Source organism: Ylistrum balloti, unplaced genomic scaffold, assembly GCF_031769215.1.
Source record: "Ylistrum balloti isolate Yb309-2 unplaced genomic scaffold, AGI_CSIRO_Ybal_v1 Utg370554, whole genome shotgun sequence".
Classification (NCBI taxonomy): domain Eukaryota; kingdom Metazoa; phylum Mollusca; class Bivalvia; order Pectinida; family Pectinidae; genus Ylistrum; species Ylistrum balloti.
In genome coordinates, this window is record NW_026782349.1 from 421,612 (window position 1) to 472,173 (window position 50,562).

General features: G+C 34.7%; 2 protein-coding genes across 2 annotated transcripts; one reads left to right on the top strand and one right to left on the bottom strand.

The window, feature by feature from the left end:
• Positions 1-10,786: 10,786 nt before the first annotated feature.
• LOC132556221 (LRP2-binding protein-like) lies at positions 10,787-16,869 on the bottom strand. The gene is made up of 8 exons (XM_060220614.1): positions 16,798-16,869; positions 16,063-16,305; positions 15,397-15,510; positions 15,079-15,224; positions 14,085-14,242; positions 13,365-13,536; positions 12,130-12,295; positions 10,787-11,920 (listed from the first exon to the last, which is right to left on the bottom strand). Exons 2-8 carry the CDS (start codon positions 16,276-16,278, stop codon positions 11,855-11,857), a joined length of 1,038 nt encoding a protein of 345 aa, XP_060076597.1. The 5' UTR covers positions 16,279-16,305; positions 16,798-16,869; the 3' UTR covers positions 10,787-11,854.
• A 2,532-nt stretch (positions 16,870-19,401) lies between these two features.
• Positions 19,402-45,462, top strand: LOC132556175 (armadillo-like helical domain-containing protein 3). The gene is made up of 25 exons (XM_060220565.1): positions 19,402-19,541; positions 19,850-19,906; positions 20,338-20,403; positions 20,591-20,671; positions 21,385-21,492; positions 21,809-21,901; positions 23,313-23,474; positions 23,743-23,799; positions 24,239-24,282; positions 24,472-24,532; positions 25,735-25,781; positions 30,723-30,798; positions 31,028-31,103; positions 31,319-31,420; positions 32,600-32,658; positions 34,530-34,595; positions 35,181-35,250; positions 36,143-36,203; positions 36,482-36,570; positions 38,532-38,617; positions 39,143-39,269; positions 41,500-41,578; positions 42,174-42,252; positions 42,355-42,471; positions 42,777-45,462. The coding sequence occupies exons 1-25, from the start codon at positions 19,422-19,424 to the stop codon at positions 42,873-42,875; spliced, it is 2,082 nt and encodes a 693-aa protein (XP_060076548.1). The 5' UTR covers positions 19,402-19,421; the 3' UTR covers positions 42,876-45,462.
• Positions 45,463-50,562: the final 5,100 nt, after the last annotated feature.

Below are 50,562 nucleotides of genomic sequence, written 5' to 3' on the forward strand. Positions count from 1 at the left end.
CCATGACATTAATTGGAAATATAAAGGAGAATAAGATTAAGTGTTTTAAAAGGGTTTATTGCAGTAAACCTCAAGTATTGCTATGTTCTCAAAAATTAAAACCAAATAATTGACAGGAAAAAAATACAACTGTATATGCAGAATACCATCAACCAGAATATCTCAATCCTTGTGTTGTGCTTTGTCCGTTGGCAATCAATGTTCAAATTGGAGATCATGGGAAACGTGTGAAATATCGTAATTTAAATAAACAGGACCATATATCCTTTACCACACCGCTCGTTGAACTGACATTAATGCAACATGTCAACAAAATCGTAATACAGACTCGATAAAACAAAGGTCAAATAAAAAAAATAAGCCCCTGGGGAATCATTCCAGTCGTATCTACAGGGTAAGCGTTTTCTTCTTCATTGATAAGAACATTTGTGTAAATCTAGTCCATTAAATTAAGTAATGTGACGTTCTCAAATAAGAAGTGAGTTAACAACAAACCGGATACATCTAACTTCCTCGATATTTCCCAGTGATGTCGTGATGGCAACATTTAAACTTTACATAGACTCATCAATCTACGCGAGGCTCTTTTATTTTGTCAGCTCTCAACATATATCACAGAAATTTTGATATTTTGAACAAGTTATAGAATATTGCCTTTAATTAAAACATGGTCAACTTGCCAAGCCACCTATAAAAGGTTATGGGTGATGGTGAAGTTTAGAAATTCTTATATAAACGAGGAAGGTTTGTATGTTTAAGTGATAATCAGAAAGATTGTAATATCGGAGTATGATTAGATAGTGTTCTAACCTTGGATAAGATAGATGGTGGTATGGCTTTACTGGTTATCAGCTTTATTTGTTGTTATTTTGTAAGCAGGAACATACGCGAGTACAGACAATGACCATGTTACCAGACGTATTTTCTGCTGACATTGTTCTCTCCGTGCATATCGTTAAACGTGGTCTTTATATCAATAAGTACAGACTTGTGTTTGGAATTCATTCTAGACTTTGAGCTGGTAATTATTTGTAAATTATGAACCCATTCTGAAAACGAATCCAATAAATCATATTCCTGTTTCATCCACTCGCAGGCATAGCCTTCAAATGAGCCCATAAATATTTAAAATTCAGATAAATGTAGGAGTCAGTCGATATTATTTCCTTTTCACGAGATTTTCTGTTGGTGTTTGGCTTAGATCGCCAGTATTGACTTGTTCAACTCGACAATGGTAATGAGGGAAATATAACAGGAAAATACTGAGTAAGGGTGCCCGATTTACGGTCGTGTATATCTACCAACCCAAAGACATTGCTGGTCAGGTTGTCAATGCTTATCATAAACAACTCTGTGCACTTCTTCAAAATCATCTGATCAATGGCCCAAATGCTGGGGTGTACATTATGACAATATTGAAGACGGCTTTAAGATCAGATTTAAAAAAAATGACAGCTTAAACTCTAAATTTGCATCTTATATGTGATAACTTGACCATTGTCCAAAAACATTTCCTGCATAAAAAGGGGGATGGGGGTTGAGGTTTGGGAGTTTCGGGGTTGCTTATTAATGATGAAACATCTACTATACACTACCCAATTTTCCCACAACACAGACAAAGCATACTTCATTTTTACTATTGTTGAAATTTATGATGCCAGTTAATAATAATGACACGGACCTGCCACATTCATGTTGGATTCCACAACTCCACAAGAATCAATATAAACAATATTTTATAACTAGCTTGTCCAGTTGTTCTACTAAAGTTTTCTCAAAGATTCCTACTACAATTTCTTAGTACTGTCAAATCAAGGCCAGCCTTTTGTTTTACTGCTTACTCGAGAAGGGGAATTAATGGTATGACGATTAAAGAAACCCCAATGAGTTTTCACCAAACTTAAACATTCTCTCCGAAAAAAATCTACTTTTAGAATATTTTATTTTTCCACTTAGCACAATTCCATGTCCGTGATGAGTTTGGTGGTCAGATTTTACTACAGGCTATTAGCATACCTACAACAGGGCGCCTAATCTGGCCGACTTGTATCGAAGGCCTTATCGAATCAGGTCACCGTGACATTGCCACGTCCTTTAATCTTACTTTTAGATATAATGATAGTGTCTTGTCTCTAAATATCAAGAAATTTATAGACATATATACCACACAAGAATTGGAAATCAAGGACACGACACACTTTTATACCAGCCGCTCTTTATCGTCAATTTGTTGATAAAGTCCATCACATACCCATCAGTTTGAAATCAAAGACACGACAGAGTACAGCAACCGCTTATCTCGATGTTTTCACTACAAAAAGAAAAACAACAACAACAAGGACAGCTTTCCACCAAACTGAATTATAATCGTTATGAAGTCGGTTCCTCCGTTAATTTTCCGTTTCAGTATTCAGCGGATTGTTCTTAATATCACGATTTCCGTACAATTTGTCGACAGCAGATAAAGTCACAACACACGGTTTTGAAAGATACAAGTTGACGGAAAGTTTTACAATCGACATAATGATTTCGTTTGGAAATATAAGTGTATCTTATTTTATTGTGCGATAAGAAGTTGGACGTGTTTGATGCTCATTTGCATACATGTACTTGGTGATTCCCTTGTTGTTTACCGTTTCTGATTTGGGAGCGTGGTGTTACTTAGATTGACCACGATGAAGCATAAGACGCCTGTTGTCTCGGAGATCCTGCTTTTATATGTACTTTTAGGGATGTACGTGTAAATATTTTAATCTCATTTCATGGCTTTGAGCTTGCACTAAACCTCTGTGGACACGGTATTCCCTTGTTGTTTTAACCCTGGTTCAGTAATGCTAAGTCTTAGTTGTAGTGGAACTCTTCTGTATCTATCTGAACAGATATGCCTCTTTCCGTATAAAACATCCGCTCTCATTGTATTTCTTTCTTAAACACATTAATGATGGAGCAAATATCAGTTCCGAATTCACAAGAAAAATGGTGAATTTCAATATTCTTAAGTGGAGTTAAAGATTAGGACCAGTAATACATAAAGCAGAACATATTAGAGGAATCCGGTGTAGTTTGAGATTTCTGTAAGAATCACAGAGGTAGTATACGAGAAACCCATTTGTCATCAACGAAGTGTTCATATAACGTATGGGAGGTGCTAGAAGAAAAATGATATTTTGTTCGCCACTGATGAACAGTACGTGCATATGTGCACATTATTCGTTCTGTAGGTTATTCTTGTGTGTCCTCACATCAGAATCCATTTATCATTTGTTTCCGGATACAACAGCTTGATACAGAAGGGTAATTTGTTTAAGTTGTTATACCAAGGTAGATATTTTAAGACTGTTGTACGTTAAGGTGGGGCTGTGGGAGGTACCTATAAATGATCACTGAGACACTACAACGTATATAAGCCAATATTAATGAGCGTCACCACTTTGTAGCTCTGTTATTGATGACGCTCCACACTTAGGTCAAGACACTAATAATAAATTTGTTTTGTCTCTCGCCTAATATAGTAGGATAGTTTCTGCGTTATATACACCTACAAGAATAAAGGAAAAAAAAGTAAAAGCGATCTTTTACGGAATGGAATGACAAAAAAATCACCTATATAGTGTCCGCAATTCCAAAATATTTGACATAAATACGTAGCAATGGAATGGAAGTTTTTATAACACAATCAGTAGAAGGGCTGAGTGTTTCGATGACTACACGGTCACCTTCATCAGACAAATGCCCAGTGTTAAGCGTACCAGCTGTTAGAGCGTAGCCGACTTGAGTACACCACACTGTTACCATCTTGTGTACTTTTTAATGTTCCCGGATCGAAAGATCGGGGATATATTGGTTTTGTGCTGTGTGTTTGTCTGTCTGTCAACTTTAACCTTGCCCATAACTGTTGTACCGTAAGAGGCAGGACTTCCATGTCGTGACAAGACCTTTCCCGTTGTCCCAAAAATTTAACCATGTGACCTTGATCGCTATCTACATTGAAAAAATGAACATTGGCCATATCTATTGTTCTTGTGACAAGGCCTTTCTGGTAGCACCAATTTTTTTGACCATGTGACCTTAATCGTGACTTTTGGCCTACAATTTAAAGTAAAAAAGATAACTATCACAATGAAAACATTAGTGTTCCTCAAAGTGTGTATGAAGTTAGCACTTGCCTTACAGTCTTAATGTTCCACTTTAGAACTTTGTCGCGACCGGGTGCATGGAGTTCCATAAGCGCATCTTGTTCTATAATCTGTTTACCATCTCGTCACACTATTTTCGACCTTGGTGTACAAAGGATTATAGAAGAGCCGAAGGAGTTGGTTGATTCCTCACCATCCCGGACACTACATACGTCATTGTTGTAAGACCTTGTATTCTATTGACATTACCAACATGAAGAAAATGTTTCGAAACATCTAGTAACAAAAAGTAAAAAAAAAAAAAAAAAGGAAAAAAATCACACCGCACAAGGAACCTTATTGTACATGTATGTGAGGTTATCATTGCAGCCATCAAACTTTCCTGTAGCAACCTGTATCTTTAGTGTAACATTTTCAGTTAACTGTCGACGTCTGTCAGGAAAACTGCCATAACCGGAACAAGTTCTATAATGTTCAATCAATTGTAACTGTTAAGACCGTAGTATAGGGCAGCAGGAATGTTACTATCAAGACAGGAAAAGTCCACAGTATGGAAATTAAGATAAAAACTGTCCCTGTTGGTTATCTGGTACTTGAAAGTGTAAGCTGCTAGTAATCGCACGGCAATACTCTGTCGGAATATATTGCCACTAAACACATGCTCATTTGGTTAAGGTCATTTATCGGATAAAGGTTTCTCTACACCAGCAGTCTATGTCACGTGTATTTGAATACTATAACTCCGAGTCTTTTGGTGCTATTTTACATTATATTTTAAACTTCACTTCAACAGTCTGTATGCAAAATATAATTTCTCCCGGCGAAATTGTTCGTAAGAAATTTTGAAGGTTTTATAAACTTGAACACGTTTGTTGGCATCATTCCTAGTATGGTACATGCTAAGTGACATCATTTTAGACCAAGGATAACAATAACTTCAGATATATGACGATGATTTAAAGATTTCGGCAGTTTTGCCTAAAGACACTGGATTAATAAAGATGACTAAGGTACGTCTTGTCAAGCTAAATCACAATTCCAAACCTTGGTTTTCTTTATATATATATATATTTTTTTATTCATTTATTTATTTTTTTATTTTTTGTTAAGACAGTTGTGAACTCTTCGACCATAACTTTTCTCTAGCAAACTATACATACTGTCAAGTACTGCGGTTCTGGGTTGAATGTGTCAGGTGGGCGAAAAACACTTGACAGACATACATAGATCATACATTTACGTACAAATGTACTTATTCTTGTGAACCTGATACAGACATAAATTTGTATAATAGGACAGTGGCCTCCGTCAAACAGTGACTACAAGCTTTAACAGGGATGATCAAAGTTCACGTCAATATGCATAGAATTGTATGTCAGATTTAATATGGTATTGAAAATATCGTTAGACTTACAGAATAACAAACAACAGATCTCATGGCGTTAGCTGAGAAAATAAGTGATAGCCCAATATCAATATTCCGTGTAAAGGTCATTGTGACAGGCCATTTTGGTCTGATTAATGCTTATCAGCACTTAATATTATATGCCAACAAAACGCCGCACTGTCTGGTGTCAGTTGGTACATTACACCATAGATTTCGTGAATGAAGCACCACTATTACAATGTAGTGTGACAGTCCAAGGAGCGCAATTTCTTAATCAACATCAAACTAATTTAGGATTTCAATTAACTAGAAGCCTGCTCTTGGCTCCTGTTCATTAACAGCAGTTCCTTTACTTAGCAGTGCATTAATTAATGATTAATACCGATAATCTTTACAATCACAGTGCTACACTATAAAGTAACGAGTCTAACATACATACGTGTGTAATAGGAGTCTTACATAATGTACACTGTATTGGATACAGCTCTTTATAAACACTGAAGAGGGTGTCATTTAACAGAATATTAATACCTTCTAAAACTTGTATAACAGACCAGGTGATGTCCATATTTACCACCAACTGTAACTAAATCCAGTGTCACTGTCATATATAGAGTACAGCTTTTCTTTTTTATGAACTAGTCATTTGTACAAATTCTTTGGATGTAAAAACTGTGATATTGTTTGAAACAGGCAAGTTCTCACGTTGTGCCTCAGTGGCCTTACAGCAAACAGTGGAAGGGGAGATAATTCTCGTATGTGACAATAATCTCTTATTGGAGATATTAACATTTTACTACAAACAATTGTAAATTTACTTTGAATTCCTAATGATAGGAGAAGAACACCATACCACGCCACTCCACAGTAATTACAGACAACACAGAATCCTACATCATGAGGTCCTAAAATGTCTGATGGCCCTTAACTTATCCATTGGGTCAGGTAAATAAAAAATGAAATCAAAATTGGAAAAAAAAAAAAAACACGCAACAACATAAAAAAGTAGCTGATACAATTTATTTATACTGTAAATCATCAAAACAAAAATTTAACAATCAAAACTTTTTCAATGTTATCTGAAGAGTGAGGCAAGTACAGAAGACATTCAGAAATTGCTTGCATGATGATGCACTCTTTTATCACAGAGATCAGCGATTTCACCGAAATATCTATAGCCGTCTGAACAGGATGATGTTTAAAACATGCTGACTGGATTGATGAGCATCTGAATATTTCTTCTTACCAGTCACAAAGATCATTGTAACATACTTAACATAAATTTAACCCTAAACAAAACAAGACAAATATTGGTAAATTAATGCTTATATTCTTTACATAACTTTTCCTTTGGTTGTACAGAAACATTTGGCATTTCTTATACATTTATTGAAGTATTGATTTAAAAGTTTCAACATTCTTCTATGTTCAAGTCACTATTGTCAAAACATTTGAAAAAGACATCAAAATTTCACCAAACAATGCCGTTAAAACAACACCAGTTAAACTACTCAGGTAAAATAATTTGCCCTATACTATGCTAGCAAAATTTTTATTGAACCATAGGAAATGGATCTATCTTTATGTACATTCTGACTGTTTCATAAATGTTGTATCATTGTCATCTTGGCATATTTCAATTTAACCTTGGCTGACATTAATTCAACCTGACTTCAACCTTTAAGTCTAACCTTGTCTGACATTAATTCATACCGACTTCAACATTTCAATCTAACCTTGTCCGACATTAATTCAAACTGACTTCAACCTTTCAGTCTAACCTCCGACATCAACATTTCAGTCTAACCTCCGACATCAACATTTCAGTCTAACTTCCCACATCAACATTTCAGTCTAACTTCCAACAAATCAATGATTGGAATCACACATCTATCAAACAAAACAACACTCAATAAAACCTGTATCAGTCACTGGAAAAGTAACGGGTCGCAGAGACACAAGTCCAAGTCACACAGGATCGATGTTGTAAACCTTCAAACAGGCTACTTGATGGGGGTGGCATGGATTAGGAAAGTCTCTTTACTTAATGCTAATCCTAGACAACAATGATACTTATTCTAGATGTGTGCTGTTATGAGGATGGTCATTATACAGAGGTCTTATAACACAGTGTTGATTTTCCCATGTGTACTAGCAATCCAATTAAAATTGGATCCCTCATTTCACTTGTTGTGAGGTACGTAGTAAAATGTACCTTGTGAAATGAGCGATATGATTTTAATTTGTTTGGTGTAAAATGATGAGATAATGATGCTAGCATCATATACAAATTCTAAATCAGACAGGACTATGTAAAACTAGATCTAATTATGTACAGATAATGCACTTAACTTCAATTGCACACAGAAATATAAACAACTGCTTAATCACTAATCATTATTGGTACATCTAATGTATTACAAATATCAGAACATCAAAAGTGAAGTCTTTATAATACTCACTAGATCTTTATACTCTCAGATCTTTTTATCAGTGTTAATATGTTTCAATAACACATACAATGCTTTAGAAGCCTAAAAAATATATCATCATTTCAAAGTGATACCAGGTTCTATATAGCTATTTAAATTAAGACCATAAAATTGATTTCTATAGTAATAGCTATGTTTTCAATACTAAATTTACATACGTTGAATGCATATCCAAGAGTATCACAGATATATGGCTACAAAACAGCATATGTCTCAGCTACAAGTAGCTGTTTAGAACTGGCCTGAACCTGGAAAGTCTGAGACATATTCATATTGAGACAAACATGTACATGAATAACAGATCAAACCTGAAAAAACACTAACATAGTCTGCCAATGTACTTATAAATATATATTGCATATACATGTACTCTAAAGCTTATAATCAGGTTGTTATTTCAAAGTTTAAAATATCACAGGTAATCACATTATGCTACTGTGCACTCTTATTATACTAAATTATATGTGGGTAAGCATGCATTTCCCAATTCTACATTCCTAATCACCATTTTATGTGTGGCAGTGCTACATACATACATCTAACAATAAATACATGATTCCTTCTTTCTTGTTTTAAATCAGAACTTAGGTGGTTAAATTTCTTGATATGATATTTATTTCCATCGTACCAAGATGAACTGTCTGGTGACCAATCTCCTATACCAGTATATACCTAGTACATATACCCACTGACAAAAGATATAGGATAGGTTCTCTGTATGTTTATTTACTGGAATAGCTCCCCGAATAAAGTTACCAAGTTTGGTCATGTGCAAAGAATTGGTGAAACGCATATCAACATGGCACCAATATATTGTGTTAACATGTATGTATAGATATCTCTGTGTTCTAGAATGTATCCATAGATATCTATATGTAACCTAGAATGTATCTATACTCCTATGAACACCATCCAGATTAACACTGAAATAATGGGAGCTCATGAGGTGAAATATAAATACTGTGTGATGTTCGTTTTCAATATATATATTATTTTTTTGATTATAACAACCATTGTCAAAAACTAAACAGTAAAAATGAAAAAAACAGACAACTGCTGTATCCTATGTAATGGCAGACAACTGCTGTATCCTATGTAAGGACAGACAACAGCTGTATCCTACGTTAAGGCAGACAACTGCTTCAACCAAAGGAAGAGCAGACAACAGTAACATCTAATGGAAGGGCAGACAACTGCTTCACACACCCGAAAAGCAGGTAACAGCAACATCCAATGGAAGGACAGAGAACTTCATACAACATAAGAACATCCAATGTAAGGGCAGATAACTGCTGCTCCAAACCAAAGAGCAGACAACTGCTGCACCCAACCAAAGCGCAGACAAAGGGCAGACAACTGTTGCATCCAATGAAAGGGGAACTGTAATGTCTAAATATCAGAGAATACTTTGAAAGCAAAAGCTGCCAATATGTAATGTATTTTCTGATTGAAAGCACTTCTTTGCTGGGATTTTTCATAATTCACACCATATAAAGAAAGTTTACAGAAATGTTGAAAAGGATACAACTTCTTGGAAGTATATTTATATATATAACTGAATTTCTAAGTCAAGACCTAAATGGAAAGACAAAACACTTCCACTGGAATTTGCATTTAAAGACCATTTCAACTGTTTCCGGTAAAATTCACATAATGCAAAGCTTAAATCCTCCAGATTATAATAAACGGAATAAAACAATATCAATTTTTCATTGTTTGCTTTGTCAGTTAGTTAGGAAAAGTTACATTATGCACACAACACACAACTAAAATAGAACAGTAAAATAGGTAATCCAAATGTTCTCAGTATTAACAGGTTTTAATGAAGAACTGTACACACAATGGTGATGACATTTCAGCCCCAGGGCAATGAAACTGACTAGTATATATTTGTCTATCACAGGCCTAGCTTTAGAATTATTACCTGATACAGCCATTCAATGAACCTATCAGGTATATAACGATGGAAGAAATCTGCATTACCTTTACAGGAATAAAAAATAAATTAATAAATGATATGTAATGCAAAATATATGTACAATGTAGTTGCTTTATACATTTTTCAGTCCTTACTAATGCTAGTGTTGTTAACTGCTGCATAAAATTATCAAAATTAAAGATTTACAAAAACATGGCATGGAACAAACATTTATTTTACAGTACAATGCTGTCTTCAAATAAATCATTAGTGATAAAAACCCTCCAATAAAAAAATCATTATATCCAAAAAAACTGCAAAGTGTAAAGAGCAACTGTTTAAAAACAAACATTTTCATGTGAGGTGTTTAAAGAAACATTAAATATTGTCAACATTTGCCAAAGCGAGCTGAAGTACGGTTGTTTGAAGGAAGCCTAGATAGAAGTAATAACACTGATTCCGAATCCAGTCCTAATCAGGACCAACACCATGCTAGTCTATTTTTTGTAACAGAGTTATCTGCTCTTGTGAGCAGATATATATTGTTTTGTCATTAGTTTTAGTCATAGTCAGAAAATTATTTCTCAAGATGTTACTCTCTCAAACAAATGATGTACTTATCAATACCTGCTCATAAAAGCAAATAAGTCTGCACAGAATGGAATACACAAAATCTCCTACCATAGCTACAGCTATAAAAAAACCATAGGAAATACTGAACATTAAGCAAATGCATATATTCCAGTATGAACATTGAGGCAGCTAGAATTGTATAAAAAATAAATATAAAACAGATACACTCTTAATCAAATATCACAGATATTAATTAATCAACGATTATCTAACTGTTCTCTGGAATTAAATTTTTCCTGCATAAGGATCTGCAGCTAATATTTCTGTACATCAATTTCTATTGTTCACAAAAACAGATCATTTGATCATTTCACATTTTAAAATTTGAAATACTTATTTCTCTACCATTTTTGCCTATTTGCATTGGCTAAATTTTTTATTGTTAATTAAATTAGATACTTTCTTCATCGACTGACTGAAAAATTGCAAAAATGATACAAGTTTTTCCTGTTATAAATCAAATTTGTTCACCAGGTCCCAATCTCTCATGAATAAAAAGTACAGAAATAAAAACATGCTTTTTGAATCACAGAAGTGCTCATATAACAATTGACAAAGTGGTTGTTTGACAACAAATGGGCATATATTTGACATCAGAATTTATTTTTAGGCAAACATGATATCAAATGAATATAAACACAAGTGAGAGATTAGGTTTAACTTCATTTATCTTTGTCCCAGTAATATGTACACAAATTACCAGCCTGAGTTACCTGGACAATTTTTCAATCTTTTCTTAAGAAAAGAAAAGAATATCCACCAAAGAAATAATGATGGTCTGTCTTTCATGACATCAGCTGTTCAGAAGCCATTAAACTTTAAAGTGACATGCTACCTCACTACATATGCACCTCTATAACAAAAGAGTTACGACTTAAAGAAACAAATTTCTGTTCATCTTTTGATTAATTTTTAATCTGAATTGCTTCACTGACACATTGAAACATGATTTTACGTAGAAGTGTATGTGTTTGTAAGAGGTACATCAATGATTTGTGCATGAATATATGTAAGGTGGCACATCACTTTATGGCTTTCAACATTACTGGAAAATGCATCAAGCCTTTTTCTTACTAACCTTTGTAACTGATTAATATCATGTATACATAACAGACAAATACTTCTGTAAACTGTCAATTTGTTGAATCTTTCCTGTTGCAGACATCACCAAGCTTTGTCCTCATGTTATGCTGCTAGTAACAGAAAGGTTAAATTCTTTGGTATGCTAGACAGTCCAACACGATTGGAATCTTTCAAGTGTTTGTATCAAATCTATTTGAATGCTGACCTATATAACACCATGTTGAGTGATATTCTGTAGTTGTGCACAAACATCTGGGTCAAACTGGTATGACTGAAATTCAGAAATCACAAATAAATGGTTTTATTTCCAATAGTAAACATTCAATAACAGAGCAGTTATAAATATTTTTTTGTGTGATGTTTATAAATTTAAGCATTTTTAAAGTTTCTAGTTCTTCAAACAAAATAAAAGATCTTTTTTCTGGACTACAGATTTGTGTGTTATTTAGTCAAATAGGCTGTTTGTGGGGTCTATTTTACCTTAGAATAGTACATCTTGGCCTCATCTTTATCTTTCTTTACACCGTGACCCTCCTCCAGACAGCGAGCATAATAGAAACAGCCAGTACTAATGCCCTTCCTTATGTAGCTAGGTAAACAGTCCGTTTCCTTGGCTATCTGGTCAATATTCGAAAACTGGGACACTCTGGAAAAATATCAAATGTAATAAATGATATTATAATAAGCCAATTGTAATTATGTAATGAATACAAGCATTTCCTTCATACCTGTGATTAAGAGTTAGTCAAAGTTTGACGGTGACCACATAGAGGTGTAGGGTAGCTCACTCCTCTATCAGGGTGACAAGTAAACATCTGATAATCAGATAATAGGATATTTTACCATCCACAATAAATCTGGACCAGAAAATGGAAGAATGTGAAAATTACACAAATACAATAAAAAGAAAAATTTTAATATTTAATGATTGTGGAAGTGACGGTGATATGAAAACCTACCATCCCCTGATTCTACTATCACACATACTTATCATCCGATACATAATAATCTATCTAGTAAATTATTCAGTCTTGATCACCTGTATATAAACACAATGTCTTACCTGACTGTACCACCTGTATATAAACACATGGTCTTACCTGACTGTACCACCTGTATATAAACACATGGTCTTACCTGACTGTACCACCTGTATATAAACACATGGTCTTACCTGACTGTACCACCTGTATATAAACACATGGTCTTACCTGACTGTACCACCTGTATATAAACACATGGTCTTACCTGACTGTACCACCTGTATATAAAGACATCCACCACATGGTCTTACCTGACTGTACCACCTGTATATAAACACATGGTCTTACCTGACTGTACCACCTGTACATATAAACACATGGTCTTACCTGACTGTACCACCTGTATATAAACACATGGTCTTACCTGACTGTACCACCTGTATATAAACACATGGTCTTACCTGACAGCATGGTCAGAGGCCTTGGTGTATAGTTTGTCTATAATACTGTACCACCTGTATATAAACACATGGTCTTACCTGACAGCATGGTCAGAGGCCTTGGTGTATAGTTTGTCTATAATACTGTACCACCTGTATATAAAAAAATTGTCTTACCTGACAGCATGGTCAGAGGCCTTGGTGTATAGTTTGTCTATAATACTGTACCATTTGTATATAAACACAATGTCTTATCTGACTGTACCACCTGTATATAAACACATTGTCTCACCTAGCAGCAAGGTCAGAGGCCTTGGTGTATAGTTTCCTTCTGTAATACTGGGCCACCAGGTTACCCATGGCGTATACATTGCCTCGCTCTGCAGCCTCCTTCAGGCACACATTGGCTGCATCTGGGTCAGGCTTTACCCCTATACCATGCTCATACATGATCCCAAGGGCTCCTGTTGGTATGAAATAAAACAAAAAGAATCAAATCTTCTGTCTTCTATAGATCAAGAACCTTACCAAGATTTTCCACAAACTGGTAACTCAACCACAAAATAAAGGTAAGATATGTCAATTAATTGAATTTCCATAAAAAGTAACAATGACCTCAACATAGGAAACACAAACTTATCCAGGATGTTCCACACTTGATCATTGTGTCTATTTTAAATTAAGTCCCTACAGAAATAAAGTATCTATAATGACAACACACTGATTTGAGATGGGAAAAGATAAAACATGAGAAACATATATATATTTATAACCTCTCAATAAAATTCTGAGGTCACAAAAAACAAATAGCATTTGAAACCCATATTAATTCATGCATGATTCTGATATCCCAATAAAACACTGCATTTTATGATACTTTATTCAAATTTGTAAATTTCACTGAAAAGTATAAAGACTTAAAAGATTAAATCAATGAATGCCTCATTATTCTACTCTATCATTTGTACTTACAATGTTACAGTAGAATGGTCCTACAAGAACACAGAATTACCTTGTGATTCTAAGTTTCCATTTCCACATGCCTCGGAATGCCAAAAGAAAGCTTTATTGAAGTCTTTTGTATCTTCCCGAGAATAAAACATGCCGAGAGCAGACTGAGCCTTAACACTTCCACTGGGGTTTCCATCATCTGCTGCTAACAACCAGTATCTTCAAAATAAAGAAATAAACAAATGAATGAACAGTTATTAATGTTGGCAAAACCACATGCAGGCTCTAGCCTTGTCTTGTCAAATGATAATTATACAATGGATGTATAGGCAGATAAAGATAGCAACAATAAAAGTTATCATCAAAGTATTTCCTATGGACACATACCAGAATGAAATATTTAGACAATGAGCAAAAAGGTAATAGATAAATGTTTTTTGTTTCCTGGGGTTTATCATACCTTCAACAGCCAGGGTAATTTTAGGAGGGAGTTAGTTTCTAATAGCTAGCAAACAGGGTAAAACACCTTGCCCAATCAGATGTAATGAAGAGCAAATGTGACAACGAAAGAAATTCAGCAAATTACAGTGTTCCATTTCCACACTGCCACATCAAGGTGACTTCTTAACCAAAATATGAAGTTCTAGTGATAAGTAATGTAGGAGATACAGCCCATATAAGCTTTAATGTAGGTCAAAGGTCAAGATGAAACAAATTGGTATGACAATAAGCAAAGTCAAAATAAGCTATTACAACAACATGCAGTGTGACAGTTTAAGTTGTGGGACTAATATTTTGTTGTTGTCCCAGTATTGGCTAGACAACAAGGATTGAATTCCATGCAAAGTCACCTTCAGCAGGAGAGCATGACTATATATCTGAGATTTAATTTACTGTGAAAGCATTTGCTGGGTATCAGATGCTATCTCTGGTGATCACAAATAAATACAAATTATGTCTGCTTATGCAGATGCAACAATGAATGTAATATAAAGTAGTAACAGACAGTTGTATTCGTTAAAAGCAGCAGATATAACAACTGTGACATCTGATACCTTTCTGCCTGTTGATCAGACTGGCGCTTGACACCATATCCCTGGAAGTAGGCCCTGCCAATATTAAACTGAGCTGCTCTCACAAGATGCTTGGCATGTCTGGCTTTTGAAGATTCAATTTTCTGAAGGTATTCTATAGCTAACTCCTGCACACAAACAAAAAAGATGACAAATTTGTAGCTCAAAAAAGCAATTGATAATTTTATCAGTGTTAATAAATCTTAAATGTATTTGTTGAACAAAGTTTATTGATTATAGCGATTAAAGAAAATATCAGAGGAAGCAGTAACCACTCTAATTAAAACCAAGAAAACTAACCGTATTAGCATCTCCTCCTACTCCATCAAACAACATGACAGCCAGCATAAACAGTGCTTGGAAGTCAATGTCCTTTGCTCTCTCGAAGTATATTCTTGCCTTTTCGTAATGTGCCTAGATCCAATATATAAAGATCATCTTAATTGATGTGGGTACATTTCAAGTCACATATAATTATTACAAATTGTTAATCATTCCTCATTCAATACTGTAAAAGTACAAAAAAAAAAAACACAAAACAAAACAAAAAAGTCACCAACACAAAAATACCCCTACCATGTAAAAGCATAACTCACAGTTTTTATATGCACCTATGTCATCATTAATAATATCACATCTAAAGTACTATTTCCAACTTTTACATTAATTTTACAATTTCTTTGTATCTGTTAATTCTCATAGCATTTTATTTTTCCCCCCACTATTACTGTAAAACTTAGTTAAAGATTATAAAGAGAAAATAATGATGTTGATCAGAATTGGGTTGATCTCGCCCTCTTAAGTAACTTTTCATGGTTCTCGTGTATGATATCTGTCTTTTATATCAATATATAACCATTTGCACAATGGTGTTGAGACACCAACATATGTAAGCATCCAACCAAATAATAATTCCATGAAAAGCAAAATTAGGATTAAAAGGAAGACAATTTACAATGACAATACCTGCTCATAATAAAATAATCCCAGCTGGAAGTAAGCTCTTTTGTCACCATTTTTTATCCTCTCTAGTAAAATGTTTTCCACTTTTTCCATCAATTCATTTTCTGTTAGAGCGTTAAATCCAGGAGTGTCCTTAGTCTCCTGTTTTAAGTCATTCAGAATGCTGTTTTCCTTTGAAAGCAGATGTTCTGCTGGAATTTCTGAGGGCATCTGCATCATTATTATTGTTGAAGTTTTTGGCAAGATCTAGGAATAAAACACATTGAAAAGTCAATATATTGTGTTTAAACTACAACCATTAAAATTTCCATTTACACAGACACCATGTACTCTCTGTTATCTCTGATTATCTCTCATCATTATGATGTTTATATGTTACTATTAATTATTTTCACCACACATGACTTCGTGACAGGAAATTAAAAAAAGTTATGCTCATATTACATTGGTACATCTATCATGAAGTGCCGTTATGCACTCTAATATACTTTGGATATCAGGTTAACACATTCGAAAGATTATGTATATGTTAGAGTCACACTCAGCTGTGTCAACTTCATCTTGGGGCATGGCAATTTTCAAAGCAGTTTTAACAGCTGAACCAACAATCGTGACCGGGCTTTCACAATTTAAAAAGTCCTGTGGCAAACTTATGACAATCACACACTTTGCCGACTTATTGAAAATGGTAGCTTATATATAGAAAAAATAACATCTAATGTAAAAACGAACACAAACATCTAAGAATGGATTTACGACTTCACCCGTTAGGGCGGCAAAGGAGAGCTAAACATCCAGGTATGTCCACATCTCGTCCAGCTACTTCATTAAAGAGTCTTTTGTGCCATGACGACAAAGGTCATGACCTGAGAAGGCAGACGCGGGGTGAATAAAAATAAATCTTTATATCAATATATATGTATATACAAAGGTCTAGAATTTAGGCAATTCCAACCACGTAATTAATATTTCTATCATTTAAATTCAAGTTGTCATTTTATCAAATCATTTTACTTTTGTTGACAATAAATTACAAATAGGTATAGTCGATAAATCCGGATTTTCTAAATTGGGACCATTTTAACTTGATGGATTCCAAGAATGTCTGTTTGAACATGGTTTTGTATCACGTCCAGTTTCATAAAGAATTCGTGGTGTCTTTGATGGGTGGATAATACTGGACATGACATGTAAATTCCATCGCTTAGTTTGAAAACAACAAAGAAAATACCAACTAGTAAACAGAATCACAATCCAAACCAAAATTCAATAAAATTAATGGAAAATTTGAAAAAAAAAGAATTAAAAATTTAAACGAAGAATAAGACAACAAAGAGAAGAAAAATTGGTGTTCCGGAAGAGTAATCGTCTTAAGCTTCATCGACGACACCAGCTTCGCCAAATCTTGGTCAGTCCATGTAAGTGATATCACGTTCCCAAATGAAATCACATGATCACCAACAACGGAACCCCGTGGCCTACTGACAATCTCCAAACACGTCCAACTTCATATCATACATAGAAATAGAGTCATTATGACGATTGTAAAACTCGACCGATCATTCAGTTTCAGGATGTCGGTCTAGAAAGGGAAACTTTTCCAATGGGGAAATTGTAATTATCACGCTTATCACGCAGACAGCATACAATGTAGGAAACCATAAACAAAAATGGCATACACCTTAAAAAAAGTCACCGAAAACTACTGAAAGATTCTGTTTTTATGCATTACAGACAGGGACGTATAATACGTCCTTGATTACAGATAGTAAATTGATATAAAAGAAAACAAAAGACCGTGGCAGGTTGTGTTCCTCAGCTCGTTTCCAAGAATAAAAAATCAACGGATTATATTGCGAATTTCATAATGTTCGTTAACATTTATTAAATGATCATATTTATTCAATTTTGTTTCCTTTAGTTAGTGTTGAAAAGTTAAAATATATACCATATAAGAGCGATCCAGGACGACCCATACAACTCTTTCGGATATTTTGACCGGAAAACTTTGAATTTAATTTATACCATTCTTCAGTCCGTAACACCGGAAACGATAGTTGCAGAAGATGACACGGAGGAACCGGAGACTGATGGTAATGTTTCTATCTGTTCATGCTGAGTGTATATTGCCTCATTCACCGTATTGAGTGAATTCTGATACTTGTATTGAACTTTTTGTTCCGCAACGCCTTTTTTTTAACTTTGACTATCTCGAATTAAATCAAACCTGTGGTAGCAACCGAGGGTAGAATCTCGTTAGATTTCGATGCGTCTAAATCAATCTATGTAAAGACAAAAAAAAAAAAAAAAACTAAAACTTTTATCAAAGTTTACGCTTCTTCTCCCCAAAAATATGCCATGTGAGAGATTCATTACGACATGGCGCTGGTGAGCGAATTTACAATTGTTGTAAAAACGACACAAATTCCCAACCAATGGTCGGTATGAAGGAGCATTGGACTTTATAATCAGGCAAAGATAACATTAGAACAAAAATTGATGGAATTGAAATTATAAAGTTGTGGTGATACTGAGACAAATGAAAATTAATAAAAAAAAAAAAATTGATTCCACTTAAAATGCAAATGTATGTTATATAAATTCCAGAAGGCCACCACGCAAAAAAGTGACCATTCTGCATACTCGAATGTACAGATAAAGTGTACATTCTGTGACGTCATTTCATAGATAGAATGCAGGTGTATAGTCATTTGATGTTTTCCTGTGTATCGTGAATGACAAATTCATGTTTAACCTATGTATTGACCTCTCAAGGAAACATCTAACGGATTTTCAGACTTCGGATTGGCAACAATTGTAAATGGTGAGGTACTTAAAAAAGTAAATTTCAACTTCATTTACACCAGTACAAATGCAGGATATAGTCTCAAGTATATTTCAGATAACATGATTTTTAAAAGTTTCTGTAAAAGTGTTATTTTCTCTCTTCGATTTTTAAGTGATAGTTGCACTTTCTTGGACTTTAACCAAGTTTTAACCTCATGAATTTGAATATATGTCAAAAAAGTTCGGCAGTCATTTCCCTGTCCAGTTGAAATGTCATTTTCTACCTAATGGGTACCTCAATAACTACGCAAAAGTCACAGAATCTATGCCTGTGGTAGTATAGAGTACCCATGACCAAAGCCACATAAAATCTTTTTGGATGTTCTTGTCTTTAAGAAATTCCATATAAACATTATAGTGCAGATCATAGGTGGGGTGAAATAATGTGTGTGCCGTATAAACCAGTGTACAAGGTGCTATATATTGTAATATGATAAATTGCGTATTTATGTTAACATGAATTCAACTTTCAGCTGTCTTCTTACCCAGTTTGATTGTTGTATGAAGTAGACGTTATGAGCCAGGTTGAAGTTGGGCCAGACAAAAAGGCCCACGCAATCCTGCTGAGGAAGAGCTCCTCAAACAAAATGGCATTGAAGGAAAAGGTTGTCCAGATCTACGAAGTTTTCTTTCAGGTAAATGCCCAGTGCAATGTCAAACTTAAAAAGAGATATGATATTTAACTTCAGTGTCTTGTATAAGTTGGGCTATAAATTAACAGCATAACATATTTCTTGTTAACCTTTGATATTAATTAAAAACCAATATCAACATAGTTTATATTGTACAGTAGAATGGCAGGAAATATAACTTTAGAAACAGATGTCTAGCCACAAGCACATTTTACATTATCTTGCATACATATACTTTAAAGATGGTGATTATAAACAAACTCTAATCATGTTTCATACAAAAGTAATTCAGAATATTGTTTTGTATTCAGGGAGAGGACCCTTCAGCCGGGAATAGTAACTTCTGGGATGAGTTCTTTCTTCTTAAGGTACTTAATATACAATACAAATTGCTTGCCTTTTTTCCATTTCACATAACCAGTATCTGACTGAAAAAAATGGTTTTTAACTGAGACAGAAAAATGGGTTAATTGATACTTGATATCAAAATGAAATTATCTATGACAGTGTAAGAAATAAATTTATGTATGCAAAAAAGGAGTGCGTAAAAATTATATCTAAATATTTGGTTGCTTTGATATTTATTGTAATCAGGAAATTTAGATATTTCTTAATGTGGAACTTTGCAATAATACTTTTTTGAAAGGTTTTTGAAAGAATAAGGTGGTTGTCTTTAAATATTTAAAACACTGATGATGTGTGATAATGTGTTAATTTTTACCATTAATGTCTTATTTGGTCCCTGATTTTCAAAGTCATTAAAAACAAATTGAAACAAATGTGACATTAAATTTTACAGGTGAACATCAGCTACATAGAAAATGAGTTTGAGAAAATGACTGGAGAAGCTTTGCTTGTTTTGAAGGTAAAGAAAACTTTGTCACATGTTCCAAGTATTAATAGTGAAGAACTATCATCCACATTTTATAATGAATGTCATAAATTTTCTTAACATATGCAAATAGCATTTAGTTTATATAACCATGTGTAAATGGAACTTTTGTAAAACATCCTTTCATAGCAAATTAATAAACATTTATTTGTCTTTTCAGGATAACTTAAACATGTTGTTTTATCGAGCAGTGGAAACATTGAAAGAAGATAATCCTATTCGTGTTGTGAATGCTTTATATGTAAGTGTCCCATTCTGACTAGGGATGATAACTGGTCTACTTTATAGAAAAATATCCCAATAACTGCATTGTCTTCATCAGTAGTGAGAATAGTGATCAAAATTAAATATATCCACTTAAAAGTTTGTATTAAGACTACATATCCTGGTTGTCAGACAGCTCCCAGGTCAAGTTTTGGTAAACATTAGACAATGACACAGGTGTTTTTATTAACAAGGTTAAGTACTTTTAAGCGCCTATTACACAAAGTGCATTCAGATTTATATTTTTTATGTTATTTAGTGGATTGTTTGATTGCATAACCCTTTTTTATACTTTGTTCTCTCTGGAAGTGCTAGTAATGCAGATTATATTTTAATATTGATACCATATCCTTCGTTCAAATGCTGTTTTTTTTTCTAAAACGTTCTGATACAACACAAAGAAAGCTCATCTTTTCAAACATTTATTGAATTCCTGTTAATATTATTATTTCCTATTATTTGATGTTGTGATATCACAAATACACAATGCGAGCATCAAAGGGATGCAACAGTATCAGTATCTCTAGTTCTATAAAATTTCTGGTGCACCATGATTTTCCTAATGGAATAATGTTAATTTCTCATGTTGTAGTTTGATATATAAAGTAGATGTTTCCTAATGCAATGCCTACTGACTTGTTGAATTGCCTCTGTGTTACATGAGCATTCTTTTGTATTTCTGTGTTTCAGACACTTAGTGCTTTGATCAATGGAATCTTCAAGAAAAACCTTGGTGACTTTGGGTTTGATGTTATTAACCTTTTAATTGGGTTTGATTCTGCTGAAAATGTCATGCAGGTACAATTCCTATAAACGGGAAATTAAAATCAGTGTTTTGTGTAGAGTTAAAATTATTCAGGAAGTCAATGTAAGTTCATCATAATTTTGTTTTCTTTGTTCTGTGCTGAACTTTTCTTTTGCTCTTTCAATTACATTTAATACCAGTCTTTCAAAAAGTCATCTTTGTTTTATGAAATCATGTAAGGTGACACCTTTTTGATGTCAGATAAAATATTTAGTATATTCTATCAATTTAAAAAATTTGTTATTCTTCTGTTTCATATTTTGTTATGCCTATATGAAACTGATACATGTAATATTGTGTATTTTACAGACCTTGGTGGAGAGTTTAAATGCCATTCTTACAGGAGAGTATTCAATAACACTGAAACAACAGGTCCTGAAGTTTCTACAAGTTCTAGCTACAGTAAGTACTGAACATCACTAAAACAGCAGGTCTTGAAGTTTCTACAAGTTCTAGCTACAGTAAGTACTGAACATCACTGAAACGACAAGTCCTGTAAAATAAGGGCTAAGTTGTGAGCAGAGATATCCTTTTTCAGCTCAACTCTTCCCTGACTATTTAAGGCTGTGTCCACAAAGACTAGTGTCATTTGGTCCGTTTATGTAGAAGAGGTAGCACTCTTGAAGCAATCAAGGCAAGTGATTTTTACAAAATGGACAAAATCGCTGAAAGAGCATTGATTCAATACTTCCATAAGAAACAATTAGCACTTGGATATCCATACTGATATGGCAGCAACACAAGTGAATGATGCCCTTCATATGCCACAGTGAAAAGGTGGATGGTGGAGTTTAAACATGACAGGCAGAGCCTTCAGGATGATGCCTGTCCTGGAAGACCTGTCACTGTTGCAACCCCAGAAATGGTCAACATAGTACATGATATTGTTATGGCTGACTGGTGAGTTACACAGAGATATGTAGCCAGTACAGTTGGGATTTCACTGGAAAGAGTACATTCCATTCTTATGGAAGACCTTGCAATGAGAAAGGTCTCAGCCTGTTGGGTACAAAGACTCCTGAGAGTTGATCAAAAGCACACCAGACTTTGTTGTGTAATTATCTTAACCTTTTAGAGTTCGATCCTGCTAACATTCTGCAGAAGTTTGTGACTGCAGATGAAACATGGGTCTATCATTTCAGTCCAGAGGCCAAACAATAGTCTAAACCATGGAAGCAACCTGGTTTGCTTCCACCAAAGAAGGCAAAGACTGTTTCATCAACTGGAAAGGTTTTGGCCCAAGGTTCTGAGATGCTGATGAATCTGATGGTAGATTATCTGCAAAAAGGACCAACAATTATGGCATCCACTCCATCAGACTTTCATCTATTTCCAAAATAGAAAAAACAGTTCCAGTACACACTTTTGGTCAGATGATGACATCATACATGCAGTGGAGGACTCTCTGAATTGTCAAGAAAAGCACTTCATTAAAAGTGTCATTGAGGCTTTTTAAAATTGCTGACAAAAAGTGTATACATAATGAAGGGGATTATGTTGAAAAATATATCCACCAAAAGTCTAGAATATGAGGTTCACAGCCTATGAATCTCTATGATTCCCTTTTAGATGACCTTAGATATTTAGTACAGTACCAATTACCATTGTTTGATAAGATATTGCCTCACATTCAAAAAAAAAGTTGAAACATAGTTTTGCCTGACAATGATTAAATTTTGATTTGAATGACTTATCAAATGATAATGAAGTCATAAAATGATTTACATGTAGTATTGTTAAATGGCTTCAATATGAGTACTGCATACCAGTAGATTGTACTGATTAATGACCTGTAGTTTGGTTGGTGTTACAGGCTGCGGACAATGTGAGTCAGAACACTCTTTTGGAGTACATCCTCATTAACAGTGTGTTTGAGTCACTGCTACAAATCCTCAGTAATTCCATCTCCAGACAAATCCTTGGTCGTGATGCTGTACTACTTCTCACTCTTCTGGTGCAGTACAGGAAATACGAGGTGAGTGTGGCATGATCATTATTATCATTATTTGCAAGTCTTTGTATTAATAAAGCTCACTTTGATGCCATTTTCAAGGGAGATAAGTTGGTAACTGTATCAGAAAATGTTTTTGTAGATTATTTCATATTGGTTTTGATTTGCGAGACAAAAAAGTATCAATTGTAAAGCATTGAAAATGTTAGAGACAGTGCTTTACCAGAATGTTTTGTTGTCCTATTGCATTACTCATAATAAACATGTGAACAAAATTTTGATGGTGTTCCAGTCAGCCAACCAGTACATAGTGAAGCTGTCCATAGTTGATGATGAGTTGGCCCTAACAGTGAGTATACATGTATTACATAGATATTACAGATGTCTCATTGTCACACAAGTCTGGAACATTTTAAGATTGCCACTGTTACTGATCTTCATTATGAAGAAACATCTGTCAAAAATGTTGTCACTGTGTAAACTCTAACATTGTTGGAGTTTCTATGAGCTTACTCTATATTAGATATCTCTCTCTAAATGCCATATGAATCAGTCAGTTTATTGTGATGTCACTCCAGCAAATTTATCTGTCATTTGTTGTCACTTTCTAAACACTTATCATTTCACAATGGGTAACACTGTTATAGTGTAGGTATGTCTCATCAAATCTGCAGTTTTCTGGAAATAAGTTTGTGATTTAAATCACTGTTAATGAGACGAGTGCTGAATTAGATGTGATATGGCAATCTGGATTTCAGCATTAAAGAGGACACATTCTTCATTTTTAGGGCTATGCACAAGTTGTCCACAGTGCATTGTCAGATTTCAACAAGTAAGTCTGCTTTTTTTGTACATTACATATTAATAAAGCTATTAATTACGATTCAAAAGCAACAGATATACCTGGTATAAAATACACTCTTAAGGATTTTACAGTAAATGGGTAGATCTTGTAAAGTAAATTGATTGGCTGAAGTTGTAATGTGATGCATTTTAATTTGAAAATGTGTTTGTTCTTCAGTAAATTTAGGAACAGGAATGCTGAACAACAGAATGGCTGGTTCTCAACTCTTGCTTCTATGGTGAGTGAACTTCATTCAACACCCAAAAGAGTTCAAATTGAAGCTATTAAGACCAAATGGCAAATGGGAGAAAAATCACCCTTGCTGAAATTAGTTGAGGCTATTAATGGGTCATGTGAAATATGTTCATATTGCTAGACTTGCATATGAAATATTGTTTGGCTTCAATGTTTTAGAAAGTTTTTTGTAAGGAGAAAAGTAATGAGGCTGTATATTATGTATTTGTTGAGTTCATATTGATACCATCACATCTATCACAAGTCTTATAGCACATGGTTGAACTTCTAAATGATGCAAGATCAAATTCATTCATTCTTGTGGTGATGACATAGAGTCAGAGAGGTAACATGTCCTGCGTAACAATGGAGGCTGACATGTCTCAGACAGACGTCTGATGATACCAATCATCATTCTTTAATGAACCATCTGTTAAGAAGGTCATCACCAATTGTAAAAGGAGGGAAATCTAATTATATTCAAATTGTGAAATGTACAATTAACATTTCATAAAAATTTACATAATATATCAGAACAACAGATACGTTTTTTCTGATTTTCTTGTTTCTAACTTGAAGTTTCTGTTATGACTTTTTAAATAGCAATGCCTTTATTGTTGTTAATCAATGTAAGCTTGAAAAATGAAATTGCCATCCTGAGAAGGATTTTCCTTGCTGAAGTGGAAAAAAATGTAAGGGAGATAACTCTTATAACTTATTGTTATGCTAAAGGTAGGGTGACCTGTTACATTTTTACTATGTTCAAAAACTTAAGGACTTGGAACCAAATTTTATAAAAAAAAAATTTAGCCAATACTGCTTTGTGTAAGTATGACACAAATGCTGCAGTCATTCATTGACAGAAGCTGTTTTTTATTTGTTTTAAGTACAACTTCAAGTTAAACATAACAAATAGTATGTGACAGGTCTAGTGTTCTCATAAAAATATGGAACTATTTTTGCAATGATATATAACATGGGAAACAATTTAAATGTGCACAACTCAAATGCCATATTCCGATAAAAAAGAGCAAGGAATCTAGTGACAGATCACTCTTAAGTAAAACAGACAAGTAATAAGACATCTTCTTTTCAGAAAGTGCAACATTCAGCAGTGAGACAATACATTCCATAAACTGGAAATTCAATTTTGCAAATTAATATTTTTTTTCAATTTTCAATTACTTTATTAAATTTTGTTTGTAGGTTGGAAACATGTTTGTCGCAGATGAAAAACAAATATCAGGAGTGAGGTATGAATATTTTGATAATTCTTCTGACCAAAGTAAATTTTTTGTGTATCAGTTATACTTCAAATATATGAATACAAGTATGTTATAAAAGATAAGGAAAAATAAAAGGAAGCAATGTTGTTAGGGTCCTGAGCCGAAGGCTCATGGTGACCTATTGCCATCATGATTTGTCTGTCGTCATGCGTCGTTAACTTTTCACATATTCGACTTCTTCTCAAGAACCACTGAATGGATTTTGACCAAACTTGGCACAAAGCATCCCCATGGGAAGCTGCTTCAAGTTTGCGAAGAAAAAGGGCATGGCCCAAATAGGGGCCCCAGGAGGGGGGAAAAGGGGGTAAAATAAAGTAAATCTTTAAAAATCTTTTCATGAACCAACAGACAGATTAAGTTCATATTTGATATTTAGGGTCCTTATGGCATGGTCTACAAAGTTTGCGAATGACAAAAAAATCGGGTCAAAAACGGCCCAACTAGGGGGCGCTCAAAAGGGTTAAAAATTCAACTTTGACCAATTTCAACCAAATTTGGTAGACAGCATCCCATAGTGAAGGACATATGAAATTATGGTGAAAAAAGTGATTATGTCCCCTTTGGGGCCCATAAGGGATGTAAAAGGGGCCATATGTAAAAACCTTCATTAAATGACTACTTCTCAAGAACCAGTGGATGGAATTTGACCAAACTTGGCACAAAGCATCCCCATGGGAAGCTGCTTCAAGTTTGCGAAGAAAAAGGGCATGGCCCAAATAGGGGCCCCAGTAGGGGGAAAAAGGGGGTAAAATAAAGTAAATCTTTAAAAATCTTCTTTTCATGAACCAACAGACAGATTAAGTTCATATTTGATATTTAGGGTCCTTATGGTATGGTCTACAAAGTTTGCGAATAAAAATAAAATCGGGTCAAAAACGGCCCCACTAGGGGGCGCTCAAAAGGGTTAAAAATTCAACTTTGACCAATTTCAACCAAATATGGTAGACAGCATCCCATAGTGAAGGACATATGAAATTATGGTGAAAGAAGTGATTTTGTTCCCTTTGGGGCCCATAAGGGATGTAAAAGGGGCCATATGTAAAAACCTTCATTAAATGACTACTTCTCAAGAACCATTGGATGGATTTTGACCAAACTTGGCACAAAGCATCCCCATGGGAAGCCGCTTCAAGTGTGTGAAGAAAAAGGGTGTGGCCCCAATAGGGGTCCCAGGAGGGGGAAAAAGGGGGTAAAATTAGGTAAATCTTTAAAAATCTTCTTCTCATGAACCAACAGTCAGATTAAGTTCATATTTGATATTTAGGGTCCTTATGGCATGGTCTACAAAGTTTGCGAATGAAAAAAAAATCGGGTCAAAAACGGCCCCACTGAAAGGGTTAAAAATTCAACTTTGACCAATTTCAACCAAATTTGGTAGACAGCATCCCATAGTGAAGGACATATGAAATTATGGTGAAAAAAGTGATTATGTCCCCTTTGGGGCCCATAAGGGGTGTAAAAGGGGCCATATGTAAAAACCTTCATTAAATGACTTCTTCTCAAGAACCATTGGATGGATTTTGACCAAACTTGGCACAAAGCATCCCCATGGGAAGCCGCTTCAAATGTGCGACGAAAAAGGATGTGGCTCCAATAGGGACCACAGGAGGGGGAAAAGGGGGTAAAATTAGGTAAATCTTTAAAAATCTTCTTCTCATGAACCAACAGTCAGATTAAATTCATATTTGATATTTAGGATCCTTATGGCAAGGTCTACAATGTTTTGTAAGGAAAAAAATCGGGTCAAAAACGGCTCCACTAGGGGGCGCTAAAAATTGTTGGAAATTCAACTTTGACCGATTTCAACCAAATTTGGTAGACAGCATCCCTTAGTGAAGGACATATGAAATTATGTTGAAAAAAGTGATAATGTCCCCTTTGGGGCCCGTAAGGGATGTAAAAGGGGCCATATGTAAAAACCTTCATTAAATGACTACTTCTCAAGAACCAGTGGATGGATTTTGACCAAACTTGGCATAAAGCATCCATCCCCATGGGAAGCCGCTTCAAGTGTGTGAAGAAAAAGGGTGTGGCCCCAATAGGGGTCCCAGGAGGGGGAAAAAGGGGGTAAAATTAGGTAAATCTTTAAAAATTTTCTTCTCATAAACCAACAGTCAGATTAAGTTTCTATTTGATATTTAGGGTCCTTATGGCATGGTCTACAAAGTTTGCGAATGAAAAAAAAAATCGGGTCAAAAACGGCCCCACTAAAAGGGTTAAAAATTCAACTTTGACCAATTTCAACCAAATTTGGTAGACAGCATCCCATAGTGAAGGACATATGAAATTATGGTGAAAAAAGTGATTATGTCCCCTTTGGGGCCCATAAGGGGTGTAAAAGGGGCCATATGTAAAAACCTTCATTAAATGACTACTTCTCAAGAACCAGTGGATGGATTTTGACCAAACTTGGCATAAAGCATCCATCCCCATGGGAAGCCGCTTCAAGTGTGTGAAGAAAAAGGGTGTGGCTCCAATAGGGGTCCCAGGAGGGGGAAAAAGGGGTAAAATTAGGTAAATCTTTAAAAATCTTCTTCTCATGAACCAACAGTCAGATTAAATTCATATTTGATATTTAGGATCCTTATGGCAAGGTCTACAATGTTTTATAAGGAAAAAAATCGGGTCAAAAACGGCTCCACTAGGGGGCGCTAAGAATTGTTGGAAATTCAACTTTGACCGATTTCAACCAAATTTGGTAGACAGCATCCCTTAGTGAAGGACATAAGAAATTATGTTGAAAAAAGTGATTATGTCCCCTTTGGGGCCCGTAAGGGGTGTAAAAGTGGCCATATGTAAAAACCTTCATTAAATGACTACTTCTCAAGAACCAGTGGATGGATTTTGACCAAACTTGGCACAAAGCATCCCCATGGGAAGTTACTTCAAGTTTGTAAAGAAAAAGGGCGAGGGCGCAGGAGGAGGAAAAAGGGGAAACTTGATACGAATGTTCTACACAAGGTCCTGGCAAGTGTTTTAACTTTTTTGGGGCGATTCAGAATCCAAGATGGCCACCCTGGCCTCTGTTTGGCTAAGACATTATGGACTTCCTCTCAAGAACCATTGGGTGGGTCATGTTCAAACTCGGTACAGATGTTTTACACATGGTCCTGCACAAGTGTTGTTACATTTTTGCAACATTTTAAAATCCCCAGATTATTGACATATATTCCTCAGTTGACCGTTAAGGCCCTTTGGGCCTCTTGTTTGTGAAGTATTGTTAATTTCTTATGAAAAACAGGTAAATAAGAAAAATTACACACTTAAAGCCGTTTAATGAGGTTTTGAAATGGCAATTTTTAACCTAAAAAAAAAAATACTGACCAAGGTTGAAATCACAAGTTGATCAAATGGTTTATTTGATATTTAGGATCCTTATGGCAAGGTCAACAATGTTTTATAAGGAAAAAAATCGGGTCAAAAACGGCTCCACTAGGGGGCACTAAAAATTGTTGGAAATTCAACTTTGACCGATTTCAACCAAATTTGGTAGACAGCATCCCTTAGTGAAGGACATATGAAATTATGTTGAAAAAATATAATGTCCCCTTTGGGGCCGGTAAGGGATGTAAAAGGGGCCATATGTAAAAACCTTCATTAAATGACTACTTCTCAAGAACCAGTGGATGGATTTTGACCAAACTTGGCACAAAGCATCCCCATGGGAAGTTACTTCAAGTTTGTAAAGAAAAAGGGCGAGGGCGCAGGAGGAGGAAAAAGGGGAAACTTGATACGAATGTTCTACACAAGGTCCTGGCAAGTGTTTTAACTTTTTTGGGGCGATTCAAAATCCAAGATGGCCACCCTGGCCTCTGTTTGGCTAAGACATTATGGACTTCCTCTCAAGAACCATTGGGTGGGTCATGTTCAAACTCGGTACAGATGTTTTACACATGGTCCTGCACAAGTGTTGTTACATTTTTGCAACATTTTAAAATCCCCAGATTATTGACATATATTCCTCAGTTGACCGTTAAGGCCCTTTGGGCCTCTTGTTTGTGAAGTATTGTTAATTTCTTATGAAAAACAGGTAAATAAGAAAAATTACACACTTAAAGCCGTTTAATGAGGTTTTGAAATGGCAATTTTTAACCTAAAAAAAAAAAATACTGACCAAGGTTGAAATCACAAGTTGATCAAATGATATATCAACCAAAATCATAAGACTATAACAGTAATTTCTAAAAAATGATATGGTAAAATGTATTTCTTTTTGTTCCTTGGATTAACATTGTATCAAATGCTTTATAAAAGGCTGAAACATGTATATTTTATTGATTTGTGAAACACCACTATATGAAAATAGATTTATACACAGCTCAAAAAATTTTGTGTACATGTAATGACAGAGATTATACATCAAACATCTGGCACCTTGGAATAAAAAAATGAGCAAGTTATCAAGATTTTGATAAAGTATATAGTCAATTAATAGCCTAAATCCCCAAGGAAAAAACAAGTTGAGAATAATGATTTACCTGTTTAGTTGAAAAAAAATACTTACTAGGCTGAACTTGTTATGAAATTCCCAAATACAGATGTAATATTGAAATTATAAAAAAAAATTGTAATCCCTTAAAGTTGAAATAAAAGTATGATTTCTCCATGTGTCACTTGGAAATTTTCTAAACTGTGTAACTAGTAACAACCTCTGTTACACACCCAGTCAATACCTGATAGGTTTTTTTGACCAGCTTTCATTTTCATGGCTGATCAATATTACTTTTTTATTGGGAATCATGTGACAACGTTCGGTTAATGAGAAAGTGTGAAAAATTATTTATTTCTATTATGTTGTATGATACTCCTCAGTTCAGAAGTATTTTCTAGTGAGTTTCATCTTAAAACGTCAGCCTTGCTTTGTATGGTGATACTGAGATGTTAAGTGTATTATATTATTTATTACAGAGCAGATGATGCTGTCCTTCTGTCCTTGTATGAAGCTATCCATCTCAACAGAAACTTTATCACAGCTCTAACACATGTATGTTACTATATAAATCCTTTAGAATCATCTTTACTATCTCAATTTAGACACTAAATCCTTGTTTTTTTAGTAACTTAACATATATATCTTCATCCTTTGTTCTCATTAACAAATATACCTCAACAGACATTAGATTGTTCTTTGTCATTATGGTGTTTGTAAACTTTTCCTGGTCAACTGTTGTAGTGATAAGCTGTATAATTTTTCTCTGATATTCATTTTGCAGACTCACACTCCATCGACACCCACCACACCCCCTTCCTCTCCCACTCTGTCACAGAGCACACCTCCAGTGGAAAAAGGTACTGCAGTGTATCATGCTGAGGTTGGGATAAAATGCTATGCACAGCTTAACTTGACAATAAAAGATTATTTCTTCCAATAGCATTTCCATGACTTTTTTGGTAGAGGTAATTTTCTGATGAGATATATTTTAATTCAGTTGATGATTCAACAGTTTAATTCGCTATATTTATTAGAAAATCTGCCATACTAATTAAGTACATGTCAATTTCAGCCTCACCGACTGATATATCTATGATAGAAAGTGTAAATCAGCCCACAAACCTGCTGGTGACTTTCCTAGAGTATAGCTCTGTCGTCATGCAGGACACCAAAGGTATCACAACTTCATAAGATTTCATACAGAAATGATGTTGTTGTATTGACATATTATTTCTAAAAGCAGTAGGTGACTTCTTTCATAATTGAATGCTTAATTTCACCTTTTTGCAATGAGTTACATTAAGATTATTTCCACTTGCCCTTGTACATAAAATATGACGGTCAGGTCAAAATCCATTTTAAGTGCTTGGATTAGGAGTGACTGGCTTAGTATATTTCATTGTTTAATTAGAAGTGACTGACATAGTTCCTGGCTTGATTAAGAGTGACTGACTTAAATCTTTCCATTGTCTGATTAAATGTGACTGACTTGGTTAATTTTCAGGTTAAGAGTAACTGACTTAAATCATTTCATTGTCTGATTAAATGTGACTGACTTAGTTAATTTTCAGGTTAAGAGTAACTGACTTAGTTCATTTTCAGGATAAGATTAACTGAGTTAGATCCTTGTCTGATGAAGAGTGACAGATTTAGTTCATTGTCTGATTAAGAGTGATGTAGTTCATTGTCTGATTAAGGGTGAATGATTCAGTTCATTGCCTGATAAAGGGTGACTTATTAAGTTCATTTATTAAGAATGACTGATTTGGTTCATCGTCTGATTAAGAGTGACATAGTTCATTGTCTGATTAAGGGTGACGTAGTTCATTGTCTGATTAAGGGTGACTGATTTGGTTCATTGTCTGATTAAGAGTGACGCAGTTCATTGTCTGATTAAGGGTGACGTAGTTCATTGTCTGATTAAGGGTGACTGATTTGGTTCATTGTCTGATTAAGGGTGACTGATTTGGTTCATTGTCTGATTAAGGGTGACATAGTTCATTGTCTGATTAAGGGTGAATGATTTGGCTCATTGTCTGATTAAGGGTGACTGATTTGGTTCATTGTCTGATTAAGGGTGAATGATTTAGTTCATTGTCTGATAAAGAGTGACTTAATTGATTCTTTGTTACTTGTCAGGTTGATAGTGACATAATTGAATGCCAAGTTAAGGATGACTTAAATTAAGTTAAGGCTAGGAAAATTTGTATCAACCCTTTTGAAGTATTTTATATCAATAAAAACCTACTGAATTTAAATGCATTTAAGTTGAGTCACAGAAGAATAAATTCTGAACTTGTGTTTTAGATGTGACATAAGTGCTTTCCTTATATATTATTTCTTCCTGTTTCAGATACCACACGTTACAGCAATGCCAAATTGTGTTTAGTTATCCTCACATGTATAGCAGAGGTAAGACATATTGCAGCCTTAATTATCCCCCGCCCAACAAAGTTAGAGGGGGTATTCAAATGAGTTCTGTCTGTCCATCCTTTGTCCAGAGGCTGCTTTCTGCATGATTTCTTTTGAAGGGTTGGTTGGATTTTGATGAAACTTGGTTTGTACACTTGTTACCTTAATACCTTGCCCATATACGATTAACGACAAATTCTGCACATATTTAATGAGGCTGCCTTGACCTGATTGGCTGATTTCTATAATCACTTTATGGGAATGCTTTCTGCACATTATCGTATGAAGGAATGATAAGATTTTTGGGAATCTTGCTTTGTAGATTTATTATCTTAATTTTTTGTTCTGGTTCGATTATTGGCAAATTCTATGCATATTTTATTAGACTACCATGACCTGATTGGCTGATATTTTTCAGCACTCTAACTGAATGCTTTCCGCCCATTATCTTTTGAAGGAACGAATGAAATATAAGGAGACTTGCTTGGTAGACTTGTTACCTTAACCCCTTGTTCAAGTTTGGTTATCTGCAAAATCTGTGCATATTTAATGACGTTGCTGTGACCTGATTGGCTGATATCTTTCAGTACCCTTACTGAATGCTTTATGCATGTTATCTTTTGAAGGAACAAATGAATTTTGATGAGATTTGCTTGGTTAACTTATTACATAATTTCCTCACTCAAGTTCGATCAACCATGAATTTCATGCATATTTAATCATGGTGCTCTTACCTGATTGGTCGATTTCTCGAAATAGTCTTGAGTATATCTTTCTACGTTTCTTTACAGGAATGATCAAATTTTTAAGAGACTTGCTCAGCAGACTTAGTACCTTAACCACTCTCTTAAGTTCGATTATCGGCTAATTCCGCAAATATCTTATAGGGCAGCTGTGACCTGAATGGCTGATACAAAATCCTGAAAGAAGATAATAATAATAAGAAACAGAACAATATGAATAGGTCTTTTCATCAGTTGATGAAAAGCTCTGATAAACCTATGATAGTGAATCTCCAAAATGTTTTTAGAAGTCTTAATATTTGAAGTGATATTGCACTGTCTCTGGTTATGATTTGTTTTACTGTTAATAACTTTCTTGCAATTTTACAAATCTGACTATTAGGTACTGTACTGTATTTTATTAGTGTATATAAACCATTTCACTGATTTGTTATACTTGAGTGGTAATAGCATTGTCAATTGATCCAACATTACTGAAATTAATTCTATCATTGCCATTGCATAAAAAAAAGCAATATAACGGTATGATAAGCTGGCTTTAAAATTCACACAATTATCCTACTAAATTGCTATTATATTGATCACTTTCAACAGAATTGTAAACTGAACATAAACAATAAATGGTTTTATTACTTAAAAATTCCATGTTGTCACTTTAAATGTATATATTAAATATATTAAAATATATTAAATGAACATGGACAAGGGATCTTGATGACTATGTTCTTGCTCTCAGAGGGCATGTGATCTTTCAGCTGATGGCAACATTTCAAGTTCTCACAACAAATGTTATTTACTCTCTCTATAGGATGATAGTTTGTAGATAGGGACTATAATTTTGAAGGTAAGGGATACAATTTGTAGGTAAGGACTGTACTTTGTAGGTAAGGACTATACTTTGTAGGTAAGGACTATGTTTTGTAGGAAAGGACTATGTTTTGTAGGTAAGGACTATAGTTTGTAGGTAGGGACTATACTTTGTTGGTAAGGACTATAATTTGTAGGTAAGGGATACAGTTTGTAGGTAAGGACTGTAGTTTGTAGGTAAGGAGTATAGTTTGTAGGTAATGCAATAGTTTGTACAGTAATTAAGTAATGATTAATGCTGTTATATTGTGGTTGTTTCAGGATCAGTATGCCAATTCACTGATGCATGATGTTAACATGAACTTCAGGGTAAACCTTCATCGAATGGTATGTATATGAGATTGATGTGTAAGTACAGTAGTTCATTGAAGCAACAACAAGTATACATTATCATAATATTGTTGATGTGGTGTGATGGTACAGGAGATATTATGTTATATTACTGCAATACACTGATTTCAGGGTAAATCAAGTGGTAGTATTCCCCTAGTGGTATGTTTTCTTCTGTGAATATAAACTAATTCCCCATAAAGAAATTTAACCAAAACAGAGCTTCTCAGTATATTTCTACTTAACATATTCTCAAATCATGCTCTCAAGGAGAAAATGAAATATTAATCTAACTGCAACGTTGTCATACTTTATTCCTGTAATCTTCGTGTATGCTATGTAGTTTTACTCTATCCCAATTTTACATTGTGACCAAAAGGGCTGTCCAAAATTCCCCTTCTTCCACAATGGGTAGTATTCCCAAAATTCTAGAATAATCCATGGATTTATACAGTGTATGTCAGATACCTTTCCTTGTTTCTTACACATCTTATTTAGTTATAGACACAAAAAAACTGATTGCACCCAATGAAGTAGGCGTTCAGATAATTATTGTGAAAATTGTCTTTTGTATTTTTTCAGCCTATGAGACATAGAAAAGTGAAAGTAGCCAATAACATTCCTTCCAGACCTTTAGTATGTGCACTTCTAGGTAAGCCTTAACTCAATATTAAATCATTTATACATTACAACAAGATAGCAGATCTTTTGTATGTGTACTTCTAGTAAAGCCTTAACTCAATATTAAATCATTTATACACTACAACAAGATAGCAGATCTTTTGTATGTGCACTTCTAGGTAAGCCTTAACTCAATATTAAATCATTTATACACTACAACAAGATAGCAGATCTTTTGTATGTGCACTTCTAGGTAAGCCTTAACTCAATATTAGATCATTTATACACTACAACAAGATAGCAGATCTTTTGTATGTGCACTTCTAGGTAAGCCTTAACTCAATATTAAATCATTTATACACTACAACAAGATAGCAGATCTTTAGTATGTGCACTTCTAGGTAAGCCTTAACTCAATATTAAATCATTTATACACTACAACAAGTTCGCAGGAAATATTTGCCAAGGGTCTAATTTTATTCTGCATAAAACTACACATTTTTGCCCTGTGATGAATTTGCTGCACCATACTAAAACGTGTATTGCTTCTTAGACTAATTATTTCTAGCCTATTGATGAAATAGCAGTATGGAAAAACTGTCAAGATATCTTGTTCAAAATGTTTTGATAAGACCCTTGGTTTAAAAGTTTGGTATGCCCTTGCATTGAAAGTGACCTTTGGTCCAAAGTCAAGGTCATAGATGAAATCTACAGTATTGACATATGGCATTACTTACACTAGTACTACTGATAAAATTCTGTCCTTACATGGAACAGCATTTGGGGCATTTGTGTCACTTTGATGTAATACCAAGTTAAAAACGAGCTAATGCTATGTTGTTTTTAAGGTATTAATAAACTGTTTTTCTTAGTCCATTTTTTGTATGTACTTATCACTAGATTTATCATGACTTTTTTTTCAGATTTAATGGTAGAATTTACGATGAGTCATATGATGAAAAATTTTCCAATTGAGTTGTACCTGTAAGTATTTTTTGCTTAAAAAAATCTAAAAATGATTTTTGTCAAATCATTGATACTACATCTAGAGTTAACTGGACTCCAGCTATTGGTGATATGAAGTCACTTTTGAAATTCAAGTGTTAATAGATAGACTTATATTTTAACTGGGCTTACACTGTCAGTGATAAAATGTTACATTTGATCTTAGGGTAATTAGATAAAACCTTTACAGAATTGTATTTTCTGTAGACATCACATACACAGTCACACTTCATCTATATATGATTTTGTCTCCTCAGTCGGTGTCTAGGTATCACTCAGCGAGTTTTGTGTTATCAGAAGAAATGTCGTGTAAGGCTGCAATACCCTTGGAAAGAATTATGGACAGGTACGTTGCTCTCTCTTCAGCTGAAACAGAATGTTTTAATTGTGAAAATCTTGCTTGGCAAAAGGTTAGTGTCTGTGTCACTGTACATATACATATATATATTACATATATAGTACATTCTGTGTCTGTGTGTCACTGTGTGTTTGTGTATATGTATATGTAATCACTGTCACTGTGTGTGTCTGTATATAGTACATACTGTGTCTGTGTGTCACTGTGTGTTTGTGTATATGTGTATGTAATCACTGTCTGTGTGTCAATGTGTGTGTCTGTATATAGTGCATACTGTGTCTGTGTGTCACTGTATGTGTCTGTATATAGTACATGCTGTGTCTGTGTGTCACTGTGTGTGTCTTTATATAGTACATACTGTGTCTGTGTGTCACTGTGTGTTTGTGTATATATGTATGGTAATCACTGTGTCTGTGTGTTTGTGTATATATACTCAACGAAAAAAGAAAGGTTAACATGTTTCCTTGGCGAATACCTGTAAATGAGTGAAAACAAAATGACGTTTGTGCAATAACAGGAAATGGTAATGTTTTACATTACAAAATCCAAGGGGATTACCAAAATCATTCAAGCGTGAAAGTCTGTATTAGCGAGAGAGCTGCACGAGGTTTTCTGCGACTAACTTGTATCTTCGCTTGAATTTCATAAACATTCAAACTGACAATTGTTCCTTAGATTCTTAGTACTTAGAAATTACTGAATCTTGCTATCTATCAACTTTACCATTATGCCCCGGCTGTCACAAGTACAGAGAGAAAGGGCTGTATGCATGATCCAGGCTGGGGAGTCTCGCCGTCGAGTTGCACGGCATTTTGGTTGCAGTGTTAAGACAATTTGCCAGTTGGTAAGTCGTTTAATCCAAACTGGGTCAACATCCGATTGTCCCCGAAGCGGCTGACCCCGTAAAACGACAGCCAGGGATGACCGTCGTATACGATTGATAAACTTGCGCAATTGATTCGTAACCGCAGTAGAGATTACAAGGACATTTTTTGGGCGTTGTGTGTCTCCCCAAACAGTCCGCAACAGGTTGAGGGCCTACCAGTTTTGCGAACTGCTGCGTCGCAGAACGGGACCGCTTTGACGGCGGAAGTGTAATGGTTTGGGGTGGTATTTGTGGGGGGACTCGTACCAGGCTTGTTGTGTTAAATGGCAATTTAACCGGCATCCGATATCGGGACGAAATTTTAAGACCAGTGGTTCTGCCATTCTTAAGACGCCATGGCGTTGGCGTCATTTTTCAACAGGATAACGCACCAGCGCACACCAGTCGCGTCAGCAGAACTTTCTTGCAGCAGAATAACGTACAGGTGTTAGATTGGCCATCTAAATCACCTGATTTGTCACCGATTGAGCATGTCTGGGACATTCTTGGGTGACGCGTGAGAGAATGTCAAAATCAGCCGTCAAACTTGCAGGAGCTGGCCCAAGCCTTGATTGCTGAATGGAACAACATCTCTCCTCGAATTATCCGCCGGTTTACGAGTTCCATGCGACGACACTGCAATGCTGTTTACTTCGCAAACGGTGGCCATACCGTTACTAATGGTGTTACCTTTGAAATTGACCCCAACGTCCTTTACAGTCGAATAAAATCAACTGAACGCAAAGTTTTATAATGAACCATGACTGCAGTTTTATCAGAATTGATCAATTACTTTATTCATACATGATTGGTAAGGATTTATAAAGGGGTTAATTAATTAATCACAGAATAAAGTAGTGTTACCTTTCTTTTTTTGTTTAGTATATGTATGGTAATCACTGTCTGTGTGTCACTGTGTGTTTGTGTATATATGTATGGTAATCACTGTGTCTGTGCATCTAACATAAATGTTTCGCTTTGCTTTTTATTACTTTTTGCTGTTTCTACATTTACATGAATATCAGATATACAAGAAGAATAAGGATCACTTTTTCTGGTTTTCACCTGTTTATTTGTATTTCAGCTCTGATAAATCTCCTGAAGTTTGTGTTGTCACATGAAACACTCCTGGTGAAGAAACATACCAACATATTCCATTTAGCGTCCAAGGTTAGTTCTATGTTTAGACGTTGCTGATGTCAGTTAAGTCTAAATACTTATGAAAGTCACAACCTTCAAACAGAAGAAAGCCAGATATCAGAACTGCTTGTGAGACACATAATTTGTTTTATTTATTCATTCAGATATATGGGTAACTTGCGATGTAGAAACAAGTTGGTAAGGTGCCTGTGGGAATTACAATGGGACAGGCAGATCGTTTAGATAGTGAAACAAAACTGAAATATTTTTTACAACGATGGGTTATTAGGTATGGATATGGAGGCAATTAATGAACTATAATTGTACGAATATATATTAAGTATAACTACACAGTAGGCACACAACTCTTACAGTAATTTGTGGGGAACATGATAGGAGTTTTGGATAATTCAAAGTTTGGATAAGTGGTGTTTGAATATGCAGTTTCTGATGTATATTGATGAGTTTTTTCAGTTTTGTATAATTTTTTAGAGGAAACTACCATGAGCCAGAATCAGTCCTTAAGATATTTTACTAGCCTGTTTTGACTTTCAGGTAGTGAATATCTTCAACCTGTTCATTACATACGGAGACACATTTCTGCCAAATCCAACAAGTTACGATGAGCTCTATTATGAGATAGTGAGAATGCACCAGGTGTTTGACAACTTATACTCAATGGGTAAGCAAGAGTATATAATACCTTAAATACACAGATTATATACAGGTAACTGGGGTGACCAAATCATGTAGACAGCAAAAGAAACCCAGACAGAAGAGAAAATCTTGACAGGAAAAGGGAATCAAGACAGCAAACAGAATCCAGACAGCAAAGGGAATCAAGACAGCAAACGGAATCCAGACAGGAAAGGGAATCAAGACAGCAAACGGAATCCAGACAGGAAAGGGAATCAAGACAGCAAACGGAATCCAGACAGCAGAGGAAATTCTGACAGGAAAAGGAAATCAAGACAGCAAACGGAATCCAGACAGCAGAGGAAATTCTGACAGGAAAAGGGAATCAAGACAGCAAACGGAATCCAGACAGGAAGGGAATCAAGACAGGAAAGGGAATCAAGACAGCAAACGGAATCCAGACAGGAAAGGGAATCAAGACATCAAAGGGAATCAAGACAGCAGAGGAAATTCTGACAGGAAAAGGGAATCAAGACAGCAAACGGAATCCAGACAGGAAAGGGAATCAAGACATCAAACAGAATCCAGACAGGAAAGGGAATCAAGACAGGAAAGGGAATCAAGACAGCAAACGGAATCCAGACAGGAAAGGGAATCAAGACATCAAAGGGAATCAAGACAGGAAAGGGAATCAAGACAGCAGAGGAAATTCTGACAAGAAAAGGGAATCAAGACAGCAAACGGAATCCAGACAGGAAAGGGAATCAAGACATCAAACGGAATCCAGACAGGAAAGGGAATCAAGACAGGAAAGGGAATCAAGACAGCAAACAGAATCCAGACAGGAAAGGGAATCAAGACATCAAACAGAATCCAGACAGGAAAGGGAATCAAGACAGGAAAGGGAATCAAGACAGCAAACGGAATCCAGACAGGAAAGGGAATCAAGACATCAAAGGGAATCAAGACATCAAAGGGAATCAAGACAGCAGAGGAAATTCTGACAGGAAAAGGGAATCAAGACAGCAAACGGAATCCAGACAGGAAAGGGAATCAAGACATCAAACAGAATCCAGACAGGAAAGGGAATCAAGACAGGAAAGGGAATCAAGACAGCAAACGGAATCCAGACAGGAAAGGGAATCAAGACATCAAAGGGAATCAAGACAGGAAAGGGAATCAAGACAGCAGAGGAAATTCTGACAAGAAAAGGGAATCAAGACAGCAAACGGAATCCAGACAGGAAAGGGAATCAAGACATCAAACGGAATCCAGACAGGAAAGGGAATCAAGACAGGAAAGGGAATCAAGACAGCAAACAGAATCCAGACAGGAAAGGGAATCAAGACATCAAAGGGAATCAAGACAGCAGAGGAAATTCTGAGAGGAAAAGGAAATCAAGACAGCAAACGGAATCCAGACAGGAAAGGGAATCAAGACAGGAAAGGGAATCAAGACATCAAAGGGAACCCAGACAGCAGAGGAAATTCTGACAGGAAAAGGGAATCAAGACAGCAAACGGAATCCAGACAGGAAAAGGAATCAAGACAGGAAAGGGAATCAAGACATCAAAGGGAACCCAGACAGCAGAGGAAATTCTGACAGGAAAAGGGAATCAAGACAGCAAACGGAATCCAGACAGGAAAAGGAATCAAGACAGGAAAGGGAATCAAGACATCAAAGGGAACCCAGACAGCAGAGGAAATTCTGACAGGAAAAGGGAATCGACAGCAAACGGAATCCAGACAGGAAAGGGAATCAAGACAGCAAACAGAATCCAGACATCAAAGGGAATCAAGACAGGAAAGGAGAGTCCATAGATGAATGTATAATGCAAATCTGTTTCTCTGCAAAAGACAAAAATTGCCTGATTGAACTGACTTTGAATGATATAGGAGAGGAACAAACAAAGAACAATGATTGATGTGATCAGTGTTATAACCTTCACTCCAGAAGACAAATTCCACTGATATTAATATATAGTGAAGCAAAAGTAATATTTACCTCCATACTGATATTTTGTGTTTTTGTGTCTTGACCTTCTGATATATGAAAATCTACAGAGCATGTATTACACACATTTTTTTCCCTTGTTAATGTTTGCAATTTAGTGGTATCATGATACCTGAGTGAGGGAGAGAATTGATACATTCTTAAGTACAGAAGGATTATTATAAAAAAAATAACATAGCATCATTTTAGTATACAAACAGTTTTGTTTGTCTTTGTAGCATGTGGTACATTTTATCTCTAAAATTGTCCCCTATATTTTTTAGCATTGCGGTACACAACAAGTGAAGGCGGTGACAGTAAGGATCTAGCAGCCCGACTGACAAACCATCTCCTCAATATCAGGTGAGACAGTTATTGGTTAAAATGTTTATCAGTGGGAAGAATATTTCATAATATGTTCATGTTAGTATTTCATTTTTTTTATGTGTTATGTACCTAAGCATAACGTGAATCAAAGTTCCTCAGTTTTACTGATGTATGTTTAGATTTCTTTCTATAAACGACAAAAACCAAGCAAATATGGGGTGTAACTGTTCGGCAACTGTCACCAGAAAAGGTGCCTGTATGACCATGTCAATGATTCTGATGCTGGTGCTTCCTGTTGCTCATCACTGCACTGAAATTAATTTTATGTATGTTTCATTGTTAACTACCGCAGTATTATAGCTCAAAGACAAGTGAAGTAAAACACCAACATCTTTCAATAAAATAGGGTTTGATACATCATTAACGTATTTTTTTTGTCCGTAAAATTGACACAAAACTGGCATGTGCATTATCGAACCACACTGCTACTCTTTTAGTCTATAGATGCATTGGAACCCTTTAATGATAATTAACATTTAGATCATATGCATTTTAGAGGTGTACCCATTAAGAAAATATTTGACCAATTAAATACTATTTTTAGGACAACTTTTCTCATCAATTATTTCAGAGCGATTATCAACCACTTCACACCAAAAGTAGATGCCTGGGCTGCCGACAATCAGCTTGCTTCTCTGACAGAAGAACAGGTAAGAATGAGGATAGTTAGAAATCTTTAATCTTTAAATCTTTACCTGATTCTATAAACAAAACTATTTCAAACCTACATTAAACTTTTGGACTTATCACAGGTTCTGGAGGTGGTGAAGAGTAACTATGACTCCCTGACACTTAAACTACAAGACAGTCTTGACCAGTTCGAACGCTATTCAGAAAAACCAAGGGAAAATGCTTTCTTTACGCAACTGGTGAGCTTTGTAATGTGATTAACATGATACAGACAGTCAATAAACAGCTGGCTATAATGGCAATAGTGGCTTATTTTAAGTCAAATGAAGATTAGGGAAATATAGCAATGGTGATGAAAAAAAAGACATCTTTAAATTTGATTGTTGTCATGAAAATATACATTAAGAAATCATAGTTATTTCACATACATTGATCAATTTAAAATTTAGAAACAAAACAGAATGAATATTGATTGTATAAAACATAGATATAATGTGACAGTTTTTAACTTCATTCATCTATAAACATTCAAATTAATTTTCAGGTGAGGTCAATTGTGCTGGATGTAAGAAAGACCACAGGTCATTATCTGACACTCAAACAGCATGATGTCTTACAGGATGTGGTAGCCATATCAGAATAATAAGCTTGAGTTGCTGTGACCTTGACATCGTCAGAGTGATAGCCTTGTGTTGCCGTGACCTTGACATTGTCAAAGATATAGCCTTGTGTTGCTGTGACCTTGACATTGTCAGATTAATGGCCTTGTGTTGCTGTGACCTTGACATTGTCAGAGTAATGGCCTTGTGTTGCTGTGACCTTGGTATTTCAGTAGTCAGTGCTCTGATACAGGGCTCTCGATTTGCCAGATTTGGGGCCGATATTCGACACCATTCCCAATGCAAAATGGTATCTTTTTTCCCAATTTCGACCCCAAGTTTTCCCAATTCTAAGGAAAACACCATTATTTTTCCCAATTCTAAGGGCCTGGGCCCCAGTCCCAAAATGGGGTGTGAGAGCCCTGTGATATTACATTAAGATAGTGAGTAGTAAAGGTAATCCCTCATGGTATTTAAGTATTTAATAACACATTCAGGTGGGCACATAATTAAAATTATTACTTTCAAACAGGGAATAATTTGATATTTGAAAAAAAAATGTCAGTGTAAATGGAGTCTAGAAGTTTTCTATGAATCAAGGATCATGAAATACTCCAGATGATCATAATGCTTAAAATAAAATGTGACAGGCCAAGTGATGTATGGTTTGGAAGGAATCATGCAAATTTAGGTTTTTTTTAAGATTTCATTTTGTGGATCTTTTTTTCTATTTTTCCATCACTGCCTTAAGTCCACAATTCATGAATGTTGCAGATAAATACACTTAAAATTATCAATTATTGAAGTTCTTAGAAGCTGACAACTTTGTTTCAAAAATAATATAAAATACTGGAATATTGTGATATGTATGTTTGAGGGTTTTGTGTAGAAATGGGTATGAATGTCAGATTGTCTTGAGTGCAATATCTGTTTTGTAAATAAATTAATGATGTTAGATGCCAAAATAGTGTAAAGATAGAGTATTTAATATATATACACAGTAAAACTTGTAGATCATTGTGTATCAATAAATTAAATAGTAAAGTAAGCAAATTTTGTTTTCAAACCTTATGTATACATACATAAATGTGGTGAACAAAGGGACTTCATTTTTTATGTATAGCTGTGTGTCCAAGAGTTTATTTATTTTGTACTTCAAAGACAGACATCTTGTTTTGTTGGTTCTAATTAGTGGAGTTTTAAGTTAAGTGTCATACTGGTTGTTGAATGTTCAAAATTTTGTATAAAGCTGAAAGGTTGCAAGCACATGTTTATCAATCTCATATATGTTGATATGCAAGTATATATGGAAACTACCTGATAGGATTTCAGTGCAAAAGCAGTTGACACATTTTCAAAAGGCAGAAAAGACTATTGTTCTTTAACAGCCCTGTAGAACAACCTCAGGCTGTTACAGCTGTTTTTTATTATTTTAAACTTTTATCAGGCCGCCATTGTTTTTCTTTACATGTAAAGTCTGCTGATTTACAATATCACCAAAAGCTGTATCATAAAGCCATTATAAATTCTATCAATATTATATAACCCTCGTTACATAATGAAAGTCATAAACAAATGCTTAAAAACATTGGCTACAATGGGTTTCCATAGCTACAGTTGCTGCATCACCACTTTTCGGTACGACCATCGTCAGATCAAATTTAGATTTAAATGTCAAAAAAAAATAAAAAAACCCAAACAAACAAAGGATTGGAATCAGAATGTCAATATTTTAAAACAGAATCATAATATTAATATTCTGCAAGTTATAATATTTGCTGTTGTGTAATAAAGGTAATCTTGGTCTCTTTTTAGTCTGGAAAGAGGGTCACATTATCACAGTATTATCCGCCCATAGGGTCCATTCAGTATATTTAGTTGGTTGCTGAACTAGTCCACTAGTAGTCCCTGTTGTTTCTATAGTATGTCGTTTGTTGGGTGTATATATTTATATTCTGGCATTATAGGTGTATATACATTGTGTTTAAATTAAATGGATGTGTATGTTGTGTATTAGATACTGATTTCAGTAGTCACATGTTGATAGTTTTCTAAGGCACATATTTTTGATAGTTTTAGGATTAGACAATACTGTCAAGGATTAGACAATAGTGTCTGTGGTTTAGTTTTAGGATTAGACAATAGTGTCTGTGGTTTAGTTAAGGATTAGACAATAGTGTCTGTGGTTAAGTTAAGGATTAGACAATACTGTCTGTGGTTAAGTTAAGGATTAGACAATAATGTCTGTGGTTTAGTTAAGGATTAGACAATAGTGTCTGTGGTTTAGTTAAGGATTAGACAATAATGTCTGTGGTTTAGTTAAGGATTAGACAATACTGTCTGTGGTTAAGTTAAGGATTAGACAATACTGTCTGTGGTTTAGTTTTAGGATTAGACAATACTGTCTGGTTAAGTTAAGGATTAGACAATACTGTCTGTGGTTAAGTTAAGGATTAGACAATACTGTCTGTGGTTAAGTTAAGGATTAGACAATACTGTCTGGTTAAGTTAAGGATTAGACAATAGTGTCTGTGGTTTAGTTAAGGATTAGACAATACTGTCTGTGGTTTAGTTAAGGATTAGACAATACTGTCTGTGGTTTAGTTTCATGATGAGACAATACTGTCTGGTTAAGTTAAGGATTAGACAATACTGTCTACTGTCTGTGGTTAAGTTAAGGATTAGACAATACTGTCTGGTTAAGTTAAGGATTAGACAATAGTGTCTGTGGTTTAGTTAAGGATTAGACAATACTGTCTGTGGTTAAGTTAAGGATTAGACAATAGTGTCTGTGGTTTAGTTAAGGATTAGACAATACTGTCTGTGGTTAAGTTAAGGATTAGACAATAGTGTCTGTGGTTTAGTTTTAGGATTAGACAATACTGTCTGGTTAACTTAAGGATTAGACAATAGTGTCTGTGGTTTAGTTAAGGATTAGACAATACTGTCTGTGGTTAAGTTAAGGATTAGACAATACTGTCTGTGGTTTAGTTTCATGATGAGACAATACTGTCTGGTTAAGTTAAGGATTAGACAATACTGTCTGTGGTTTAGTTTTAGGATTAGACAATACTGTCTGGTTAAGTTAAGGATTAGACAATACTGTCTGTGGTTTAGTTTCAGGATTAGACAATACTGTCTGTGGTTTAGTTTTAGGATTAGACAATACTGTCTGGTTAAGTTAAGGATTAGACAATACTGTCTGTGGTTTAGTTTCAGGATTAGACAATACTGCCGGTGGTTTAGTTTCAGGATTAGACAATACTGCCGGTGGTTTAGTTGTAGGATTAGACAATACTGCCGGTGGTTTAGTTTCAGGATTATACAATACTGTCTGTGGTTTAGTTTAGGATTATACAATACTGTCTGGTTAAGTTTAGGATTAGACAATACTGTGGGTGTTTTTGTTTTAGAATTAGACAATACTTTGAATTATATATAACATTTGTTACTTGTATGGTTCAGTTTTTATATTTTCTTCAGGAATGAATGAGATACTGAAATATATTGGTATGGAAAGTGAGTGGGAAATGCACAGATAATAGAATTTCAGTTCTTGTTTATTGGACAACAGGGAAATTTTCAAGTTGCAATGTAAACATTTCATGTCATTTATCATCTACATCGAAGATTCACATCAGATCACATTTAGGAGATAAGGAAATTTCACGGTCTTATTCCTTTGTATAGAATATGAAATCACTGAAAATATCAATTTTTGTCGTGTTTGTACATTAATGTAATATTGTTCTGAATTTAATTTGGTTTTGCTGTTAATTTTCTGCATATGATTTTCTATGACCACACTGTAAGTATGCCAATTAATTACTTTTTACTCTGATAATATGTCAAAATCTGATTAAAGCTAAAGTTCGAGTGGCCAAATTAAGTGTATTTTATGTAACAGTCCCATGCTCTGTCACATCACTCCATACAGTCATATATTATCAACATTTAAAATGGTGATATTTATTTATTCAATCTTTTTGTTCCCACGGTCAGCAGATCAGTGGATGAAATAAAAACAGGATATTCTGTAGAACACGCTTTACCTCTGTTTTTGCTGCCCTATCCCTCCTTCATAAAACTGTACCCTGGATGTAACCCTGATATGTGCACAGAGACAGTATCATAGTAATTAATAGATAGGATGATGGTGATTATGTTACAGTCTCTTGTGTCCAAATTACACAGACCCTGATTTTGTCCCGTCTTACATTTACTTTGTTTTCTGAACTTCATGTATATGAAAAGAAATCAGATTTGCCTTTAATTTTAATAAAACTGGATATTTATTGTTAGTTAGTCTGTTTTGTCATGTATCTGTCAGGTTTACTGAATTCTACTGTTCAACATTATTATTCTGTAATATTGGCAGTACCATGATATGTCAGTAGTTTTCCACATTTAAGCTTTTTTTATTCTAAACAACAACTTTGCTTTCCTTGATGTATTTTCAAATCCTGTTATATTCAATGTGGTTAGAATTTAGTGAAATTTCAGTATTGTAATTCTACTATCATACTTGGGTATACATTGTATAAAGAAATATTTTGTATGTGAAATGTATTTTCATCCTTACATTTTCCAGGAAATACATGCGCTGGCTGTAATATTTATTTATATGTTTATTGGTGTAATTAATGTATACAGAAGTAAACTGCAGTAATAGATATGTATAATACAGTCTCGGTACCACTATTCCAGTGTATAGTGCTTCCTTGTTATCTCCCCTTGGCCCAAATCACAGTTAATGTGTACAGAAACATGGTTTCTCAAGTTGTATACAGAAAAATCTCGTGAAATTCTCCATTAGACTTCAAAATAAAACTTGAAATAATTGAAAATTGTTTTGTTTATCTATGAAATGGATTATCCATCATTTATCTTAAGTATTGAAAATCCTGAAATATTTCACACCTTGGAGTATGTGACCCTCCCAGTGGGTACTGACCTCTGACCATTGATGAATGCTCCTTTAAATTTATGCCTTATCTCTGTTACACATTAAATTCTTCAAAAGCACAAAAGACTAGAGATTATCTGAAAATTGGAACCAGATTGTATAACAGACATGTATTCATGTGTATACAACACCTTTAAAGAGAAATTGTCAGCGATGTGTATGGAATAAAACAGTGCATCTTGCACTTGTGTTGTCCTTCTACAACTCTTCAGTGATGCTCCCACGTAACTGTGCTACCAAAAATATAGTATGTAGAAAGTTTTTCTAAAATTTGTTTAAAAGAGGCAAAAATATAGAAGGCGGGTTCTGCCATTTTGATGAATGCTTGACACAAAGTCTTTTCTAGCAAAATGAGCACATTTAGGATGACTGACCTACTTATTGTGCATGGGGACAATGATTACGATACAATGTTTCTAATTGTGTATGTACAAAGATGTCTGGTCATTTGACTGGGGTGGACATTTTCTCTGTTTTAATATTTCTATACTTAATGAAATGTATTTATAACAGAAGTTACAGACATAGCAATGTAACTACAATGTTTGTTTAGGATACACTTGTTTCTTTCGTTGAAAGTAAATTGTTTTACCTACATTCATGGTAGTAATCGGGGATATGCATCAGTATTTTATTTCCATAAAGTTTTTCCCAGCATGGTTCTTTTGTATCAATACTATATTTTCAGGGTCATAAAAGATCAGTCTTTGTGATAACCTTTTGAAGGATAGTTGGTCATTATGACACAAAAAGTCAACTGACCAATGGTCAATGTTAAGTTTACCCTGTAGCTGGACAATATATACTTACCAGTCACAATAAAACTAGTGGTTACCATACCAAATATCAAGGTTGTTGGGTAAAAGGTAATATTTTTAATCTCTCAACTGATAAAAAGTTATTGTTAGCTAGAATTCAGCAGACCAAATGTCAAGGCCATTGGATCAACTGTAAAGGTCAAAGTTGGTTTTATTGTACTTAACATTAATGTTAACATTATGTAATGACATCATAAAGCACAATTGATCAAACCAAGCAGGTTATGTGATCAAAATCAGCCAGTCATGTAAGAGAAATTAAATGACCAAGGTTTGTCTGTCAAAAGGTCAAGGTGGCCAGTGAAGGTAGCTGTCATTATGTTATATGGGCATGAAAATGACAAAAAGCCTCAGACAAAATATAAAATATAATTTATTGTTAGAGATATTTAACAACTTGTTACCAGCACCAAACATAGCTCCTGACAGCAATCACAGATAAAATAGCAAGTTCATAATAGCAAATTTCTTCAGGATCTTGATATGGTAGAGTGATACTGTCTGTATCCATTATACCAAAAATAAATACAAAATTATACATATTGCAGTGCTTTATCATAACTTCATAACTGTTTCAAAATGATGATAGTTCAAGACTAGGACAGTCACCTTTATCCTCTGGTAACTTATTGAGATACACATCATAACTCCGCTGAGACATGTCTCGGGAGACAATGTTTTAAATCATGTAACTCAGACAATGTTGATAGTGCAATAGTGCTTGAAATCACATTACTGCCTGTGATTTCTATTATGTATACATTGTATGTGAACATAAATGATTAATAAAACAAATTTCTTGATTAACATATATCATCTACAATTATTTCATTTATTTCAGAAGACAAGAAATCCTCTAGGGATCGTGCTGACATAGTAATTTGATTGGTTCTATATAACCTAGACCATTTCTTTGCTCTTGATTATCTGTTTAAAGATGAATAAAAATTCCTAAGTCAAAGTTAAAGATGGTTCCTTATTGACCATTTTGTTTTTTATCTATCGGTCTGAAAACTGTAAATGCACAACAAAAGACCAAGGTAAACCAACATATGGCATATCACAAGTAGAAAGATATTTCAGTGCTTCTTACGAAATAGCAGTTACAAAAACAGTTTTAGGTGGACAATTGAGAGCTGACAGACCAGGGTTGAAGGATGATATCAGCTCTCCCGCCATGATATGGGCTAAAAACACCTCTTTATTATAGATTTGTATTCAAGAATTTTTGTTGGAAAGTTCACTTTTAAATGAAACCTAATAAAGAATTTAAATACCCTTAGCTCCATCAAGTATATTTGAAGAAAATGAACACTTTTGTGGGCTGTATGATGGTATAAGATACAGAATTAAAGCTATTTTAAGTAACATTGTACTTATATACTAATTTACAGTAAAATGCCGTTATCTTTTAATAACCATATACTTCAGTAACTTATTCATCAATCAATGAAAAATAAATCAAAGTACTAACAGTTACTTGGGGGGGGGGGGGGGTGGCCATGATAGCTCATCTGATAAGAGCATTTGCCTATGTAACCTTGGGTGATGATCCAAGGTGATGGTTTGTATTTCTCAGGAAGCAGAGAAATGTACTGGTTTGTGCTGACGTGGTCGTGTCCTTGGGCAAGACACTTTACTCTTAAAGGCTTTGGAATGCATGTAGTGGTCCTCCTGTATGTTGTTCTCTGAGGTAGCACCAGCTACTAAACAGACCCCTCCTCAAAATTACAATTGTTAAAGGAACCATTGCCTACATCTCCAAAACTACCACTTCAGTCATGAAGGATGCTCATGGAAACTGATGACACTTCACTCTGTACTCATGTACACTTACATAAAGCTTCACTTTATTCCACTTTGCAGTTTTTGAGGCAGTAGCAGAATTCTCTGCAGTGAAAGTAACCAGAAGAAGAAACGGAGCAAAAACAATAATAAACAAATTTA

Excerpts from the sequence above, each read along its gene's own strand:
- LOC132556221 (XM_060220614.1), bottom strand. The coding sequence starts at position 16,278 with ATGATGCAGATGCCCTCAGAAATTCCAGCAGAACATCTGCTTTCAAAG. Across the intron at positions 15,511-16,062 it reads GATTATTTTATTATGAGCAG|GCACATTACGAAAAGGCAAG; the intron begins GTATTGTCATTG and ends TATTGGATCTAG. Across the intron at positions 13,537-14,084 it reads TGGAAACTTAGAATCACAAG|GAGCCCTTGGGATCATGTAT; the intron begins GTAATTCTGTGT and ends TCATACCAACAG.
- LOC132556175 (XM_060220565.1), top strand. The coding sequence starts at position 19,422 with ATGAGCCAGGTTGAAGTTGGGCCAGACAAAAAGGCCCACGCAATCCTG. Across the intron at positions 20,404-20,590 it reads AAGCTTTGCTTGTTTTGAAG|GATAACTTAAACATGTTGTT; the intron begins GTAAAGAAAACT and ends TTGTCTTTTCAG. Across the intron at positions 23,475-23,742 it reads TGCAGTACAGGAAATACGAG|TCAGCCAACCAGTACATAGT; the intron begins GTGAGTGTGGCA and ends ATGGTGTTCCAG.